Here is a 72,089-nt window from a genome sequence, read left to right on the forward strand (position 1 = left end):
TTGGCTATTTTAACACTGATAACTTCCTACCCATGCCCTGTTACTGTGGCTTATACAGCAATGTAATTGCTCTGGTATGGATTGAAAATCTGCCCTTTCTGTAAATATTTCCATACTTACTATATGTGCTGGGGAGTAGATGATAGTACAATGTTTTCCATGCATGTAGTCCAGTGCTGACGACATTTTGCTTACAGCCATTATTGTGTTGTTTCTCTATGTTCTATATGTATTTGGGAGGGTTGGTTTTGCTGGAAGCGACCACTAACATGTAGTCAGAAGACAGTCTGGTGTTAATACACACACACAATTTTCTAATTGAGTAAATGTTATTGTCTTCCTAGTTTTTGTGCAAATTGCACTCAGCGTCTTGAATTAAAAGGGGAAGCTTTATCACCTTTTGTTTAATATCACTTCTAAAGGAGTGAGGGTGACCAAAAAAAGGCATGTGTGTGTATGATCCCATCCATCTCTTTGCCAGCAGGTTGGTCAGTCTGCCTCACTGCTGTGTTTTGAATCTGTACCTTTGCCAATTTTAAGTATGAGAGAGGAAGAATCACCCAAGAAGTCACACAGCAGGTCAAGTTTTATGAGGTGAGGTAGCCGCATACAGGAGAGAGCCCTGACAGAGTTCCTACCTTGCCTTGACCACTGGTCAAACCAGAGTCAACTGGCAACTCAACAGCATATCACAGCACCATAGGGAGCCCAGAGGCCATGAGCACATCTTCTGCTTCTTAGAATGACTCCTTTTTTTTGAGAACAAAGTGGTTGAACTAAGCATTTCTTCAAGGAGCCTGGACTAAGTGTGATGAGAAAGCACAGCAGGGATATTTATGTAACCAGGCTGTAATCATTTGCAATCACTGAGTGACCATATTTTCATTTCTGTGGCTTGGAAATGGAAGTGCACAGAGGTCTCAGTGTATTGGACCAGCCATACCCACGACCCCCACCATCTTCTCCCAAGGATCCAGGGCTGATCCCAGCTCAGACTGGGACTTTCAGTCTGTGTGCCCATCTCTGTCTGTCTCCTGGGAGGGCCTGGGACATGCACTGCAGAGAGTGGTTCTCCAGGATGGAGCCCTCAGACCTGGATCTTAGCATGTCATAGAGAATTCTAGGAGTAAAAGGCTCTGTTCTACTTCTATATCTATTCCTATTTCTAATTCTTATTACAATTTATTTCTACTGCTATTTCTATTTATTTCTATTTCTATTTCTATTTCTATTTCTATTTCTATTTCTATTTCTATTTCTATTTCTATTTCCTGCACACCACAACTTAAATGGTGAAAAGCAATTTCATTTGCCTGAAATGCCATGGGTTTTTCAGCACCAAAAATGCTTTCAAGGACATATAACACAAAGGCTACAACTGGAATCAGGATTTTATTTTTGGGTTTATTTACCATTATTTTTCTGAAACCATTTCACCGCGCCTGTTCACAAGTGTTAACACAATGCCCATATGTAGTCCGAAGCTGGGTGATGCATCTCGATTTAGTTTTTAAAAAACATCCTTTGCAGTCTGTCAGTCTAACAGAGCTACAGAAAGCAGCAGAAGGAATACAGGCCAAGAAAACCCTGTTTCCTGAAGAGAACATGAATAATTAGTTTCAATAACAATCACACAAAGGAAGAAGATAACAAAAGAATGAATGTGGGGCACAACAGTCTATCTTCATGGTGGGTGAGCAGCAGGCAGCAACCTGGAGGAGCCTGACCAGTGCTCAGGTTTGATACTGCAGAGGAAGGGAAAAGGCCCCCAGGGATGAGTGCAAATCTGCCTGGGGGGAAATTGCTCCCTGACCTCAGCATTAGAGGTTTACTATTCCCTGAGCATGAGAAAAATCCACTTCCACCTCTTCCCACAGGCTGGCCAAACCTCTCAGGAGATGTCCAAACCCTATTCTCCCTCAGACTGGAGCTATCTCAGGGGCCACAGGCCTTTGTGGGGGGAAGAATTCTTTCCATGCCTGGCAGCAGTGGGTGATGCAAAGCACTTGGACCACTGGTAACATCTCTGCATCCCAATTCTTACAGCTTCTGCTCCTGGTTCCATAGGGGATGACAGAAGAAGACCTCTCTAGTGTCATAGTGACTGATCAAGAACTAGCTATCTTTGAACTTTCATTGAGGTGTTGTTAGCATTCAGGAATACATAATCACAGAATGATTATATGCAGGTGCTTTTATTGAAGACCTCTGGGTGTCACGGGTACAGACCGAAATCTGACTCTGTCATGGGTTCGGGATGAACATGTTTTTATATTCTATCATTATATAACTCACATATTAATTATTAAACTTACATTGATCTATCGTATACATTGATTTCATCCAAGCATAGGTTTCTCGTGATCCCCCCAAACCCTTTGAACATGGTTTCTCATGATTCTTACGATTAAACAATAATTATATCTAAACAATCATCACATCTAACAATTATATCATTTATCATATACTGGTTACGCAGGTGCAATTCCACATGATCTGGCAAACACAAGGTCTAATGTTTCCCAGGGCTTAGTTTTAACATTTTCCCAGGGCCTACTAAGCCTAGCTTTCTTTCCAACTCCCTGAGTTTGCTATGGTTTTAAAATCTTTTACTATCAGTGTCTCATTGGATAAAAGTGAATTTTGTATAACCACAGATTTTCTTAACACTCTCTGTAAGTTTAGACCATTTCTTTAATCACTCTAATGAAACACGGGCCTGGCACTCCTGCTCCTCTGTCCTGCGGATCTTTCTGATATTTACAGCAGAAAACCTCCTTTCTTGAGAAAGGCTGCAAAAGGGAAAAAGATGATTTTTATTAACAGACTAGGTTTGTTTTTTATGTGCAGTTGTCTAGGAAGCATCAGCTCTGACATTCTTTCTTTCATCTGGTATGCAAATCAAGGTGCGATGTAGACATAGGCCCAGGTATTTATATCCATTGGCATCTCTCCAAGAAGCAAAGAGTTGTATGAAAGAAGTGTTAAGAGGAAATACTATGTGCATGCTATCCTAGCCAAATCTGAGGTTTCATCAAATGGTGGGTTGCACATCTCACCGGTCAGAGCAAACAGCGCGACTAATGCACTCAGCCTCCTTTCTGAGTTAGTGTCTGGAGAACACACAATCTGCGTGATGCTACTTGTGTAACTATTGTCTACACTGGCACTACCAACATAGGACTACTAAATATGTTTTCTCTGCTTTCATTGCCTTGATGATAGACATGATTTTAAAAAAGAAATTCTTTCCCTAAATTAAAAGGGAAAAAAATAAGAGAAAAAAATACTTGTATCACCCCATGCACGAAGGTCCTGAGAATCACAATCAACCTATTGAATTTTAATGAATGTGAAACTAATCTAGTTGAGAACAGGAAGGATCATGACTATGCAGAAATCTGGATGCACATTCCTAAAGTTTAGAAAATCCATAGATTTTTGTTTCCCAAGACATTTTAGAGTATGATTAATCTCTGGAGGAGTTTAGCAAGATGGGAGTATGACTGTTGTAGCATTTCAATCAGTGATGTTAGCTAACTCCCACAGTGGAATGTTTTTTGCTTCTTAGGATTCCTGCTAAGAGAAATGACTTTTATTTTTAAATCCTTGTCATACTAATTATTCAATTGGTTATTTTGAAACTAATAACTAAGCATAAGATGAAAATATTTTGATCATGGTCATGGTTAATTTTTTTATATCCATGTAAAGAGGTAAAAAAGCAAGATGTACGTTCAAATAAACAGAGTCGAGAAGTTGAGAATGGTCAGATTATTATGTAGACCACTTTTACAATGGCCTGTAATTTATTGGAAAATCAGACAAAATGCCTCAAATACACCTATTCCTGAATTCTGAGAAACATTATCTCAATTCAGATTTATTGCCTTAAAATTACCTTGACCAACAACATTTTGAAAACAGTGAAGTGTTTTGCAATATATATGTAGATAGGTAAGTATAAAGTTGCTTCTTCACTCAGTTTTGGCAGTTTCATCAACTGTCTAAACCGTTGTTTTCTGATAATGAGAATGTTCTTTCCTGTGTTGATGTAGTCTGCTGAGATGTAAGAATAAGGGCATGATTTCAAGATCCAGTATTCTGTAGGGCTTAATTGCCCTACTTTCAATTTTGGAGATGCCTGTGTTTCATTTTAGAGTTTTACATCTATATTTATTATTTATATTTTTAAACCTTTTTTTTTCTGTGAACTTTTTTCTGTCTGTAACTGCCCATTAACCCAAAAGAATCCTGGCTCTTAGGCTGAGAAGCCCTCCTTTGCACAGACAGGCTAAGGGTACAGCTTCTGAGGAATCTATTTCTTCTCCACAAGTGAGTGAAATCTAGGCACAGTAACCATCATTGTTCTTCCTTTGTCACCACTAGCCATCAAAACTCAACTGCATTACCTCAGGAGGCCTACTCACAACCCAGGAGATTATTTCCCTGTCTTACAGAAGAAATTGGAGGAACATCCGGTGAGAAGTAAGGTGTTTGACAAGAGGGGAAGAATGACATATTCCAACATATTCTCCAGAGTTGGAAGAGGAAATAGCAGAAGAGATAAAAGAGGCTTCTTCTGAAATGGCAGACAGAGTGGAATCATTGCACAGGCTACAGTGCATTGACAGCAGCTGCAATTCTAACTGAAACCAAGTGTATGGTTTGACTATACGTGATAATGGACATTTTGTTAGAAGTTACTTCAATAGCCTTATTATTGCAGCAGATGCTCACTTAGTACTAAAATATTGGTCTGTTACCTTAAAAGAATTACATACATAATGTGATTGTATGTGACTTACCTCCTGTCAAATTAAGTCAATGCTTTCCTAGATTGTTGATTTCCTCATGGTGTTCTCAATATGACCTTCTGCCTCCCACAGTTAAAACTACTATTTCAGACAGCATCGGAAAATTTTTTCTTTCCTAACAGTACTGAGAATAAATGTCCTCCTGTCACAGTGTGATAGGTATTCAGAAGGATGCAGGTAGGAGGCTGGATTACAGTGGGTCCTCTCTCTTCACTCACTAGAAAAAGAATATATAGCACAACATTAAAATTGTTCTTTGCTAAAATTCTGTTGAATGCTAAATAACACCAATTGTCTTTCATGGCACTAATTTAGTTGGATTTGATCCCATGCATTCTTTCAGTACACAGTGTCCCATGGGCCTGAGATTCACAGTTGAACATGTTCCTTGTGAAAAAGTTCCTCTCACCCCAGATTTTGCACTTTGAGAAACAGTGGCAATTTTTTTCCCAAGAGGGAAACAATTGTTTCCCAAGCCTCTTTCCCCAAGCCCCTGGTGATTTACATATGACCTCAACTGTCCCTTTGCAGTCCTCTTTTTGCTTTCCTCACAGGCAAACCTAGTCTACTTTTCATTTTCCTTGCTGTTCTTCTCTGTATGCTTATTGGTTTTAATCTCATTTTGAAAGGAGAGAACAAGCACTGCATACTGCTCAAGTTGCAGGTATACCAGAAATGTTGAAAAAAATGTAATTACACTTTCTGTTTCACCTTCTATGCTTTTCTGAATAGATTTTAAAGTTGTACTTTCATTTTTGAATCTACTTCAGGACTGAACAGTAGTTTCTGTAGAATTCTCTATAAAAAAATCCTAATTAATGTTTAGCCCAAGTGCACACATGGACTTGTGGAGTTAGTGTTGCCTCTCTCTACATGCATCTTTCTGCACTAACCAACACTGAATTGGTAGATTTGCCAACTACACTTAAATAAGCTTCTGCTTATTTTTCTTTTCTACTTAACTTTTTCTTCATTTCTGTTCCTCACTTGCTTTCTTCTTCCACCCACAACTTTTCCACACCTTCTGGAGAAGCACATTGAATAGCAGAAGCAACAATCCTTCTTTACTGTGAATCCTGACCATTTCATCACACTTTTAAATTTATTGATGGATTTTTATTTTTCTCTCCATTGTTAACTAGTTGTTTACCCATCTTAATATGTTGCAATTCTCTTTTAAACCATGACACCTCAGTAGCTTTGCCATTGTTTGGATCAGGACCTTAGAAATATGGAGAAAACCATTGTTGGCTCCTCCAAGGAGTGTCAAAGTTTGTGAAGCAAAATTTCTTGTACAGAAACCTGTCTGAACACTCTTTGTTTTAAGAGTTCTTGTTAGAAGCATCCCTGCCACCTACCAATTCTATTATTTCTATTTCTAAAAATTTGCTCACTGTTAATTAGCATTGTTATAAACAGCAAGTTTGTAATCATGTTCAACATTAAAACTACACCAGCTGTCAGCACTAGATACCACTAGTCTGTGACAGTCATGTTAAAATCAAGGCTGGTTGTCATGTGAAAAAAGCCAAGGTATTTTCCCAGTGCTACTGATGCCCTTCAGTCACTTAAGAGAGGACCAGTTCAATTTCAGGTGCACTCGCCTCAAGGTCTCACACCTTTTTATAATATTTTGCTAGACTTATTCGCTGGCCAAGTACTCTGATGTTACCATGTTTCAGTTGTTTTCATCCTTTATACTCTGTGCTTCATGTTTGTGATGTTGATCTTAACCACCACCAGCAGGGCTGGGTCACTGCCTAAACACAGTGCTAAAAGGAATGCACTTTAAAGCCTCCTGCTTATGAAATATGATTTCTCTCTGGGAATTTTCTAAGAACTGTATTTTGCTCATAGAATACCCTGAAAGGTTTTACTTAAATAGGCTGTATACTGCATATATTGTATCCACGTATCTCTCTCTCTCTCTCTCTATATATATATATATATATGTATATGTGCAAAATTAGATTGTCTTTCCAAACACATTTTCTGTCTGTGTCATTTCTTCCCCACAGGACTGCGGCAGCAGTTCTCTGGCCACAGAGAGAAACACAACTCTCCCAGGCATTGTCCTGGGGAAAGCTGTGAGAAGATCAGAGAATGAGAAACAATCTTTATCTTAACTTGCTGCACCTGGTATTGTGAACATGTGGAATGTGTTATGGAGATTTGTTTACCAAAGGGTGGTTTCTTAATCAGCCAATGGTGATGGTGTTTGGATTGGAGGACCAATCAAGTACAACGTGTATCATAACTGTCTATAAAAGCAATGGGTTTCGTTGTAAATATATAGATTATTGATCAGCCTTCTGTAATACATGGAGTCTATGCTAATTATTACCCAGCAGGGGGCCTGTTTGCAACAATACAGGACACTTTACCTAACAGAGTTCTGCCCATGGACAGCACTAGGTCACTTGTAGAGGTTGAAAGAGAAGCCTCTTTTTATTTCTTTCATTATTAACAATAATTTGTGTTATTGTTCTCCTGTCACTAGCTTCTTACAAAGGGGGAGATTTTTGTCTTTGCTCTCCTGGTCCACACTCTCTTCTTTGCCATGAGGCAGAGATAAGTTGTTATCTTGAATATAGTGGTATGTAGTCAAGGCACAGGATAATGAATTGACCTGTGTGAGGTGTTATCACAGACTCTGAGAATGGTTTGGGTTTAAAGGGACCTTAAATATCATCTTATTCCAACACCTCTTACATGACCAGGGACATCTTCCACATGGGGCAGGGCCCCATCCAAGCTGGCCTTCAACACTTTCAGGGATGGAGCATCTGCAGCCCCTCTGGACAAACTGTTCCAGTGTCTCCAGCATTCAAAGGAAAGAATTTCTTCCTAATATCCAACCTGAACCTACTCTCTCTGTTTAAATCCATACACCCTTGTCCTATCACTACATGCCTTTGTAGAAAGTCCCTCTCCAGCTTTCCTGTAGGTCTATTTTAGATACTGGAAGGTACTAAAATGTCGTCTTGGAGCTTTCTCTTCTCCAGGACAAGCAACCACAGCTCTCTCAGCCTGTCTTCATAGGAGAGGTTCTCTAGCCCTCTGAACATAGACCCATTAGAGCAGGTCCTAACCATCCTCTGGACCTGCTCTAATGGGTCCGTGTTCTTCCTGTGCTGGGGACCCCAGAGCTGGACTCAGCACTGCAGGTGGGATCTTACCAGAGCAGAACAAAAGGGTAGAATCATCTCTTGTTGACCTGCTGTCTATCCAGATTTTGATGCAGCCCTGGGACATGGTTGGCTTTCTGGGCTGCATATCCAGCCTCTCATCCACCAGCACCCCCTATTCCTTCTCAGCAGGGCTGTACATGAGATGTTCATTGCCCAGCTTGTATTGATACCATGGGGTGCTTGACCCAGGTGCAGCACCTTGCAATTGGTCTTGCTGAACGTCATAAAGTTCACATGAGGCCACTTCTCAAGCTTCTCCAGGTCCCTCTGGGTGGCATCCTGTCCTCCAGGAGTGTCAGCTGCACCACTCAGCTTGTTGAGTCATGGGGAATGCCTGTGGCTTCTAAAATTTAATGGAATTCTGATCAGGTTCCTTTGCTCTCAATTTCCTTCAGCTAAATCCATGCTGTGCTGAACTGTTGTGAACTCCTTATGTGTGGAGATGAGAGGCTTGACTCCATTTTCAGAAGGCTGGTTTATTATCTTATATATTATATTAAAATACTACATTAAAACGATACTAAAAGAACAGAGATAACAGATTGATCAGAAGGTTTGAAAGAAAAAGAATAGCATGAATAACAAAATCTTGTGACTCTCAGAGTCCGATGCAGCTGTAGTTATGGCAGGAACCCAAACTGCATTTGAGGACACTTATAACTGAGACAGACTCAAACTACAGTAACTGAAGTTATTACTCTAGTAATGGAAAAAAAAATTGACAAGGTAACAGGCTCATACCATTGATTAGTAAGGGAGAAAGAAGAAGAAGAAGAAGAAATAGGAGAGGAGGGGTTAGATGGAAGAAGCAGATCCTTCAATAGCAGGTCCTTCAACACAGAAATTGAAAGGAGTGAGGCAAATCAAACAGGAAACCCAAGTTACTCTGACTTCATCAGAACTTTGAGACTTGAGAAAAGACTACAGTCACCAGCCAGATGAATGGATTTCTTCGATGCTGGGATAATGGAGCCAACACTCAGCAGTTAGAAGGTCATGAAGTCCAACAGCTGGGATCCCTTGCTAGAGATTGGGAAGTTGAAAGAGGAATTGGAAAAGAATGAGCAATTTGCAGCCTCTGTAGACAGCTCCTCTCAAGTGTGAGGGCAAGATATTAATTTAAGGAAGATCTTTTAAGATCATTTATGGAAGCTCCACTATTTGATATCGAACAGGGTAGAGCTCCAGAACACCTGCAATGTCTTGATGATATCATTGTGTGGGGCAATACAGCAGAAGAAGTTTTTGAAGAAGGAAAGAATAAAAAATCCAAATCCTTCTGAAAGCTGTTCTTGCCATAAAACAAAGTTAAGGGAACTGCACAGGACATCCAGTTCTTGGGAATAAACTCCTCAGGAAAGTGGACCACCACAGCTGAAGTTATCCAGTATCTGAGAGAATTAGCAGTGCTGGAAGTCATCTATAGAAATCTGAAAAAGGATAAAGTCCTTAAAGATCCAGAGGCTGTCCCTTGCACAATGGCCATGTGGAGGAAGGTGGTTCAAAGAGCCCCTGCATCATATTTCAGCAGCTTCATATCATAGTATTACCTGCAAATGCATACATCAGCTGTAGAAATTGAATCTTCTTGGTCTGAAATGCAGCAGAAACTCTGCATACTTTCACATACCTATGAACCAGCAGCCCAGGTTTTAGGGGCAGCCCAAGAGATTGGTTCTGTCCTGCCTCGGTCAGAGAGAAGGGAAGCCCCAGATGGAGGCCAGATAGCTAACTCTGTTTCTTTCTTCATGACTGGGGCTTCATGGCCGGGAAAGCTGGTGTGGATTTCTCCTTCCATGAGGAAAGGCAAACCCATTTGTGGGATTGTTTTTGCCCAAGGACCAGGGTGTATTTGGTAGGTAGTGTGGAAGAGTTGGGAGACCTGCTGTGTGACTCAAGGAAATTTAACCTTGTGGGAAAAACAATCTGTGGCATAAATTATGTGTTGCAGGAAGTAAAGTAGCAGGAATGACTTGAACTGATGAAGAATTAATTTTGTGATGGGCAAGGAGGATGCAATGATGACTCGAGCCAGGCCAGTCTTCATGCCCAGTGATCAAGTATGCTTCTTCTCCTGTCTTGACTACCCATCCTGATTGAATGGAGCCCAAGTGATGGATCTGGAGAGATGGAGGAAGCCCATGAAAAGGGAAAGTAATATCAATCTGTTAAAGGACAGGGGTAGTAGTTAATGAAAGTGTATATTGGGTATAGAGATGGTGTAAGGATGTAGTTAAGTTGTAAGCGTGGGTAAAAACGGATTCCAGTAATGAGAAATACAATGGAGGAGTTGGAAGATATATAAATTATGTGAGATCTGAGGAGGATGCAAATAGTATGGAATAAGGGGCGGAAATTGTATTGGGGCTGACAAAAATAGAGTTCATTTTCCCTTAGCAGCCCCAACAGTGCTGTGCTTTGCATTGGTAGCTGGATACGTACTGGTAACACACCAGTGGTTTTGCTACTGCTGAGCAGCACTGGCACAGCATCGGCACTGTCTCTAACATTGTCTCGCATGGCTCCTATCAAGGGACTGGGAGTGAGCAAGATCCTGGTAGGGGACAAAACTATGCCAAAAGTGGCTGACCCAAATAAACCAAAGGGGTATTCTATACCACATGATATCAGGTCAGATATAAAAGCTATGGGAGAGAGAAGGAATGGGGGACATTTGTTATGTTACCACTTTTGCCTTCTGGAACAACCATTCCAGAAGTGTGTGCTGAAACCCTGCTTCCTGGGAAAAGGCTGAATATTGCTTGCTGATGGGAAGTAGGTATTAATTGTTTTCCCTTTTTCTTATGCATGTGTAAACTTTTGCTTTTCTTTTTGTTTTTGTTCTTGCTTTTTAAACTGCCTTATCTCAACCTACTAGTTGTTTTCCATCTTATTTTCTCTCCACTGTCCTGGCGTAAAGGGGAGTGATAGAGCAGACTGGTGGGTATCTGGCATCTAGCCAAGGTCAACTCACTACACATGCACTGAAAATATTCACCAACTTCACTGGCAAAGGTAGACCTGAGTCATATTCTTGTTGTGTACTTGTTGTGACATACTTTACTGCAGAGGCAGTTGGGGGTCTGATGGCTTGACCTTGACGCCGCAACCTTCCCAGAGAGAGGTCCCACAAGAGAGACCTTTCTAGAAGTCTTAGGCAATCCTTCAGCTGCCAGGTAACCTCAGCAAGGGGTAGGCAGCTCACCTCAGCTCTTAGCAGTGATTTCAGCTCTTAGTGATTTCAGCTCTGCCTTGCGAGGTGTACCCTGGCCAACACAGGGACAAAGAGACAGGAGCACTGTGTGGTTGTTCCACAGAGATAGCCTTTATTCCAGCACCTTGCGAAGGATGCTAGTGATGGCAGCTCCCTCCTGAACAAGGCAGAAACTGGGGTTTTATGGGAAAAGCAGGGGTGGTACAAAGGGGGAAAAACCAATCAGTCCCAACAAATCTACATGGGGTTCCAAAGCATGCTGGGAACTCACCATGACCACGGAGGATTTCTCAGTCCATGAGACTTTGGGAAGCTCTTATCATAGCCCATTCAAGGGATATCTGTCCAAGGGAGAGGGCTGTCATGTCCATCTGTTTCCACACTTTACTGTGGATCTTATATTAATGCTGTCACTTGAACTATACATGATTTATATTTTAAGTATTATCTCACTGATAGATTAATAGGATAACAACTAGTACACTTTCTAAGTAAGAGGTATCCCATTAATCATATAGTGGACCTCTTGTGCAATTTAACATGCAATTATTTATTGTAAGCTCATTGATTACATTTTGAGAGTATACATTCACATATATTTGTGAATGGACTGTATTCTCATGAAAGATGTTGGGTCAGTCACAGTGGCAAATGGAGTCCAAACTAATATGGTCCTCAGCTGTCTGTATAAGTGACTTAAAAAGATAACTAAATTCTGTCCACCAGGCCAGATAATCTTCAATCTCTTTGCTTAGTTCCGTAAGGGTTCATCTGGCAGTGCTACTCCATCTATCCCAGAGTATTAAGGTCAGCAGACAGTGTCCAGTTCTATCTTTTTTTGGGTAAAATATTCTACCAATACCCATCTCTCTACAAATGCTGTAGCTGTCTGTGAAAACAATTCTTATTTGAATCATTGAGGTAAACTATTTAAAAAGTCACAATGCTCTTCCACCTTGCAGTAAGCATATGCCATTGAGAAACATTATTCCTTTTATTCAAGTTTTACCTTCCTGCTGTGAGTTTGAATCTTTACAACCTCTCCTAACTAATTCAATTTAAGAATTGAATCAGAATTCAATTTAAAAAGCAGATGTGAAAAGAAATTATTTGGAGCAAAAGGATCAACTATCCAAAAATTTTATCTTTCACCAAGCCAGTGGAGACAATTACCTGCAGGCATTGCACTTCCCTAGTGTTTCTCCTCTGAGATCTCTGTCCTGCATCCTATTTGATGCATCTGTCAAGGCTGAGAGCCCTTAGGTGTAATTTTAATTCTAAAATAAATTTATCTTTTCCTCCTTACAGACACAAGTCATGAGCAGATACAGGCAGATGAAATTTTTGCTTTGCATTTCAGACACTCTAGAACTGAATCCTGATCCTCTCACCTTCTTCATCTATCCCATCAGCTCTGCACATGGGAATTTTCACTGTGGTCAGTGTTATTCCAGGAAAGGAAAGTTGGACAAATGAGGTCAAGTGTCAGGCAAAAAAAGCAATTTGAATCACTAGCTGATGTTTTACTACTCTGAATTACCACTTCTAGTGCCAGGTACTGTATGAGTACCACACTGCACAAAACCAGATCTGACCTGAGGTGGATTCCGATGTTGTGGTGTGATGTCATGGCTTGCCTCAGTTTGCCAATATTTCTCATTGGCAAAAATGCTAGGAAGCCACTTGTAGTAAACTGACAGAATCCTTCAAACCCTGTGTAACTGAAATTTCTGCCATTCATGTCCCATGATGCTTGCTAGGAATTATGAGATGCAGATAAGCAGATAAGCACTTGATGGTAGTTTAAATTCAAGTGTATAACTGAGAAAATTATTTACAAATGTGAAAGATCTTTTTTAATGTGTTGCCGCTTTGAATGACCCATTATTATTTGCAATGTATTATTGAAATACCACTGTAATCTAACTGTGGATTATGTCTCCATCTTTTTCTTCATCTTCCATAATCACTGCTTGTTCTTCTTCTGTAAACAGCTTAGTGCCTTAAAAAGAGAAGAACACAAAAAACAAACAACAAACAAACAACAAAAAGGTGGAAAAGTGAGTTGATTTAATATACTACTTTCTAGAAAATATCAGGCAGAAGAGAATTTTTCAGTTCTCCCTTATTTCTTGATTTTAATATCATTTTCCAACATCATGTGAATTACTCCTCATTTCTTTCTGGCATTTCAGTCTCTTAATACTTACTGAACTAGAGTTGAATCACTGCATTTTTAGCTAAAATTATTAAGTGTTCTTAAATCCAGTATATTTTTGCTACCTGTAAAAAGAGACTGAAATTTCATTTGGGAGCCTGTTTGTTAGAAAGGTTTGGGTAGCTAAATAAGGGAAAGAGCTTGCATGATGAAGCAAATACTGTAATTAATCTTTGTAACAGAAACAGCTTTTATGGACATGTATGTTTTCTCTATGTATATAGCATATTACTGAGATTTTGCAAATGCAGGTGAAACAAGAGACATGTTTAAATACCCACATGACAAGTGCCATCTCCACTGAAATGATATAGCATCAATAAATTGCAAAAGTTACTGAATGACAAATAATGCGAAAATAGACTTGGATTGTAGATCATACCTCCCACAAATCTGTCACTTTTCCTTTCTCTGTGTCTCATTTTCTCCTTTTCTCTGTTAAACCAGTAAGTCTGTCCTTTGAGGATCTGGAGGCTTTTATATTATACCAAGGTATAACAAATTTCCTCATTAAAAAATGCTTTCCTCATTAAAAAATAAGTAAGAATGATGCAAGAACAATGCACTAGGTACAAAAAATTTACCTATGCTGCCCTTCAAGTTAGCTCCTGCTTCATTTATATGCAGTTCTTGTGAACTAGCTGGTTTCAACAATGCTATGAGATAAACTGAAAGGCATAAATTAGTAACATTCATTTATGCCTTTCAGTTAATTTGAAACACAAAGGACTTCATTTGTTTAAGAAGCAATTAAGTAACTCTTGTTAATTGCAAAGAATGATGCCATTTTATGGAGATGGATGTAAATATTCCTCACACAGATTTATATCCCTATAGGCAACCTAGGCAAAAATAGTCAAGGGTTTTTTTCCTGATGCCTTTCAGGTGTGGGTTGTGTGTGCCACAAAGGGGAGTGGGGGTTATTTTTTGTTGATTTTTACATCCTGGGCCATTTGAGGGACAGGGAAAACATAACTAATATGTGCTTAAAATGTACCTTCAAATGCATGATGAAATTCAATCTATGTGCATTTGCTATTGAGAGAATGACAGAAACTAATGCAATTTTCAGTTGTTTTCAGTTATACCTCTATGACACTTTGTTGCCTACTGTTGAAGCCACCTCTGAACACTTGGCATGGAATCAAAGCAGCCTGCTAAAATGCTGCCTCTCTGTACAGAGCTTTTCAGATCCTGTATTCTGGATCTGTTTTCAAGTGAATAACTGTCTGTGGCAGACTGGTGCCTGTTATCAGGCAAAATAACCTATGTATTTAAATGCCTGAATTTCATTCCCTTCCTATTCTAAGGATGCATTAAGGATGCATTAATTTAATTTTCAAGATACAGCCAACGTACATCATTCTGGCAGCTGAAATTCAGCAGTGATGGCTCCATGATTTGCTATGAAAAGCCTTTGGTTGAAGGCTGGCCCAATATTTGCTACTTATTTACTTTCAGATATATTCCATCTCGTAGCACACACAAAGAAACTAAGCTTTTATGGAACTGCTGTGCAAAACAGAACCTGAATTATAGACTTGGAGACCTGAGAAGACCCAGCAGAATTATGTGAGCTAAGTAAATATAGACAAACCTTTCTGTCCTGTCTCCTTGTTATTAGCCTTACTGAAGTAAGCAGCACTCAGTGCTACATGGTATTGATGCCTTGGAGTGGCTACCTAGAACAGAAACTAGACAGAGTTAAGAGAATAAAGTGGGTATTTTTTAAAGGCCTTCAACAGGCCTTGGGCAGTGTAAAAGCCTCGCGGAGGCTTTTACATCCGCCCAAGATGGATGGCGGCACAGGTTTTTCAGGCAGATAGAAGTCTGTTTGCATATCAGGGGTTAATTCTCCAATTAAAACTTCAGGTAATGAAGCCATATTCCCTCAGTTTGCCCCTTCCCAATTCACTTTTGTTTATACTTTTCGGGGCCTGAGGCTGTGGTGTGTCCTTGGATCACAGGCCCAGAGGGATTATTTTGTCTGAAATGTAAAGACAGTTAACTACACTTTATATGCAGTTTACAGCTATGCACTAATGTGTCAGAACCCAGCACATTCCTCTGGATGCCCTGGATGGCTCAAAGCCCTGGCAGGGGCTTGGAGACCCTGGCATGAAGCCAAAGACACCTGCGAATTCGATCTTAACCCACAGAGAAAATTACCAACCTTATATGAAGAATTACAAGTCACAAAAGTTTAAGTAGCATAATAGTAGTTGTCACAGCGTGAAAGGTGAAATTTTGAAGAATTTTACTATGAGGGTCTAGGGGTACAAGATGGAGGGATTTGGGTGTTGTCCTGCCCTTCTTCCTTCTTTCTAGCATCCATCTTCTTGGTGGTGCTAGCACTTTGGGATTGGTTTAGACTAGAAAGTCACTGTCTAACATAGGTGATAGGTATTGGAAAATAACTGTAAATATCGAATATGTGGTTTGTTGTATAAAAGACAACACCAGCCCAGAGGTGGCCAGAGTGTGCCTCAGACCGACCTGCAGAACAGGCCAGGCAGGCCAGACCTTGGCAGGCCAGACAGAAAATGTTTTAGATAAATAATAAACAATGCTGAGAACGACAGCCGAAGACTTCTGATTTCTTGTCACACAGCTGGGTTGGAGAAAAATACTTTTGACACACCTCGGGATCATCTCAACCAGGGAGGGAACCCGAGAGCTGGCGTCCCTGGGTGGGTGAAGCTCAGAGGTGAGCCGCAGACAAGCAGCCAAGCCACCAGACACTGAATTCCAACCGAAGAAAAGGCACCACCAGAGAGAAAAATCCCAGGAAGAACAACCTGACCCTTGCCGAAACAAATCACCTCAAGCACGGCCCGGACAAGAGGAAGACCAAGGCACCTAGGAATCTTCACCTGTGATCTCCTGGCCAGGGACCAGGACTGTTATGAATAAAAAGTTATCAATATTTTTTAAGATTGCAGAGTTAAACAAGTTGAGCCAGTTGCTGTTGAATTGAAGGTTACCTGCATGTTGCAGCCACCTATTGTTAAGAGTTCTTCTTCAATTACCAGTTACTGGTTGGTGATTAGCCATTGTCCCCCCTGATGCTTGCCAGGGAGTGACACCAGACCCCCCCGCAGGTAGCAAGGGGCGGAGTGACATCAGAGCTAGTATGCAGATGAGAATGCATTTCACCAGATTTTGCAATGTTCAGGAAAAAACCCCTAAAAACAACAAACCAACATGGAATTAAGAGACCTAAATGATGTCTAAAGATGAGGACCTTAATCCAGTATCTGCTAAGATCCTTTCACTTCTCACCCTAACCTGAAAAGGTCTTAACTAGAAAGAGGACCGTAAGGACGGAAGCCCCAGCTATGCTTGCAGACCAGCGGATGCAGCTGCATCATCCTCCTCCTCCGTGCCACTCCTGGGAGCACCGGCAGCGTGGGTGCGACCCGTCGGTTTCTCCCCACCTAAGCTGATTCTTTTTAATAAAAACATTAAAAAGGAGAAAGATCTCCTGCCCCATTTATTTCAACTTGGGGACTCATCCGCGATAGCCACGCCTGAAGAAGACACTGGGACTGGTGTCTGCCCACTGGGACTTCTTCCGCCCACCCTGGAACTGCAGGACAGCTGGCTATCAGGACCAGAGAAGATCAGCTTGGGACAGTGACACGGAGCAGCGCCAGACTGGTGAGAGTATCTGGCGGCTGGAGTGGGAGGCAAGTGAGTGGCATGTGAGTGAGACGAGGGCCGGCAGCTTGGCACCTTGAAGTAAGTGAGGACCCCTCAGTACTGCGGTTCCGCACTCCCACGAGGGGGCTGGCCGGGAACAGGGGGAAGCGAGTGGAATTGGTGATTGAGGCGCCTCCAAAGGGGTAAAGAGGACCCCCCTCTGGGCATGTGGAGGAAATAGTGTGTGAGTGGCACGCATCCCAAAAGCCCTGATACAGGTCCTAACAAAGGAAGTTAGCGATTTAGAAAATCAGGTAGTTTTGTTTTTAAGTCCTGATGACGGAGGTCAGGCACGAGGTCTGGCAGAGGAAGCCTATCTTGAGTTTTTTCAAGCCCTGATACGTAAGTCCTGATGGGGAAGGTCAGGCAAACTAAAAATCAGACCATACTTTTGGTTTAAGTCCTGACGAGAGAGGTTAGGCAAGCTCACAAGTCCCAAGAAGGATTCGGGCAAGTCCAAAAGTCCTGCAGGCAAAGTCCCGACGAAGGAGGTCAGGCATACAGCCTCAGAGGCCAGGGTCTCGAGGATTTCTTTGTTTGCTTGTTGAAGTCTTGGTGAGGGAAGCCGAGGTCTCAACAAAGTCCTGACAAGAGGAGTCAGACAAATTGGAGTTTCAGCAGAGGAGGCCGGGACTTCTTAAATAAGATATATTTCTTTTAGGGTAAAGCCATCTTTGTGATTTTTTTTGAGGCCAAAAAAATGGGAGGGTATAATAGTAAGAAAAGTGGCCAGAGACTGAAGAATATACCTCCTCATAGTCCCCTAAGTGAACTATTAGAGAGATGGGACTCTATAGAAGCCACAGAAGGATTAGATAAAGTTAAGATGATTCACTATTGTCTAGAAGTGTGGCCAGAATTAGATGTGCAAGAAGGATGGCCAGGGTGTGGAACAAAAGACAAGTGGATGTGTCAACAACTGAGTCAGTACCTGACATCCTGAGAGAATACTGATCCTGAGCAATTGTTATATGTAGCTTGTTGGTTGAATGTTATCAATAATGAAGGAGTGCAAATTTGTAAAGTGCAGAGCAAGAAAGAGGGGAATGAAAGAGGGGATGCTGGAGTTTAAGAGATTGCTAAAAGGTGGGACCCCCTAGACTACTTGCCTCCTGATGCCCCTCCACCTTACAATCCTCTCCTTCGAGCACCTCAAATAGCAGATCTGGCTCTTCCCCCGGCGGCCATGGTGGCCATTCCCTCACCACCTCCTTCGACTCCTTTAGCTGCTTCTGCACCACCACTAGTACCTACTTCATCTGCTGCATGCTCCACCCCTTCTCCAGCTCCACTTAACATGCACCCAAGCTCTTCTCCCCCTCCTACACTGCTGTCCTTCCACCTCCTCCCAGCTGCGACACAAATGCCTCCTTACCTAGTAACCTCTTATCACCAAATATAGCTGTGGACCTACAGCAGGTCCAGGTTAATGCTAATACCCCTCAAATGAGTAATTTTGTGTCTGAAGATGGGCCATACTGTGGTACCTGATCCAGGACCTCCAAGGTAGAGAGACTTTTTCCACTTAGAGAAGTTCCTATGGGAGGAGTAGTGGGAGGTGTTGGTTTTGTGGATGCTCCTCTAACTGCTTCTGAGGTGAGAGGATTCAAGAAGGAGTTAGGGAATGTAGTTGAAGACCCTGTGGCCATTGCCAACCAAGTGAATCAATTCTTAGGTCCAAATATCTACACTTGGGGGGAGATGAATTCCATTCTAAATATATTATTTTCCCCAGAAAAGTTCCGAATGATTAGAGCTGCTAGCATAAGAATTTGGGAAAAAGATAACCGTCCAGGATCCCAAGTGCCATCAGGTGAAGACAAACTGCCACTAGTGGATCCTAATTGGAACCCTAACCAGGAGGAAGGGAGGAAAGCCATGATGGAGTACAAGTCTTTGATAATTCGGGGGATCAGAGAATCAGTTCCCAAAGGAACTAACACAAAATTGGCATTTGAGGGTTCACAAGAGAAGGATGAAACTCCTACTACTTGGCTTAATCGCCTAAAGCGGAACTTCCAATTGTATTCCAGAATAGACCCAGACACCAAAGAGGGTAAAGTGCTACTAAAGGTCCAATTTGTTACTAAATCTTGGCCTGATATATGGAGAAAACTGGAAAAGATTGAAGATTGGCAAGAGAAAGACATTAATGAGCTATTGAGGGAAACATTGAAGGTGTATTTAAGGAGAGAAGAAGAAAAAAGCAAAGGCCAAAGCAAGGATCATGGTAGCTATAGCTAGAGAAAGTGTAGGGGCCAGCAACTCTTTCCCACAGTCCAAGGTAACAAAAGAGTTGGGGGGGGCCACCATCAGGAGCAGGCAAGGATATGCCAGTACTGTCAGGCACAGGAGGAATGGAGAGACCTCAAGTCCCTTTGAGTGAAAGGCACTGCTATTACTGTGGAGAAACTGGACCCCCAAACTGTTCAGCCTAAAGTTGTGAAACCTTTGCTAGCTGATCAAGATAGCAAAGGAAGCAGCTTTAGAACCAGGGGATCCAGTAAAAGTTTTTAAAGCAGAAACCACACCTGAGGAGGGAAAAAGAAGAGAATAACCCATATTTTGTGAAAAAGAATTAAAGATTTAAAGTTGCATCACGGGCAATGCGGGGAGTGGTTAACGTCAGACGGACAGGTGTTTTTAAACAAAGCACTTGCTTGGACAGCGCTAACAGAACTACATAAATTAACCCACTTGGGAGTCCAAAGACTATGTGATTATTTCCTAAGAAATAACCTGTGCATAAGTGTATATGACCTAGCAAAAGCAATTACAAAAGTGTTTAATTTTCCAAAAAGTGAACCAGAAGGGAATGGTGAATACCATAGACTCAGACCGAGGTCCGCCTTTTGTGGCCCAAACATTGCAAAATATAATTGAAGCTTTAAGAATAAAATGGAGATTACATACTCCGTGGCACCCCCAGAGTTTTGGGAGGGCAGAACGAATTAACAAAACTCTTAAAAATGTATTGACTAAATTGATTTAAGAAACAAAAATGAATTGGCTAAAGAGTTTGCCCCTAGCGCTCTTGCGCATCAGAACAAGATCCCGGTCTGATTTAGGGATTTCACCCTATGAAATGATGTTTGGACTGCCATTCTTGTTAACACCCTATAGCACAGGAGACTATCTGGAAGGAGAAGAAGCTACCAGAAAATATTTAGAAGTAATTGGAAGAATCCTAGAAGGACTTAGAAAAAGAGGATACCTCCCCCAAACCTCCCCTCTTGATACAAAAGCACAAGACATCAACCCAGGAGATTGGGTTTTAATAAAATCCTGGAATTATAGACCATTAATGCCTAAATTTGAAGGCCCCTTTCAGGTACTCCTCATCGCTAATTCTGCTGTGCAAACCAGAGAAAAAGGTTGGACCCACATCACGAGAATTAAAGGACCAGTCCCACCCCCAGGCATTGGACAAGATTCGTCAGTGTCTCCCTCTGGTATTGGACCAGATTCCACACCACTCTCACACTCTAACTCAGGACAGGATTCAACTGCATCAGGAGTTAATTCAGCTGAGTATACTATTATAAAAGGACCAAATGACTTAAAGTTGACATTCAAAAAGACTGATGAACTGCATAAGAAAAAAGTTTAGAATCATAACATGTCTTGAAGTGTTTTAAGAAATTTGTAAAAGTTAAAAATGATTAATAAGTAATTCTGGTTACTTAGTACCAAAGACCCCAACTTAGTACCAAAGACCCCAGGTTAATCTTCTCCAGAGTGCTCCCCTAGGAGAGACCAAATTAGCAGGGACAGATCAAGAGAGGTTTAACCAGAGGAGCAAGAGACTCTAAAGAGCTTTGAGACTTCTTCTCAGTAAAATCCTCAAGAGGCAAGACTGGGTGGGCAGGCTGTGCAAGATGACCCATACCAGACTCTTGGGAAGGGTAGTAGTGATGGCTCTGATTGCTGGTGGTGCTCTGGAAAGCCCAGGAGAGCCGTGCAATGAGTGCTACCAACCTCTCTATGAGAAAGAAGTAAGTTCCTTGCTGAGAGTCCACAACAATTGTGTTAACCTCTCCCAATTGATCCTTTATCAAGAGAATAAGAAAATATATTGGATGGCCCGGAACACCGCCACCTTTAGGCAGCCACTCCTGGGAGAGCACCCTGTAGGAGATGCCTGGTGGTGCTTTGAGCGTGATACTACTAAAGCAAGCCTGGTAAATCTGGTCAAAGGAAAAGGTATTTCTAAATATTGGGAGGGTACGACAAAAACTAATATATTTCAGGAAACCCCTAAACACCTGTTTTGGGTCAATGGTACCACAGCATCCACTGAATTGCCAAGAGACTGGTCTGGCGGTTGCATCATTAGAATTATAAAACAAACTGTCTTTATATTACCCAAAGAATCTGGATCAAGTTTAAGAGTTCTTATATATGATGATTTAAGAAAAACAAAACTGAAGAAGCAATATATGTTAAACAAAATTTTGAAACTACAATCAGAATTAGAAGTAATATCTAATCAGACCGCATTGGCTCTTAATCATATTAATGACCAACTCAACCAAACCAAAACAGTAATTTATCAAATCAAATTAATTGTAACAGTCATTAGAAACACCTTAAACGAACTAAGAAAACTGGCATATGTAAGAAATCAAAGGACTCCTACACTTGATTCCAGTTGGTGGGATAATCTATGGACTTTCAAAAAAAGTTGGAAAACTATAACCTTCACTGTGTGTACACTTGTTAAGTTTATTCTTATTTCCCTGTTTAATTAAAATAGTAACATCTGCTGTACAGAATAACCTAAGGCTCTCTAAAGAGATCAGCCTGAAAAAACCAAAAAAAGTAATGAAGTTAGGTAAATATGATCACCAGAGTGCTCAGGAAATTTATAATCAATACAAAAAATATAGGAAATTCTATGTTAATGAGCCAAAAATTGTAAGTTGATGCAAGCTTAAGCTTGATCAAAGAAAAAGAGGGGGGACTGTTATGAATAAAAAGTTATCTGTTTTTTTTAGGTTGCAGAGTTAAAAACAAGTCAGACCAGTTGCTGTAAGTTAGTTTCACTGTTAGAAGAGTTCTTCAATTACCTGTTAATGGTTGGTGATTAACTATTGTCCCCCTGATGCTTACCGCTTGCCAGGGAGGGACACCAGCACCCTCCCAAGTACCAGGAGGATAGGAGTGGCATCAGAGCCAGTATGCAGATGAGAAATGCATTGCGCCCCGAATTTTTTACATTTTCCCAGGAAAACCCCTAAAATTACGAGCCAACAAGTTACCTAAGTGACGTCTAAGGATGGGAGCGTAGTCCAGTACCTGCTTGGATCCTTTTTGCTTCTCACCCTAACCTAAAAAGATGTTGATTAAAGAGACGACCTGGGGTGTTAGACCAAAAAGCTGGAATCTGCTGATCTCCCGTGAGGACGGAATCCCCAGTTCTGCCTGCAGACCAGCGGACAAAGCTGCATCATCCTCCTTCTCCGTGCCACGCCTGGGAGCAACAGCAGCATGGGTGCGACCCGTTGATTTCTCCCCACCTGAGCTGATTCTTCTTAATAAAGGCATTAAAAAGGAGAAAGATCTCCTGCCCTATTAATTTCACTTATCATTTAGCAACAGGGAAAGATAAAAAGGCCTTGAGACTTTTGGCTCCAGCGGGAACAATGCTGGAAACGATTTCGCAGAATGCTGCAGGGGATACCTGCCGTCAGCAGGCAGTAGCAATGACTCCCACTAGTCAGGGGGGAGGGGTACCGCCTTGCCAGCAGCAGGCGGCCCAGACTCCTACGGGAGCCGAGGGAGGGAAATTGCCCTGTGATCAGCAGGAGGCAATTCTCTCCACCAGTGATCCAGGGGAAGCAGGAATGCCTCCCACTGAAAATGAACAGGACTATTTACCATCACGTCCAGGGTCCAGGGGTCCCTTCAGTCCTCAGAATCCCCAGAACACCCAGAATTTCCAGGGTCCTCTGATGCAGACATCCCTCAAACAGTCGCAGGAAAGTCGAAACTAGCCAGTTCCTTCGGTGAGGAGGAAAAGTGGGATCTCGCCCATGAACAGGCTTGTAGTCCCAGACTGAGTACACTCACGGCAGGGGCGGCGGCGGAGGGACTGACGGGGGAGGATGCCGAAATCACAGGGCCAGAAGGTGACTGGAGGCAGCCTCTCGCAGCGGCGCTGGGCAGCATATAGCAGCCAGGGGCGGCAGCGAAGGCAGCGGCGGGGGACATGAGAACGGCAGAAGCCAGGGAGGCGACGGCGGGACCATCGGGGCGGGGGATTGAGGAAGTCGCGGGGCCCGAGGGGAAGCTGCATTTCGACCATGCCGAGGCAGTGACAGGCAGGCAGCAGCAGCCCGGGTGGCGCGCAGCGGCCGCGGGGGCGCCTGGGGGTGCCGCGATGATGACGGCAGCACCGGACAGCCGGCAGCAGCCTGGGACGGCCGCGGCGGCGGCGGGAGGGGCTGCCAGGGCGGCCGGAGCGAGCTGCAAGCGGTGGCTCAGGGCAGCACCAAAAGCGGTGGCGCCGGGAGGGGCCGTGGGAGCGGCCGAGGTGGCGGCGATGACGCGCGCGGCAGCGAGGGTGCGCGCGATGGCGGCGGCAGTGGCGGGCAGCGCCCAGCCGTCTGGGGAGTGCTCGGCGGCTGCGGGGGCAGGGCCGAGCGGAGCCGGGCCGAGCGGAGCGCGGAGCCGCGGCGGCGGCGGGACACAACGGACGCGCGTTGATGTCGCAAAACTCGGAAGCCGGAGCGAGAAAGGCTTTTTCACCTTTCGCGAGCACGGCAGGGGCACCGGTAGTGTGGGAGATGCTCCCGCCGGGTGCGGGTGTTGGCGCGGAGCCAGGGGGGGACAGTCCCCAGTTGAGATGGGGGCTGCGCGGGTCCAGGCGAGGCGGATCCCGAATGGGACCCGGACAGCGCGGATGATCCCGGGGAGGAGGGGGGCGTTCCCAAGGGCGCGGCAGTGAAAGCGGGGCGCGGCCAGGGCGAGGACGTTCCTTTCCTCATCCCCGTGATGACGCAGGCTGAGGCTGCCCCAGAGCAGGCGGAGACGGGGCATGTCAGACGTTTCTCAAAGCACCGCCCTGTCACAGTTGCCAGGCAACCGTAGCAGCCAGCACTTCGCAGCACTCCGAGCAGGCGTTTGGGAAAAAAAAAAATCAGGTCAGGAAACTCCTTCAAGGGCAAGATGGAAAACTTCTGAGAACTCTCACAGTGCTTTATCCAGTTTTTTAACAGGGCAACTCCACAGAAAATGCAGCAGATATTATATGGGGCGCTTCACCCAACTCTTCCACAGGCCAGGTCCACAGAATCTTCATCAGAAAAGTGAGAAAGCACCAAGTCTTTGCACAAGACACAGGAAAAAAGAGAACCCTATGCGAGTCAATGTAATTCTAAATATGATATAGATAGAAATCTTACATTGTGAAAAATGCCTCTCAGGGAGGGAAACCATCATGTAAAGATGAAAGTGTTAGTAATGATTCAATTACCTGAGGTGTTTTGGAAGACAGAGCATTTGGGAAATGTCAATCAGATCCTGTTGTGGGGTCATCAGTTGATTCCCCAATGATTCAAAGTTTAATGAATTGTTAGTATTGAGTTTATAACCTTTGTTATTTTTAATTTTTATAAATAATGCTGATAGATGGTGATTGTTGTTAATGTTGGATGAATGCTTTGGGAAGGTTGTCTTAACCCCTTCAAGCACTTCTTGTTGATGAGTTGATTTTGTTGTATGAGTCTTCAGATTTTTGTGATGAGAATTGTTGTTGGGGTGTTTTTGTGGTGTTTGCAGCTGGCTTTCATGTGTTTTCCTATCTCTGTGTGATTATCTGCAAGGCACATGTCTCTTCAGGATCTTGTTCTTCTTTATTTCCTAACTACTCATATGTTTCTGAGGGTTTTTTTATCCAGATTTCCAGTCTTGTGGTTCCTTCTAATTATTATTATTGCAGAAGTACTCCAGCAGAGAATTCAAGAAGTTTGCTGTGTTTGAAGAATCTCTGGCTTGACAGAAACTTCGGAAGGATTCAATTATTTGCTGATTCAATTGGTTTGTAATCCTAAGGTTTCTTGTTTATAACTGTTGTTTTTAAGAGGCTTGTTTTAAAAACGTGTTAAGTGATTCCCACCAATTAGAGTTTGGGCTCTGGCCAAGCTCTATTGGGATGGTATGATTCGTGATCGACTCATGTTTTCTGCATCAAAAAGTATTCAAGTATTTTTGACTTGGTGATTTGACCATCTATGACAGCTGAGCCTATTTTCAGAGGGAGTTTGGAGAGACATGAATCCGGACATGATTTCTCCAGTTTTCTGTTGTTTTAAGGTTTATCAGCTGTCGCAGACTCTGGGATGACAGTTCAGTGTTGTAGTGTTTAGTAATTGTATGATCTTGTATGTGTTATTGATCCCAATGAGTATTGCCACCATTTCTAATATTTCTCCTTCAAATCCCCTGCAAACCACTTCTAGATACCAATGCAAGAAATTCCATTTAATTCTAGTAAAAGATGTTATTAATAGAGTATTCTCTTGAACAGCTGCCCACACAAATACTTTGTTGTAAATGCACCTAAAATGGCAGATGTGTTATCCCTCTTTGTTCTGACCAGCACTCCTAGGACAGTACCTCTCCCTTTTGTGTGGTCTGAGAGATTTTCTGTCACAAATAAAAGCAAGTCAAATGTACCATGTAAAATGAAGAAAATTAATGTATCTACTGGGTGGCATGTGGTCCAGATGAGAAGCAGAATCAGTTTTACACCTTGGGAGCACCCAGTCCAACTGGGAAATGCAGTTAAAGAAGGGGGCCTACTAAGTTAGTTATCTGAAATCTCCTCTACAAGGGTCAGGCTTCTAAATGTATTCAGCCTTCAAACTTCTACTGAAGTGGCACAGTTAATGTTATGCCATGTGCATACAAATGAGTCATGAGCAGATTTGTCCTTCAGTAGCAAGTTCTCCTTCAGTCAGCCAACACCTTGTCTTTCTGAAGGAATTAGATCAGAAGACAAAACATAGTCAGATTTCTAATGGTCACTTTTTCCATATCACTTGACAGTAAATGGCTTGAAGCTGATCCAAGCCTGTAGTCAGCTCTGGAACACTCTGTTGCCATCCCCCCTTAGCATTATATAGTCCATTAACTATATTAATGGTCTTCAGGCCTGCGGGTTTGAGCTAGAATGTAAATACATGTGTAAATATGGGAATGCAGTTCTTGAAATGTGTCTGAGGTTTCCTAATCAAATGAGAGATAACTTGTAAAATTAGTTTCAAATCCTCATTCTCTCTCATAGCCTAGAAAACCAGTTAAGGCAGCTCCTTTAGAAAAATACCACACCCCTATTGAAAACTTCAGGGTGAGAAGAATCGAAGTTTAACCATTCACCTCTTCCCTCTCCCAACTCAGCTGCAGGAGTTGTCGTAGCCCAAGAGGTATGGCTTAAATCTAGGTGACACCTGACAAATACGTTATTTAGGACAAGTTTTTCTGTCTAGTTTTTAGCTTTCTAACAGAAACACTCATGTTTTTGTGAGCCATTGTGGTTCTAGAGTGTACCTAAAAATTGCAAGTACTTGCAAGTTCTGTTGGGAAATTATGGTTACATTGTATATTTACCCTCTGTTTTCTTTAGCCAGATCCCTTGGCAGATATTAACAGAACAAGCTAACAATCCTTAAAATAGATCTGCAGGATGAGTTGCATTTCATAAAACACACAGCTAGGAAAGCAGAGGTAGGGAGGCTAAGTGGCTTTTTAAAACAGCAAACAGAGAAAGACTAACTTACAAATGTTTCCCAAATCAAACATGCTTCTCACTACTTGAAACCCAGAACTTCCAAACTGCATTCAGTAAAGCACATTTTCTTCACAAGTGATCAGAGGCATCATATCAAAGAAAAAAATATTTTCCCAGTGTTATACAAATCACTACCATTTTGACTTCCCGTTTGTATTACCTTTCCATTGTTTTGCATTAAAATGCTGATTTGTCCTTGAAATTGCTGGTGGTCCATGGAAAGTTTATAACATGCATCTCTGGGCTGCATCCCTCTGAGCTTTCAATCCTGAACTCTGCTGGGAACCTCTGGAGTTCATCAGTTAGCAAAGTGATTAATTGGTAATGATCTTGCTATTGATTGTGGTAAGCATCAGAAACACTACTAATATGAGTCCCTCTTAGAGCTGGGGACCTCTGTTTGGGTCTTACATTTAAGCTGTCTCTAGTATCTGCTCTAAAAAGGCTGGTTTGTATGCTATAACTAGGTAATCAGAATTACATAAATGTACTTTTCCTTCATCACTTCTTAATTTAAATAAGAATGGGAATATGTTCATAAAGCATGGTGCAGTTTTATTTAGCATACGTTCCTAAACTCTTACTCCTAAGTTTACCCAAAAAGCAGGTTAGGTCTAGTTGAATGATCCGTGGTAAGGTTTCCCTTCCCTTCCCTTCCCTTCCCTTCCCTTCCCTTCCCTTCCCTTCCCTTCCCTTCCCTTCCCTTCCCTTCCCTTCCCTTCCCTTCCCTTCCCTTCCCTTCCCTTCCCTTCCCTTCCCTTCCCTTCCCTTCCCTTCCCTTCCCTTCCCTTCCCTTCCCTTCCCTTCCCTTCCCTTCCCTTCCCTTCCCTTCCCTTCCCTTCCCTTCCCTTCCCTTCCCTTCCCTTCCCTTCCCTTCCCTTCCCTTCCCTTCCCTTCCCTTCCCTTCCCTTCTATTGGCATGTAACGTGGTGTCTTCTGCATGTCATTCCAGAAGCACAGAATTATTTTTAAGGTGCTGCTAATGAGAAGTTATCACCACTTGGCTTCCTCAGTGCATGTCAGGGACTGCAGAACGAAGAGGGGATTAATCAGTACTGCTTTGCTCCGGGTTTTTGGAGGCATTTTAGTGCTGGTGACCTAAAAATTTCTATGTGCTTAGGTTTGAAAAGCGGGGGAGTAGTTGGCTTTTCAGAAAAGTAGGATTGCAGTTTGCAAGAGATAACCAAGTGACCAAATGTCTTTTCTTTTTACCTCTTCTTTCTATCCCCGGAGCTTGAACATGGGATATGTATTAGACTTTCCATCGACCCTCTGCTATTATTATATACTTAGACCAAATAGGTCCAGTTCAAGAACTGCTAAGTATACTAAGCAGAGAGAAACCAACCTCCTTTCAGCCTTCTAAGTATATCTTTGACACTAGCCACTTTTTGCTGCCTCTTAGGAGGGTCTTTACCTAAGTTTCTTACCTGTTATCAAAGGTGGAATGTGTATTGCAGGTGTGTCTTTTCTTCTGGGCTTTTTCTGCTTCAGTTCAGTGATTTGAGAGACTGGAGTCACTCTCTCTCTCTGTGACTTCTCTGTGATACCATACCTTTTCAGCAGATTTTCAGATGAGTCTGAAACTATGCCTGTAAGCAAGCAATAAAGAAAATGCTACTTTAGCCCGTTTATATTGAATAAAATTCCACCTGTGTGGCTCTCCCAAAGACTACTCTGAAGTACAGTGGCACAACTGCATGATCTGCTGCATGATGTACCCACCCTATATTTCTTTCAAATTAATTATTTCCCATAGGCTCTAGAAAATGGCGCTATCAGGCCAGTTGGCTTCTCATTGTACATAAGGCACTAAAAATCATGTGACAGATGAGTGTAATCTCCTATTCCAGAACTTTAGACATCTAACCACAGTAACTTAATTACACAGATACTCAAGAGGTTAGTTGGGAGCAATATGACCACACAGAAGCAGCTGTTTCAACTAGTGAAAGAATGTTTTCTTTATAATATGACAATTGCAGGAAGAAAACACAGCTCTCCAGCCTCTGAGCTGCTCTTCCTAAGAGAGAATTGCTGATGGAAGGTACATGTGAAAACTGAACAGAATCAAATATCTGGATTACAAATACTGGAAAATCCCAGTTGCTTGGTTTTGACTTGGTGAATTGTTGCAGATATACAGAGAAGCATACAAGTAGTTACTGGCTAACTTCTCCATGTATGTGCATGGGAAGAAGAACTCAATAATATTAGAGCACAGCTCTCTTGCTGGAAATTATAACACTGATTGCTTGTTAGCTGAGAGTGAAAAACACTTATTCCCACTGCTGTTCTTGGATCATTGGGTTTCAGTAAGTCTCCTGCATATTCTTCCCTTCTCCAGGTTCGTGGCATTTGGGTCTCAAACATCTGTATTTGTGCCACCGCAGGGAGCATTCCAAAAGCCCCTTCATTGCTGTGATGTTTTCTGGCTTCCTGAAACACCTGCCCTTTGCCAGAGTCCCCATCAACACATGATCCCTGTGATTTCCAGGAGGACCATCCTGCAGGTGGCTTGTGTGTTTGACTGGTCTACTCCCAGTGTCAGCCCCAGCCTCCTGCTGTCCACTGGATGTAAGTTTCATGAGAAAGTGCAGGGGCTGAACTTGATCCTTTTTGATTTTGGACCATATCCAATTGGGACATCTAGTATGGTTCAGCAGCTACCAATAAATACACATAATTTCAGACATAAATGTAACATTATTTATCAGCAAGACAGTGAGATCCAAGGAAGCATGTTTTTCAGATCATAAACCTAACCACCTTGGTATTCCCAAAAGTGGGAACAAACTAACTAACATGGAATATCTTTGAGAAAGTCAGATTTTCTGTTCACCTGCTGTCCAAGGTGCACATGCAGGAACCTGTGTTCCTGTCTGCATCTGAAGGGACATAACTGTTTGGACGTTCCATGGACATTCACCCTACTCCAGTCCCCAGACATGAACTGGGATTTCAAAGTTGAGAAATTTACTGTTCACCTGTTAGAGGTGGTGGAGTGTGCAAAGCCGGTGTATCTTTTCTCTTTGGCTTCTTTTGCTCCTGTTCGGTCTTCTGGGGGACTGTGAGAGTTTTACCTTTTCTTGGTTTATTTTTGAGGTCACAGCTCTTAATCAGCTGCTCTGAAAGATCATCTGCAGGGAAAAATATAATAGAAATTAAAACTTAGGGAAGGTAAAAAAACAGATGGTGAAAAGAATCACTTTGATAATAGTGCTTTAGTCCAAATGCCCTGGAAGAAAAATCTCTTAAATATTTAGAAAGCAAACAAAAGAGGGCTCTGTGCCATACTACATGGGAGTCAAGTGACTGAGGTAGTCCTTCTGTGCTGTTGGCAGTAGACATAAAACAAAGAGAGAGAGTTGTGGGCAGCTTGTGTGTTTGCATGTCAGACGAGAGGCTGCATCATTGTGTACAGAGGTTCCATAGCCATCCCTGTTTCATCCAGTGGTAACTGTATGGATTGTATCTTCAAGAGTTACAAGGCCAGTTTTGTGGAGGAAAGTTTTACATATATAGGGTCAGTCTGAGCTATTTGTAAAATGAACCAGTTCTTATATTGCTCCCTTCAAGAGTTAACTTTATTTCCAGAGCTAATGAGCAATTGGTATTTGCTTTTTATTGACATAACATGACACTAGATTTTTGGTTTTCCCTTAAAACAAGCCTTTACTCAGATCACTCAGAGGGTCACCATGACTTTTTCTACAAGAGTCTGTATTTCTGGGTGCTTATGCAAGCTGAAAATACAGAAGATCGCTTGTTGTGGTAGTACGTCCTTCTCCCTCAATTCCTCTTTAGGCCTGCTCTACAATCTCAGCAGCTTCTGATAAGCCTTAGTTGAAACAGCTGAGTGGTGAAATGCTCCTTGGTGCCAATTGGGTGGTGAAGCATCTATGACCATACTGGGTGCTCTTTTATGGTAAAGGTGGGAACTATTTTTACCATACCAGGAACATGAGCAGTCTGACCAAGGTAAGAACAAAGTATAAGCAGTCATTCTTATTAGCCTCGGTAAGTCATTTACCCAACTGAAATGGTACCATTGTTATGAGACCTTTTCAAAAAATGAATTATAGCCTGAGTGTAATAGTACTATTTTTACTGGAATTTTTGGGAAAAATCATCTTGTGGTGCTACAAGCAGCAGTGTAGCAGCAAGGAGAGCTGTTTGAGCTCTCCTCGAACACAGTGGGCCTCTGAGTGGGATGCCTCTTGGAGCTTGCAAACCCTCAAGTTTGCAATACTTCAAAGACTGTTGCTGATAACAAGGTCTAGGCATATATCACCCCCATGCATACATACTCCTTGAGGTGCAGCCCTTGCCAGTTGAGAAACACTAAGGGATTTGATATGAGTACTGCACTGAGCCTGACAGGAATTTTTGATAGGTACCTTTACACTAGTTAATATAGATGTATGCATCTTTTTTGTGTGTTCATGCAAGTGAATAGGTTATGGTATGAATGTTGTTATTTTGAGTATATAATTAGCTCACTGCTATAATTGTAGCAAATCCTATTGAATTTTTTTAAATATTAAATTAGTCAATGACTAAGTGCTTTTGCACCCTTTTCTGACATCCATATTCTCTGCACCCTTACCCTCTTGCATCCCCAATCTTCATGTAAATCGTTCCAAGTTATTTCTAATCCAATTTACTTATGTATGCTTTGTCTACATAAGTAATAGAATGAACCTTGCCACTTAAATCTTTTGAAGCTGCATTCTCATGAATTCATATTAAACCCTGCTTTTTGCCAATAACCTTGACAATGATTCTTTAAGCATTTTAACCGCTCATTTGTGAACCTCTCATTAATATCATCACAGAAACGTATGTTTTGAATTCTTAAAAGCAGCTTGTTTGCCTTCAGCTGGCCTCCCCACATCATTACCATGCAGCCCCTGACTGCAGACTTGCATGCAAGTACTTCATTCTAGGCTCTTTCACACTATTTAAGGCAGCTGTTTTGTCTGTGAGCCTGCAAGTAGATGTGGGAAGGATGGCCTCTGGGTTAAGTCCCTGGACATGTGGGGATTTTTTCCTGGCCTTCACAGGCTTTCTTCATAGTCCTAATGAGCTCATTTATCCTCCCACTGCCTCTGTTTCCCAACAGTATAATGAAACTCATTCTCTATGTATTTAAATAAGCAATTTTATGGACCAACTATGGTATACCAGCAGTTGTAAAAACTGCTGGTATACCATAATGTCTGTGGCTAGAAATGCCATGTAGCAGAGACAGAACTAGGATACCTTCTTTGCAGTACTAATAAACAAAATTTATAAAACCTGTGGTGCGACACTTTTTTTTTTTTTACAAGGAAGTGAAATTGCATTTGTCTTTCATTATTGTTGTCACAAAGGTAACAACAAGCAAACAGATTTTTCTCTCTGGGTTGCTAAATCTTCAGGACAATTTTGTAAGATAAGAGTGAAATCATAGCACTAGAAGCAGAGGCAAAGACCACGAATATGCAAAAAGCTTATCTATCAAGCATGAAATCTGGTATTCAGGAGTGTGCCAGAGCAAAGACAACCCTAGTATGTTCATTGTAAAAGCTGTATGAAGTAGCTTCAAGAAAGAAAACTGATGATGGAGAAAAGTGTGGGAAATAGTGAAGGAAAGATGATTTTCAGAAAGCTGGAAAAGCAGGCCTTAGAAACAGAAGAGCAGAGAAACTTAGAACTAGCTACAGCTGCAAAGTCTGAAGGTAGAAAAAGTTACAATAGTATATCAAGCTAGGACATGAAGCAATAGCTTGAGTTTTGGGCTGGGCTAAGACAGAGCTTAAGACTGCAGAAAATTATGCTTACCAAGATAGTAGATGGTTTTAACAAGCAAGCATTGCGTTAAACAGGTGTACGTGTACTTTTAGTAATTTTCTAAAACAATTGTCTGTAAGCTTTAGCAATACACTATTGGCTAGAAAGAATTTTAAAAGCTCTGTAACAAAGATGTCTTTGGCTGTTGCTGGCAGAGCTTTTGCCATCTTTCTATTGTCTCAACCATGTAATGAGGCTGATGCTGCAATAAAAGCTCAAGGAACGTCTCTCAACAGTCCCGTTCCATTTGTGAAAAGAAAAAAACTTCTCAGCACAGAAAACATTTTTAGAAAGCTGTCTCAGTGATGGCAAATGGAATGCTTGAAATCTTTTACTGAAATTGCATATGGAAGATATATTCAGGGAAAGCTCAGCTATATCCTAGCTTTCAATTTACTGTGGTATAAACTGCTCTACCAGGGAAAACATCAATGACTCTTTTTCCTTTCTCCTCTTTAATTAACTTCACTCTAGTGCTTGATCGGATATTTATATGCAGGAAAAGTGCTCCTTGTCTTTCCATCTGGTACTAGAAGTGTCAGCAGAAGGTGTAATCTATCTGTTTTCATGGGGGGTTAGTTGTATCACTGGACTTTATGATGTGAAGACAATACATCTCATTACAGCAATGACATCATCAAATAACACTTACCTAAATGGTTACACTGTGAATCTTGCTTGTCCAGTCTGTCATCTGGGATATCAAGTGGCTGAACACACTCTGTTGACATCATTGAAACAGCCTTTTCTCCTCCTATGAAGATACTACACCAGATTAAGAAAAAAAATTTAACAATAAATTCAGCAGCATGACATGAAACAACATATTGGTGTTACCTAACAACTGATGAGGAGTTCTTGTCTTTTTTTACTCACACATGCTGTGATTCACTGCCTTGGTTACACACAGAGTAACCTGTTTTTCCACCTACCTTGCTGTAAGCGACCCATACTAGCATAGATTGACTCTACAGAAAAACATACTTTTTTTTTTTTTTTTTTTTTTTTTTAGCATACAGAAAGTGCTATCTCATACACAAAGTAAATGCTAAGGACCAGGATGTTTTGTTTTGGTTTTCTTCTCCATTTTTTCTCAACAGTAAACCAAGGATCATATTTGGTATTTATTATATGAACCAACTTTAATCACAAATTCTGTTGACTTGGTCTTTTAAGTCCAGCTCCACTAAGAGACCTTACATACCCCAGAAATATCAGGTGTAAAGTGCTGCCTCAGAAAGATAGCCACTGCTCACAGATCCCAAAGCCATCATGAAGTAAACTTACTCATCACTTTGGTAAGACCATGGGAACCCATTTCACACAGCTATTTAAGTGTCCATGCTCTGTAAGTCTCACTGGATTGCTGTTTGGGCTATTTTGTCTCCCTTTACTTACAGCTGCAGTGGGTGTAGAAGCCCATCCTCACCCATCCTCCTACCTGAGCTTCCCCAGCACCTTGCAAGCTGAGACTTGATCCTGGGGCTGCCACAGATGCCACCACAGAAAAAAGAAAACTAGACCATTTTTCATTGCTGATCATTTCTATCGTTGCTTAGCAGAAACTCATCAGAATTACAAAGGCAATGTTAAAGAGAAACAACCTTCAACCTGAAGATGCAGTCCAAGTGATCTTGGTATCTGCTTTGATCCAGCAACAGCTGTGGTAGTTTTTTATTCACAACCTCCCTTCTCCATTTTCAGGGAATAAGAGCAGGCTATGACTTCATTGCAAGGAGGAGAAAGGCAATTAGGAAAAGAAAAAAACTAGAGATGTTATGAATAGAAGATGAAAGAAGTAATTGAGGAAAAAAAAGAGGAAGGGGAGGTAGAGAAGGAAAGGCAAATAAAAGAGAAAAGTAAGAAAAGAGGCAGCTGTAGAATAACAGTGAAAAGGAGGATGGGAAAATAGGAGACTAAACTGTGGTAGTTTGGTTTTGTCTTGCTGGAGGAAAAGAAATTACCTTATTATTTCTCTATAAATTACAATAGTTTTTTGCTGACAAGAAACAGAACAGTAGGGGAGTTAATCTCATTTCCATGACTAAACTTGCATCTATGTAAAGAACAATTAACTCTTGAACAAAATATTTGCAAAAGAAGGTAGGAAAGGTTGCACTGATGTAGTTCTTTAGTGGATGGAACACATGTAAATGACAGTGACTCACAAATAAATGGAGTAACTCTGCTGTTATGATTGTATGTGGTGGTTTAGATAAGCCTTTGCCTTTTGCCCAGGCCTCTGGCAGCAGGCAAGTAGCTTTATCAAGGTAGCCAGCACCCCAAAGCTCACTCTCATTCACAAGTTTTTTAGTATAGGCTGATTCGGTCTATTATAGAATGAATTATTTTTTTAATAGACAGAAAACTAACAGACATAAGATTTAAAACAAAGTAATACTACACAGGAATAAAGACAAAAAGAAAAAACAGTACTAGTAGACATATACAGAGAGAGGTTAAAGGTACCTGTTAATGTTACAGCTAGCAATGAAATAATATAACTTAGGATTCAATGTATCTTACCATCCAGTTGGTGATGGGGCACAGATCAAGATCCTTTCCCTCAATCCTCAGGGAAGTAACCACGGATTTGCGTCCATAGTCCAGGGAGAAATCTCCCACACTTTCAGGGTGTGTGTGTGTAGAAGGCTTCTACCTCTTTGATAACTTGTATGTCTTTTACAGTTTGTAAAACAGTGTCTCTCAGTCAAGAATATTTCCTTTATCTCTTCCCACATCTGCTCTCTAGACTAAGAATATGATTCTTAGCTGAGGTCTGAGCACTTCTGGTGCCAGGGATGACCTCTTGCTGGGCCTTTCAGCCCCTAGGTTATCTCTTTATAGACCAACTGTCAGTGGTAGAAAGGAGGGTGTGATAGATGTCCTGCCACAACTGGCTGGCAGCATCAAATTTGACTCAACTCATGTCAACATAAAAAATTGACATTGACTGATATTGCACATAGGGGATTAATTCCCTTATGTTTCACTATTTAAAAATTACAAAAATTTGTAATATTCTACAAATTATTAAGATCTTACGGAATCAGGCCTTGATGAGGGATTTCACCTCCAAATGTTCACTACAGAAATATTCCAGTCCAGCCTCACATCTGTACTAAAGTGTTATACTGCTGAAGGCACATTTGTCTTCACTACAAGAAAAATCCTTCACTTAGGAAGACTCTAGAGAAAGAAATCTTTGAAGGCACCTTAATATGGTTGCTCTGTTTATTCACTGTATAAATAAGCTATAGCTGTGGTTTAAAATAAAGCAGATATAATTTTATTTAATACAAAACTTGTTATCTGTCCATATGAAGGCTTGCACTACATTTTGTGATTTGAGGGAGTTTTATTCTTTTGATGCCATTTGATTTTATTTGATTTGATTAGGGTATTCTGGCTAAATATTATGACTGTAGGTAAAATGTTCTTTTCAGGAGAATACTCTGTTTACAAGGTTTTCAGTGAAAACAGGGATATTTTTTCAGACGCTATGGATATTTTTCTTTTTAACATCTCTTGAGGCAAAAAAGGCTGGGGATAAATAGTAAAATTTAAATGTAAAATTGATAGTAAATTATATTTAATGGAAATAGCTTATAAAATAAGTTGTTTCATTGAATTATTTCACCCAATAAAAATTATGCTTTGTAAAGAGACTTAATACAGGATTGCTTCATTATTTTTTCTTATTATGGTAGTTTGGAAAATTATTCTAAAATACATCTCTTAGGTCTGTGTTCATATTTTCACTGTCACACATGCCGAGCCCTTGGCATCTTCAGTGCCTTAAAATTCTGGTTTACAGGCTAACTTATGACACTCCCCTTCCATTTCTTGTCTTTTGTAAGTCTGCCCTGAAGCCAGTATTGCCTTGCTTACTGAAGTACTACACTTTGTGACAGTCTGTGTGACAAAAGGATAAAAAGATAAAAATTACCAAAATATATAAGGGATTTTGGTATCTTGGGTGTTTAAACATTGTGTATGACATGTGAATCTGTGAGCACTGTTACATCCTGTCATCATGGATTACACACAGAGCTCTCCTTCAAAGGAAAGTTGCTGTATGTGACCATTGTTATGGTGCTTTTCCTAACAACTAAAATCAGTTCCTGCCACTAAGGAAACAGATTCCCCAGTAATGTTTTACATGTGAAGGTAGCCTGCTATGGGAGCTATATGAAGGCATTAATATGGCTTTACAAATTGAAGTATGTTCTCAGATTTTCATGCATTAATGCAACACTTTTCCTAGCAGCCTTCACATTAGCGCAGTTTGCACTCTCTGCTGCCATCAGTCACCCTTGGTAATAAATGCTATTCATGTGATGAAGTAAAGTGTTTTTTTCTTGCACTGTGTTATGTCTCTTGACATAATGATCCACATTCATCCTTTGTGCATCTGCAATGGTTACACTGGAGGCCTAGTTCACACACAATAGAAGATGCTTCCTGAGATGCTATAGATTTTCCTATATGATTTAGGATTCAATTGTTATTTAGCCAGAGACTTTGGTACAGTGCAGCTAGGTTGTACCACCTTCTTTGGAGATATGTGTCTAAATGAGTCACCTCAAGTCTCTTATTTCTTGGAAAAGAGAGAGCTGATAAGGATAACTGAAATGCTTTCCTTAAAGTTGAGGCAAGTTCTAGCTTTGCCTACATAGTTTTGCATTGCTCCTTGTTTAAACTGTAGGCATGAGATTGGATTGGCTCTACTCACAGACAGAAGAGGACAATGAATTACAAGGCAGACTGAAAAGTGCAAGTATTACTAAAAGCTGCTTCAGCCTCATGTGAATGAAATCTCAAGCTGAATCACTGTCATATAAAAGCATGACTCCTTTGGGCATATACCCTTGTAAGATATGATGATTCAGATGAAAAATATTTGAACTTTTCTCTTTCTGGATATCAGCTTTGAATTTTTAGATAGGTTAAAGCACATACTAAATTTTTTTTTCCAAAATTCTCAGTTATTGTACCCACTTGATTAAAGTGCCCAAATAAAGCTATCTTATCACACAATAACATAGTTCTAAAACACACAAATACTTGCAAGTATATGATTACTTTCTTTGCTTAAATTTTTGGTTTCCATAACAAAATTCAGTAATGCAACCACTTTCAGGCTTCAATTAGGTAAAAATATTTTGCTAGAGACAGATAAAGAAACCTGTTTTAGTTAACCATTTTAATGCACAGTTGGTTTAATGTAGATGTGTGTCACAAGTAATCAGCTTAGAGTTTAGAGAATACTCAGTATAGCTACTCTCACATATTTGTAAGATTATGTAAATCTTTCAAGGTCATCTGATAATGTGACATTTAAACTGACTTAAAATGAAATCTCATGAGAAAAAACTTACTTTATAAGATAGAAAACTAAAGCTTTAAGAACAAAATTAAAGAGCTGGACTTATTTTTCAATTGGTTTTGAATTAGGCATGGAAATGGATTGGGGGGAAAATCTCCATTTCTCTTATGATTTGAAGGGTTGTATGCAAGTATGCAACTACATGGATATTGGGTACTATGGATAGTTGTATGTAATCTGAACAGACAATGCAGTTCTCAAATGAGTCACCCATAGGTGATCATTCTTACCTATAAGATGGAGAAATTAAGTTCTAATATGCAATTCTTATAAAAGTTTACAGGGGTTATTTGGGCATCAACATCAATATTCCTCATCATTGTACATTAAGGCTCATGATTTCTTTGTATATTGAATACTTAGAATTTCTAAACTGGCCCTTTATAAGGTATCCACAACCTGTACCTCTGAAGATTTCTGTAGGCCATGTGGTGTATGTGGTATTGTATGTGATTTTTTTTGTTGTTTTGTTCAGGAGAGTGTTTTGTTTCTACAAATGACAACATCTTGAAGAAAAATGTGCTAATCTCCAGGGCATGCACAATTATTAAACAAACCACGGGCATATTGACAAAGGGTGCTAGATAAATAAAAGTACTTTTGAGAGCATCCTTGTTGGGTGACAGCAGTCAATCTGAATTTAATAACTTCATTTTGATAGTTGGTAATAACATTGCCACAGAAGCCTGTTTGGCCCTATGCATTTATCTTCTGAAGCCAGAGCAATTCCTAAGAATAATAGAGGAAAGCAGAGGCAGAAACAGAGGCAACTAGAGGCAACTAAGGTCCTAGGGTGGTACGTGTGCACACTTGTTTGTCCTCATTCTCATATGTAGAGCCTGGCCTTGCTGCTGCTGGTGTACTCAATAGCTGGAAATGGAAGGAAATAGGGAGTATCTCATAGGCTGTTGCCAAATGCAGACACGAGGCCGAGGCTGGACTTCCTTAGTTACAGTCCAGACTGGTCAAAAAGCAGCATTTTGCCCAAAGAGCTGCTCTGGCATGAGGGTTTACTCTTTAAGACTGGTGCCTCTTCTCCCACCAAGCATGCACTTACAGTTTCCTGGGGGAGTTGATTATTAAAGTATTTTAAATTGGTTTGTCCCCTTCTGTCTTGTTGCAATGAGCATATAAGCAAGGAGGGACAGGCAGGCTCCCAGCATCCTTACCTGCTCCTTTATCCCTGCATTCTTAAACCTATGTGGGAGGCATAGAGCAAGACCTGTCATTCCTTCTGTAGCATGCCCCCTGTGGAGGGCTCTATAGTGTGAGTAGGCCCCTTATTTACTTGAAGTCATTTTCAAATGCAGAAAGAAGGAATAAGATATTGGATGAAGCCATCTTGCACACATCTGTCCTATGCAGAAATCATGTGAAACAGGTCGGAACTCGAGGGGAATGGTACCACATCTGGCTGCATTTGGCTTCTTCCATCTGTACTCACCAGGCAGCCTTGGTACCTTTATCAAAAAATATGCACCTTCACACATACCCCATCCTTTCTCAGCCCCATTACAACTGCTTCCTGGCAAATAATCTGAATAAAGCAAGATACAAGTCAGAGTAGAAAATAGATGTCCTACAAGTAGAAATTCTCAGGATTGCTGCTCTGTACTCCGAACCTTTAATTACAAGTTTTACTATATGTTTAACATTACTCTATGGGAGTGATGCCTTCCAGGATACAGGAGACAGCTTCATGTTAATGCACAAACTTTCTTTTTCAGTTACTTGGGCACTAGGCTGCTCTCCACAGACATACTGTCAGATTGTTCACTTTTATAAAGCATATTTAAATCTTCTGAGCAAACACTTTGAAAGCCTGATCTGAGTGTCTCCCTCTATCCAAAACTTTTGCTACTAATAATAGCATGAGTGCAGAAAGTAGCACAGAATTGTCTTGGAGCAGTTTCTTCTCACAGACAGAGTGCTTCTGGGTGCTATTTCAAAAATTGTGGCTGGGTGGTAGAACTAATTCCCACTACTAGCTTGTAAAATAAAAACATTTATTTGTTTGATTGAAAAAATGCAAGATACATTTGCACAAGTTCTGGTTACAAGTCTTTGTCTTTGAAGATCATAGAGTCTTCCCTAATTTTTTCCTTGAGGTACAAATTAACCCCTTGCACATGCCAGGCTTAGTAGTGAGATAAGAAGTCCTTATACTAGCTCCCACTTTGCTGACTTACAAATTTGGTTGTGAACTGTCCCAGCAGTTAATGCTTTAGTTTGCTCTAAAATACTCTCCTCCCCATTTCCCTATCCACAAATCCCAGAGCTGGTTAGGTCACACCTCAACTTTCCCCACACATGACCATCCCCAACCCATTCCCTGTGCAGTTGGGACCCTGTTCTTTCCTGCTCATCCCCAGAGGTGATAAGGCAACTTGCTAGTGGTGGCTGTTAAGAAAACCCAAAACAAACAAACAAACAAATTCACACACTCCCTCAAAAAAAAAAAAAAAAAAAAAAAAAAAAACGGAAATCAAGAAGCCAACCTGCTGGGAGGAAAACACATTGTTGAAGTACTTACTGAGTGGTGTGAGGGGAAGGTGCAGTTGTTTGTTGTGTTTGTTCTCAGGGCTCACTGGAGGATCTTTCTGTACTGGGGCTGCAGTTGATGCTCTTGCCTGTCTTACATATGAATAAGTGGAAGCTGTCGCTGTGGCAAAGCCACACTCGGGTGTCCTCCTGGAGGCTGGGGAACAGCTCCACCACTCCCTGCCCCACCAGCAGATTCTATTCCTGTTTCCTTCCTCTTCCACAAGTTGTAGGGGCCAAAGGAGAGGCAACAAGATGCGTGGGAGACCAGCAGTGCCTCAAGGCTGAGGCGTCAGTCCTGCCAGATGACTAAGAGCCACAGATGCTGATACTCTCAAAGAAGACAGAGAGGATGTGAAAGCTTTGGCACAGAGAGCCAAAAGGTGAGCTGCAACTGCTGTGTCTAGAGCTGCAAAGAAAATCACAAGGGCAGGGAGTAAGGCTGATGCTGTCAGGGTCCCAGGGGAAAGTTGAGAATAAAAGTGGAGCAAGAAGGCAGGGCACACATCTGGAGCAGTACCATAAGCATAGAAACTGATGGACACTGTCTTCAGCACTGAGATTCAGTGATAACTGCTTTTTTTTTTTGTGTGTGTGTGTGTGTGTGTGTATATATAGCACAACTGGTTATACAAGCATGGTGTTTATGGGGTCAGGCAGGGAGCCTTTGTGGCTGACAGTTGTTTGCCAGCAGAGGCCAGTCTCTCCTATTTTAGCCCATGTCTTTGTATGGAACTGTCATTTCAGCTGAGAGAAAAATATGCCTGACATTGGAAAAGCTCTGGAAGAAATACTCTAGTCTGTCGTCAGACTGTGAACTGCCCCTTTCTTAGTATTCATTTGCAACAAAAATGCCTTTGTCTATAAAAACTGTGGTGACTTACTGTTGTTATTATCTTTTCTTCTTTTTTCCCCACTCAGTGACTGCAATTCAAAAGTGCCAGTGTGTATGGCATACTTTCTTTCATAAACAGTATATTGTACAGAAAGCCCAAACAGGCAAACTGCTAATTGCCAGTCCTGCAAACTCTGCTACACCCGTGCGTCCTTTAAGTATCATATGTGGTTCTACAAAATGCCAAGGATGTTAAATGCTCTAAAGGAACCACCTAAAAGACCTGTGAGCTTTCTTCATCAATGCCTGGGAGAGACAAGTATGTTCATTTGCTTGCAAAGTGTGAGTCACCTGTGCTTATGTGTCTCAGTGGCCCACCTTTTAAAAGCAAGTTCCTAAATGCTTAAATTATTCCTGAAAAAATGAAGCAGAGGCTCCTAAGATTTTATTTTTGTGAAGAATATTATTTCTAAATTAAAAAAAAAACAACTAAAAATCCCAAACCTCCAAGCTCCTCAAATCACACAAAGCCCAACCTTGCTTTTTATGAGTTGCCCACCTCCACCATTGTTCAGACCTCTCTGTTGCAGTGAATTTTAAATTTAAAACTCCCTAATTTTCACTGAAATGTATTTTTCTTAAACACAATTATTTCATATTTTTCTATGAAGTCAGAAAATCAGAATGAGGTGAATGAAACAAGGTGGTCAAATCAGAAATATGCTTTGAAACTCAGCTGAAGATAGCTTTTTTATTGTCCTGATTGAAAAAGTCAGCCAGTCATTTATAGCACTAAAGAATTCCCCAAGGACATGAAAATAATTTCCTATTCTAGGCACCAGATCCTAAGGTTGCTTTGGGAAAGTTACAATATAGGTTTAGTCAAAAGGAAAGCAGCCTATCAGCTGTCTCAGCAGCATTACACATCCAACCCTGGTCACCTTTTAGATTTGTTAGCTACCATAATACCATTAAGCATTTAACTGCACCAGCAGATTTATCCCAGTCTCTACAGAATATCGGTTGCTTTATCAGTGTGATGGAGGATTTACTGTCAGATGTGATCTTTTAAATGTTTACAGTTGTTGTCTTGCTTGTAGGAGGGTTGGGACTCCTGCCATATTTCTAATCTTCTCTGTTTGGTTACTTCACAAACACAACCTGGAAAATAGTCTGAGTTTGTAATAAATCTGCACTTTAATCCTCTTCACATATACACAAGCGCTCCCAATCTTGGGAAAAGTAGTTATTGGAGAACTACTAATGTAATTAAAGAGCATGTCTAAAAGTTTCCAGGCTAATGCTTTAGAAGACAAGCAATGCAAAAGGAAAGTAGAAGAAGATCTAACAAAAAAATCAGGTAAATACAGTACATACACACACACACACATATACACACACATGCACATATGTACATATATACATGCATATATGTACATATAACTACAACCTTAGTGTACATTTTTTATTGGTCATGGGTGTGGAACAGAGCATCTGATGCTACCTGAAGAGGCTAGAATGAGTCTGCTGGAAAGGAGAGAACCAAGAACACTAGAGATCACCAAGTAAGTCACATCACAGTACCTTCCTATATAAAAACTTGTCTCTTTAGAGTTAAAGGTGAGCATTATTATCAGCACCAGGAAGGCCTGTTGCCTTAAAGATGACATAGTTGTCACCTCTGTATGTTCCATATCTATTGCACATGGCTATGAAAATATTACAAAATAGTCTACTACTAACCTTGTGTATGATCCAAGACATATGTACCACTGTGGCTCTGTGGGGATTTGTTACATTAAGTTTAAATTAAGGTAAGATTTTACTATCAACCCTGGCACTACTTTCAGATGAAACAAGAGATGCTAATACAGTGAAACTGAAGTGCTATTTTATTTTAACAGATCTTAGGTATCTGAAAACTGTTCATGATTCAGCCTTAAGTCACTTCTCTATGCAGTAGCATGTGGTTACATCCAATATAATACACAGTCCAGGTAAGAAAACTCAGGGCTCACACTCTCCTGAAGTGCTTAAACCCACCTTCAGCCTGTGCTCTTATTGTGTGTGAAAGTGTACTGTGCAGTACATAAAGTTGGTTGCAGATTTATGCTAACTCATAAGCTGCTGCATGCATGTTCATGCTCAAAGTAAATGTATATGTGAAAAATTAGGGAATTGTACCTTCTAAGGAACAATTTATTAATTTAGTCCCTTTATAAATGTTGCCATAGGTATAAAGCAGACTAAAAAACCCAGCTGAATTAATGAAACAGTTGATTAGATAATTTACTTTGCAGATGCAACAGTTTGATCAATAGATCAATGGGCTGTGCTGGATTTTTAATCAAACAGCTTTCTTCCTGCACAGTTTGATCGATAAATCAATGGGCTGTGCTGGATTTTTAATCAAACAGCTTTCCTCCTGTACAGTCAACACTTTGGCAGTTTCCCTTTAAGTGGAGGTTAAAAGTGCAGAACATCAAAACCTGCAGTCAGTGCACCTCACTTTTCAGACTAACTATTACAAACTTTTACATTTCTCCCTATATGTAATTGTTTATCCATGTAAGGACACAAGTTGCATTTATCACAAACACAAACATAAATATATGTCATATTTTTGAAAAAGAAGACTTGTTGAAAATCATTGCCACATCCTGAAAAACAGCATATTTGTCCCAGGTCCAAGAGGGAAATATTTTATTTTACTGCTGAGTAAAGCCTTTAAGGCTGTAGCACTAAGGCTGAGAGGAGTCTGGGGTTTGTATCTACCCTGATGGATGACTCATGGAAATGTCTTTCCTGCTGCCCCTAAAAAGGTTACCAGGATTACCAAGGAAACGTAAAAGTCTAGAAGACAGTAGCCCCATTTGGAGTGGCAAAGGAAATTTCTATGTCAAGAATGAGGGTCATGCCCAGATTCCCTGTACAAAGCCAAGGAGAAAAAACTATCACACTAAGCTGACATGAAAATTATTATAGTTTAACCTGTGCTTTACATTTAGACTAAAAAAAAACATTTTCTGATGTATCTAGGTTACAACAAAGTCTTTCTTCTTACTTGAGAAGAAGCAACCCAGGAGAAAACATGGAAATAAAAAGATGTGGCTTTTCATGAGGGAGAAAGATTTTCAAGTTTGGTGCTTTTAAAGACTCCAGTGCACAATTTCCATTAATCTTTATGTCAGAGGGCTTTGGGAGAGTTAATTTTAGGGAAAGACAGATGTAAAATCCTGAAAATGGCAGATGGTAGCAAAAAATTATATTACAGGCAGACTTAGAACAAAGCAGTAGCAGATGACCTCTGACTCATGTAATTTGTGCTTCTCCTTATATCCATCAGTCTTATGCAGCATGGAGCAAGGTGAGAGCTGGGATGAGGTTAAAGATGGCCTTTACCTCCTAGAGAAGTCTTTTTTCCTCCCTTTCCAGGGGCATTAGATCTGTAGAATTGCTCCTTTTCTTGGAGTTGCTGTTTCTCACTCTAAGTTCTTGATCTGGTTAATTATGTGCTGAACCACTGTCTTCCTGTGTATGAATACCAACGGGTTTGTCTGCTAAAACACTACGGGCTTGTCAAGATTACATAATTTCCAACTCTACATCCAAGGATCTTTTTAAATAGCATCACAGTCCTCCTGCACTTAGAGCTTAAAATATTAAATGGCTTCTAAAACACCACTGTGTTCACTCTTCTTTTTAACACCTTCCACATGGTCTGCTTTATTTTATTAGACTGAGAACCTGGAAAGAAAACAACTTCTCTGACTGGGAATTGCACATATGAATGTGAGAAACATCAGCGCCTATAACATATGCCTATCTCTCAGATTAGAGACAGAGACTCTTTGGTGAACTTGGGCTGTCCCTCAGTCTTTCTGTGCCTTGCAGAAGGATGGCAAGAGTTGTGGATGTCTGACACAGTCTCTGAACTTCCCTGGCAGAGAATATTTCTGCATGTGTTATCCAATAAACAATTTATGGAAAGAGGAATGCACTAGACATGATTGAAACCACACCAAAACTCTATTAACACAGGACATGAAACAAAGAATCAAGGAGCAGAGTGATCCACATAAGAGGGTCTTCAAAGAAGACTCAGGGAAGGTGAATACTGCCTCCTCTCAAACTTCCATGAGTTTTGAGTTTTCTGCAAGCATCTTGAAAAATCCTTACTCACTCTCTGTTCTTAACATTATAGCAGCAGCACCACAAACATTTTGGTAGTTACTGCCCTGTCATGCAATGAGACTGCATTGCTGTGCTGACAAACCTCCAGTTTGTGGGTGACTCAGGTCTTGAGAAGGATATATGGCTGACTTGTTCAGCATTGCTCAGTCAGTGGTAAGGCGTAAGCTGCGTCTTTGCATTTTTCAGCACTTCCCCTCTGTAGGAAGAGACAAAAGCATACCTTTCCATTCCCTGAGGTGTTTGGGGTTTTTTTTCATACAGCTTGAGAAAAAGACTTATGGTCTGAAAAAATTCAGTAGATGAAATACTGGAATAGTTTAATTATTGCTGGCTAGAGAATATAGAGGATGAGATTTCAAGGGAGCAGTCTTCTATATGTCATGGCCTTGTTACACCATTGGTTCCTATTGCTAAGCTGATTACTGTCTGCTATTCAGAGCAGGATGGTGTCCTCTGTCTGAGAACATCTCTCCCATTACAGGAGATGGTACAAAGTGGTAATGCAAAGTGTTTCTAAGTGAGAGAAGAACCCTTCCATTGGGTAGAATTTGAAAGCAAGTCTCAAATGCTCCTAATTTCACTGCCTGCATTTCAAGCTTGCAATTATAATAGCAAAAAGCTGTGTTAGTCTTTAGCATTTTATCATTATTTTCTATAGTTTCAATAGAACTGAGCCCACACGAGCAAGCTGTTGAGCCCAGTGTGAGTACAACACATTTCATTCATTCGAGATGTACAAGCTCTGCATCATTTGGTATTTGTGTAGACAGAAAGTTGTGCTCCTATAGTTTCCATTTCAACTATTATAGAGTGCACAACATACTAAATCTACTGCAGTTTAAGACAAAAGTTCTACTGGTTTAATAGGGCCAAGATGTCACAAAGTTAATTCTCTAAGGCAGCATAAAACCTGAACACTGTATCTGCTGATATCAGGAAAATTTGAAGAGACAGGTGAGAGCTGCCTCTTTTTTTTAATGGTCCAGTGACATCACAAACTATTTATTTTTCTTTGCTAAGGCCAGAAAATAATTAATATAAAACATGAAAGAAAAGGCAGACAGATCTTTCAGCAAGTTGCTTCTGAAAGCAAGTGTGTTACCAAAAATTTGGTAAAATAAATAACTCCTTAACACCAATGTAGCATTAAGAAGCAAACATTCTTTATTTGGCCAAATACACAGGGGAATAGCTCCTCCCAAAAGCCTACCCATACTGGGTACAGGAAAGTTTCTGTTTATATATTGTATTTTGCATACATATTCATTGATTGACCTGGATTAAATATACATATGATAATAATTTTTCCAAAATCATTAAACATCTTTTCCATCCCCTTTATGCATGCATTCTTCTATTCTGGGGATCTCCCTGGTAGACCCCAATGTTCCAAATCACCTGGCTGAGTTGGCAGGACACTGATGCTGGTGAACTTCCAGTTCTTCTTCAATGGGCATTGTACAGTTTCCATGGGTCAGTAGTTTTGGAGAACAAGCATTGTGTTAGCTCACCAGGTGTAGGCCATTTATCATCTGGTAACAAGTTGAACTAAACCCTCTTTTTACTACATAAAGTCTTATTCATCAAAGGTATGATGCTTGTTAAAACCAAACACTGGGAATTTCCATCCACAAGCAAACCTCAATGAGGATCTTGCAGAAGAGTAATAGCAGGGTACCCATTTCCTACAACCAATATCACAAATGCTCTTATATATGTGGAAGGAGGACCAAAGATATTGTGAAAACAGAAATGTGGGTCCCTGCTGAAGGTGCTCCAGTGAAAGTAAATCCAACCTTTCTGTTAAACATTTGGATACACTTAAACCCCCCAAATAAATGCTCAGGTGCATTTCTGTAAAGCCAGGAGGGAGAAGAGCTTACTCTCTTCCCTGCTCCCTCTGCTGTCCTCCTCTGGAATAGTGATTTTACGGCTTCCCCATTAGAGCAGCAGGAAGTGGAGATGATGGTGTTAGAAAAATGCAGGGGAGAGGGGTGGACATATGCCAGTGTATGTTCCATTTAATATTCAGTTATTTATGTAAAGTGAAACAGCTCCATCCATTTAGACAGCTTGCATTCATCCAGACCCTGTGACACTCCACAATCCTGTCTGTAAAATATATGCTGACTTGATTCAGGATTTTCTGGAGATGGTATGCATAGAATGGAGATGGAACTCCATTTCCAGGGGCCCCTAGAAGCCAAAAAAGAAGGTCTCTCTCCATTTCACACACCTTTTCTTTCCTTTTTTTTTTTCCCCCTAACAATCTACAACCTATCTTGGAGCCAGGCTTTGTGAAATGCTAAGCAGGCAGGGCTGACCACCATTTTCTGAACAGCAATACTTGTTCCCCCTCCTCAGTCAGAACAGGCATTGCTCCATTTGGTACAGGCAACCCCTTTCCTTAATCAGCATGGGGAGATCAGGGAAATCAACCCCATGAGGTAAGTTGTCTGCGGTGAATTTGACTCTGCGCATCTGACTTGAGTAATTTATTGCCTCTTGTGGGATAACAAATGAGTAGTTGCTATAACCTGCACATAGCAATGCACAAAAGAGACTGGAAAGTAGCTTTTTGCTCTAACTTAGCTAAGTTGACTTCTGCCAACAATAGTAGAAACAGCCATCACAATTATTTTGGTTGTAAAACTGAGCTTGTCTGTACTTCTGCAGGGAGCATATACATTGATTAAGATAAATGCTAATGAGGACCCTCTAAGACCAGAAATAAATACTCAGACATTTGTAAAAATTGGAAATCCATTTCTCTCCTTTCTAAATATTTTTTATTAATTACACACAAAATTTACAGTAGTCTTACATGGTGAATCAGCACTGGAAAGGTACTAGCCATCCCTTACTTTATGTAAAAGGACTTAATTTTAGCCAGAAGGGGAATGGAGGATTATTTTTGCTAATTAGTTCTGAAAATCATTCACTTAGACAATCACTGACTCTTTTGGGCTTAACGGGCAGTGTGAAAGCTATGCTACATCATTCTTCTTGGATCTCTACAGGATTCATAAAGGCCCAGATATGAAAATTTAGCTGGCTGCATTTATGTCATGGTTGGCCTGGTTATAGGCATCTCTTCTTTATACCTTAGCAAGATATAAATAACAATGTCATGACTGAGAACATCAGGACTTCTTCCATCTTGTAAAATGGAAGAGGGAATAGCTTTGTTAGTTATTGAATTCCAGCTGCATAATTAGTGTTTATAGTATCTCTCCTTGAAAATATACATGTGTATTTCATTCCCGATTTGCATGCTTAATTTAACTAAATCAATTGTTGCAGACCTGATTCCATTTACTTAAAACAAGCACTACCTGCAGCATATCAAATATGAAATAACATTGAAAGTAATTAATATTTATCCTTTAAATAAAGGATAAAGTTTCTTTTGGACTGGTATTATTAAGAGCCCATATAAAATTAATCAGATAACAAGTTTATACCTTAGAACACCAATAGATGCATAACCTTCTTTTGAACAGTACAGGAAGATTTGAACAGGCAGATGCACAGAAACAAGACATCTAGAACATTTCATAGGAGGTTGCAGAAAAACCTTTTCTTTCCCTAAAAACTGATGCTCTGTTAATGAGTGCTGGGAAGAAACAGTTTTAGAGGACCTCAAACAGTCATATTTTAAACCATAAAAAGGAGAGAGAGGCTTGTCTTTGATAGATGGACCTGATGCCCAAGAACATATAAACCTGTATGCCACTTATATTCCTAATAAGATACAGAGTGACACTACTAAGTAAGTTCCTAGATTTTCTGCTTATTGGGAAAATCTTGAACAAGGCTCAAAACCATAAGGCAATTAAAAAACCACCAGAACACCAGATATACATTTTCTACCTCCTCCCTCCCAACACCTTTTTTTTTTTCCCCATTTAATTATCTTTGGGGTGAACTTTAACTAACTTGACATCTGCTGGAGAAGAAACACAGAGAAGCACAAACAGTCTAGGACATTCCTGTTCCATTAGTTACCACTGATGACAACTTCCTGACAGAAGTAATGAAGAACCACAGAAGGAATGGTGTGCTGCTAGATCTTATACTAAAAAACAGAGAAAGCATTGTTGTAAGTAGTAGGCATGTGGGGCTCTGCCTCTTCTCCCAGGCAACTAGCAATAGGACAAGAGAACATAGTTTTAAGCTGTGCAAGGGGAGGTTTAAGTTGAACATTAGGAAGAATTTTTTTTCACAGAAAGTGTGATAGAATATTGGTATAAGTTACCTAGGGAGGTGATGGAGGTGTTTAAGGAAAGACGATCTAGTTGACATAGTGATGTTTGGTCATAGGCTGGACTCAATCTCAGAGGTCTTTTCCAACCTAATTGATTCTATCAGGTGTAAAGGCTGGGGGCAGCCTTGGCTGTAGTGACCATGAGACTGTGGAGTTGAGTACAGGCAAAGAAGAAACAGGGCAGCAGCAAAATTATGAGCATAGACTTCAAGATATGTTCATACATTAACTTTAAACTCTTTGGGGATTTCCTGGGAAGAATCCCATAAAACAAGGTCTGGAAGAGAGTAAATGTCACCTCAGTCTTCAAAAGAGGCAAGGAGGACCCAGGGAAATACCAGCCAGTCTGCCTAACTCAATCCCTAGAAAGGTGATGGAGTGCCTCATTCTGAAGGCCATTTCTATCTGCATGGATGACAAGAAGGGGATCAGGAGTAGTCAGCATGGATTCACTAAGGTCAAATCATGCTTGACCAGCCTGATAGCCTTCTATGATGAGACAACTACGTCGATGGATGAGGGGAGAGCAGTGTGTATTGCCTACCGCAACTTCAGCAAGGTTTCTGACACTGCCTCTCACAATGTCCTCATATGCAAATTCAGGAAGTGTGGATTGGACAGGTGGATGGCAAGGTGGATTGAGAACTGGCTGATTGGCACATGACAGAGGGACAAAATCAACAGAAGAGGGTCTAGCTGGAGGCTTGTCACTAGTGGTGTCTCCCAGGGGTCAATATTGGGTCCAGTATTGTTTAACTTGTTCATCAGTGACTTGGGGAAAGGGGCAGATACCTCCTCAAGAAGTCTACTCATGACTCAAAGCTGGGAGGAGTGGTCAGTACCCAAGAGTGTTGTGCTGACATTCAGAAGGATCTTAACAGGTTGGAGACAAGGGCAGAGAAGAACTGTCTGAAGTTCAACAAAGACAAATGTAGAGTCCTGCACCAGTACAGGCTGGAGGCCAAACCACTGGAAAGCATCTCTGTGGAGAAGGACGTGTGGGTCCTATTGAACAGCAAGCTGTCCATGAGCTAGCAGTGAGCCCATACCAATGGCCAAGAAGGCCAATGGTATCCTCGGGTGCATTAGGAAAAATATTGCCAGCAGGAGGAGGGAGGTGATCCTGACCATCTACTCTGCCCTTGTGAGATCATATCTCTAGTGCAGTGTCCAGTTCTGAGCTCCTCAGGACAAGAGTGACATGGAATTCCTGGAGCAGGTTCAGTGGAGGGCAACAGAGGGTTCGGACTCTACCACCTTGAGAAGATGAGTGAGAAGGGACTTCATCAATGTGTATAATTATTGGAAGGGAGGGTGTCAGGAGGAGGGAGCCAGGCTCTTCTCAGTGTTGCCAAACAGTAAGACCAGAGGCAAAGGTCAAAAGCTGATGCACGAGAAGTTCCACCTGAATATGAGGAAGAATTTTTTTACTGTGCAGATGGCCATTCACTGAAACAGATTGCCAAGAGAGGATGTGGAGTCTCCCTCTCTGGAGTTACTCAAGAACTGTCTGGATGCAATCTTGTCAATGTGCTCTAGGATCACTCTGCCCTTGAGCAGGGAGGTTGGACCTGATGACTGCTCTGGTGATCTTTTCCAGTGTCTCCCATTCTGGGATTTTGAGCTGTTGTTGGTGCCAAATATACCATTCAGAAGTCAGGCAAAGCCAGGGTTCTGGTTCCAACCACCTTCTGTTTTCAGCTGCCCTGGTCTGTGGCATATCTCTCCCACAGCTCTCCCAGAGGGTATGGTGGACTACTCCAGTGCATCCTTACAAAACAGCTTATAGACTCTTCTTTCCCTTCTAGAAAGCATTGTACTAGAAAACATTATGAAAACATTACTACCCAGTATTTCACTTATGTACTATTAGCTGATAAACTATCACCAGCATAGGATTAGAGAGCCTGAGAATCCCTATGTTTTACAGAGCCTCTGAGACTCTCCAGCTGTCTTAGACTTTTTAGGTTCCTACCTGTCTTCCTCTCAGACTTTTATCTTCTTTTCACATACATTCTAAAGGGAGTAATTAATTTTTTCCTCCAAAGGTCTTCATTGACTGTTTCACACAGTTCATGAACACCCTGGTGAATTGTCGCTTTCCCCCTGTGGATCCAGAGAAGAAAAGTATAAGTTACTAAAAAACCCAAATTAAGGTTAAGATTTAAAAAGAAATAATTTTAAATTATATTTTTATTCCAGATTTGCTTTCCTTATTTATTTTTTTCCAAGTGTGAAAATCCCCAGCAAATCTGACATAAATCCTCAGTGCATTTGTTTATTGCATTGCATATGGTAATGCATTTGTTTATTGCATTGCGTATGTCCAGGAGATGCATCAGGTGGGTAAGTGTCATGTGTGGCCTTCTCTGTCTCCTTTGTAAATTCCCAAGACAGACAGGATTCCTGGTCCCAATAGCCATTCTGGTACAGAAGTGTGGCCCCAAGCAAAGGGACCCAAACTTCCTGTTTTTCACTTTTGCAGACACCTGTGTGTCTGACTTTGAGTTCCTCTTTCTTTTATTTCCTCCTCAGTCCTCTCTGTTTCTCACTGTTCTTGTCTCTCTACCTCTTGTCTTCATTCTAAATCCATATTTTTGTCAACTGTATGTCTCCTCCTTCTTCCTTTTTTTTTTTTTTTTAATTTTGATAAGAAGAAACTGTATGTTTTGCGTAACATTTCCAGGGACAATAGAGACTCTTCACTCTGGAAAGTGATGGAGAAAATTAATGCATGCCACCTTTCCCATGAAATCCTGCTGTTCTAGAGTTAGAGAATATTCATTAGAAGTAGGACATCAGTTTAAAACAGATTCAAAAAAAGAGTTCACTTACCAACTAGCAAATTTCGGGACTTACTTTCGGCATGAAGCAGTGGAAGTTTATGGTAAGACAATACAAAAAGGTATGGATATATTAGGAGAAGGAAAGTTAGTCCCTCTCTTGAGTGGGATGTTGGATTAGCTCAAAATTAGAGAATGGGTAAGGTTGGAAGGGACCATCTGTGCAGTCAGCTGGTCCAATCTCCCTGCTCAAGCAGAGTGATTCTAGAGCACATTGCACAGAATTGCATCCAGACAGTTCTTGAGTATCTCCAGAGAGGGAGACTCCACATCCTCTCTTGGCAGTCTGTTCTAGTATGGTCATCCGCACAGTAAAGAAGTTCTTCACTACATTCAGGAACCTTCTGTGTGTCAATTTCTGACCCATTGCTTAGCACCATTGAGAAGAAAGAAGCCTTACCCGGATCCTTCTCAGCTTGGAGGGTACTAAATCTATTTGTTAATGGAAAATCTTCAGGAGAAATAGGAGCATTTCTCCTTGCACACAGTAAGATTGGAGAATGGTGTCATTCTAGCCAGCCTTCCCTCCTACTGACTTTTTGTGAGATAGTGCAGAACCCACCTACATCTCCAATGTAAGGAAGGATTGAGGCTCCTGAGCCTGAATGGTCTCTGAAAATATACAATCTGTCTCTCATCCCCATGAAAAATATGCTATCTCATCTGATTAATCTACACATAGAAGAAGAACTGTTGTTGCGTTTCAAGCTTCTTATGTCCGTTACACCTGCTCAACTGATGTTTTCTTTCTGCTTTTCTTCCCATGTCTACCCCTTGTTTTCAGATTCCTCTATCCCATCAACAGCTACAACATTTCTGCTAGGCTGCTCACAAGTCCTTTTCTTCATCTCCTCTCTGGATGGTAGTCAGCCCAGCTGCTACACGCTTTGGCAGCAATTGCTAACCAGTGCCAGGATGGGCTCACCAGGCAACAACTGGACACCACCACCTCATGACATCAAAAGGCTATCAGCTCCCAGAATGAGATTTCTTTGGCACTAGCTGCTCCAGGTTTCCCCAGATATCTCACTCCAGCTACCCTCCATCCTCCGCTACACACACACACATACACAAAACCAAAAAGCCAAAACCAACAACAACAAACCTCTCACTCCTCTGTGGATTAGCTTAACCCAAAACCCAGTTCTGAGAAGGGTGGTTGTCACACTTGTCTGGACTGGTTTGGGATGACTCAGTTGCCCTTGTTTCCACTTCTCTTTTTGTTAAATGGGACAAGGATGTGAGGAATCCAGGCTACTGTGCTTCCAACATACTTTGCTCTGGTTAGAGAAACCCTAAATCTGGAATAGCTCTCCTGAGGTAATGAGATCATTATTGCTATTCCTTGTAGATGAAAAATTAAGGACAGTGAAGCCCTTATGCAGGACATTACCAAGGTGTCACTAATACAATTGACTCCAGATTTCAAGTAATTAGGTTTTTCATTTTTTCCCCACAAGTGATTATAACTATTTACTACTCTCCCTAATTTCTTTCTCTGTCAGTATCTTAGAGAAAGCTCTGTAAAGTTGAGGTAACATTTAAAAAGCTAATTTACCAGTAAGACAATACTTGACTACAGACTTTCACACCCACCCGCCCACACACACAGACCTTGTTTCAGCATAGGTTTACAGTAGCTTGACTTGTCAGTTGTAAGAGAAACTTTACTTGTTGGGGAAGGTGCACATTACTGTACTTACACAGACTGGGAACTGACTTAAAGTAATTTACACAAAAATTGTGTACAGAGTAATAAAAATGGTAGTGTACCATTAACATTGGGGTGAGAACCACAGCTTTCTTCACCATCTGGGACTATCGCTCTGCTTTTTTTCATGATTTCTAGCAGCCTGACACCCTTGAGAGATTCTTGCATTATCTAAAATACATCTCATAAATACAGACTGCAGTCATTCCTGGAGGCAGCTGGGTTATCAGAGAATACAGAGGAACTGGAATGTTTCAGATGTCTGTATTTGCAGAAGCTTTTTGCAGGAGAAAAGACCAGAGACTGACAGTGACATGCAAGGGAAATACGTGGCAAATCACCAGGTGAGGTACCAGAGACCCTCACATTCCCATAGGATAAGGAATGGGGGATGGAATGGACAACTTAGCTTCCAACATTTGATCTTGTCTTCTCACTATTTTTCTAATTCTAGAGGTGGCAACACTGGGCCACAGGACATTAAACACAAAGGCTGGCCTGTTTCCCTGGGAAACCAAACTCACCAGCCCAGGTTCCTGATGGCAGTTTGCAGGAGGCACTAGGAACTGTCAAAGAAGCCCAAGTTGGCAGTAATGGCAGCTTGGATCTGGGAGGCATCCTGCGTAATGTGGAATTTCAGCAAGCAGCTACCACTCCAGGCCACAGGCCCCTGAACACAAATGCCTGTCCTTTTCCCTGAGAAACAAAAAGCACCAGCACCAGTTCCTGATGTCAGTTTGCAGGAGGCACTTGACACTGTAATAGCAGCTTGTGTTGGCAGTGGTGACAGCTTAGGTCTGGGAGGCATCCTGCACAATGAAGAATTTAAGTGGGCAGCGGGCCATTCCGGGCCACAAAGCCCTGAACCCAAATACCCCCACTTCTCCCTGGGATACAAAATTAACCAGCCCAGGTTCCTGGTGTTAGTTTGAAGGAGGCGCTTAGCAATGTCAAACAGCCTGAGTTTGCTTGTGGGGCAGCTTGGGTCTGCAAGGCATCCTCTGCCGCATGGAACATCAGCAGGCAGCCAGCCACTCAAGGCCCCCAGCCCCAGAAAAAAATTGCCATGGCTTCCCCCAGGAAATAAAACTCACCAGCCCATGCTCCTAGAGGATTGAAGGATTCGCTTGGGACTCACAAAGTAGCCTGAGTTTGCGGTGCTGGCAGCATGTGTGTGGGAGGCATACTGCACCGTGCGAAACCTCAGCAGGCAGCCAACCACTCAGGGCCACAGGGCCCTGAACAAAAATGCTGGTCTTTAGCCTTGGAAACAAGACTCACCAGCCCACATTCCTGGTGTCACTTTGCAGGAGGTGCTTGGAACTCTCAAAGAGCCCAAGTTTGCTTGGGTAGCAGCTTGGGTCTGGCAGGCATCCTCTGATGTGCAGAACCTCAGCAGGCAGTCAGCCACGCAGGGCCGCAGGCCACTGAACAAAAATTGCCATGGTTTCCCCCAAGAAACAAAACGCACCAGCCAGGGTTCCTGGTGTCATTTTGCAGGAGGCACTTGCGACTCCCAAAGCAGCCTGAGTTTGCATTGGTGGCAAGCTGAATCAGGAAAGAATCCTGAGCCCTGCGGAACTTCAGCAGAAAGTTGGCCACACAGGGCTACAGGCCCCTGAAGAGAAATGCCAGCCTTTTCCCTAGGAAACAAAACTCACCAGCCCAGGTTGCTGGTGTCATTTTGCAGGAGGTGCTTGGGACTCTCAAAGCACCTGGAGTTTGCTTTGGTAGCAGATTGGGTTAGGGAAGCATTCTGAGCTGTGCTGAACCTCAGCAGGCCACTCATGGCCAGAGGCGCCTGATCACGAATGCTGGGGTTTTTCCCCAGGAAACAAAACTCACCAGCCCACATTCCTCACATGAGTTTGCAGAAGGTGCTTGGGACTCTCAAAGCAGCCTGAGTTTGTTGTGATAACAGCTTGGAAGTGAGCAGCGTTCAGAACCTCATCAGGCAGCCGGCCACACTGGCCCACAGGCCCCTAAACAAAAATGTCAGTCTTTTCCCTAAGAAAGAAAACTCACCAGCCCAGGGTCATGGCGTCAGTTTGCAGGAGGCACTGGGGACTCTCAAAACAGCCTGAGTTTGTGGTGGTGGCAGCTTGGGTCAGGGAGGCATCCTGTGTCATGCCAAATCTCAGCAGGCAGCTGGATACTCAGGGCCACAGGTCCCTATACAAACATGCCAGCTCTTTCTCTAGGAAACAATACTCACCAGCCAAGGTTTCTGATGTCACATAGCAGGAGGCACTTAGGACTCTCAAGGAAGCCTGAGTTTGTGGTGGTAGCTGCTTAGGTGTGGGAGGAATCCTGCGCCATGCAGAACCTCATCAGGCAGCTGGCCACTCAGGACCACAGGCCCCTTAAAAAAATTGCCAAGGTTATCCCTACAAAACAAAACTGAACAGCCCAAGTGCCTGATGTTAGTTGGCAAGAGGTGCTTGGGACTGTCAAATCAGCCTGTGTTTGCTTTGGTGGCAGCTTGGGTCAGAGAGGCATCGGCACTGTCCTGAACCTCAGCAGGCAGCCGGCCACTCGTGGCCACAAGCCCCTGAACATCACTGCTGGGCCTTTTCCTTATGAAACAGCTCATTAGCCCAGATTCTTGGTGTGAGTTGGCAGGGGGAGCTTCAGATTCTCAAAGCAGCCTGAGTTTGTGGTGATGACAGCATGGGTCAGGGAGGCATTCTGTGTCGTGCCGAACCTCATCAGGCAGCCATCCACTCAGGGCCACAGGCCTGTGAACACCAGTGCTGGGCCTATTCCCTAGGAAATAAAACTCACTAGCCCAGGTTCTTGGTGTGAGTTGTCAGGAGGCTCTTGGGATTCTCAAAGCAGCCTGAGTTTTCTTTGATGGCGTCTTGCATCAGGGATGCATCCTGCGCTGTTCCGAACCTCAGCAGGCAGCAAGCAACCTAGGCCCACAGGATCCTGAACAAAATAGTGCTGGGATTTTCCCTAGGAAGCAAAACTCATCAGACCGTGTCCCTGGTGTCAATTTGCAGGAGGCACTTGAGATTCTCAAAGCAGCCTGTTTTTTTCATGGTGGCTTCTTGGATCTGGGAGGCATTCTGTGCTGTGCAGAACCTCAGCAGGCAGCCGGCTACACAGAGCCACACGCCTCTGAACAAAAATGCCAGCCTTTTCCCTCGGAAACAAAACTCACCAGCTCAGAGTCCTGGTGTCAGTTTGCTGGAGGTGCTTGGGACTGTCAAAGCAACCTGAGTTTGCTTTGGAAGCAGATTGGGTCAGGGAGGCATCCTGCACTGTGCCGAACCTCAGCAGGCAGCTGGCCACTCATGGCCAGAGGCCCCTGAACACCACTGCTGGGCCTTTTCCCTAGGAAACAATACTCACCAGCCCAGGTTACACATCTCATTTTCAGGAGGCGCTTGGGATTCTCAAAGCATCCAGAATTTATGGTTGTGGCAGCATGGGTGTGGGAAGCATCCTGTGCCGTGCAGAACCTCAGCAGGCAGCTGGCCGTACAGAGCCACAGGCCTCTGAAGAACACTGCCCACCTTTTCCCTTGGAAACCAAACTCACCAGCCCAGGTTCCTGACGTCATTTTGCAGGAGGCACTTGGGACTCTCAAAGCAGCCTGTGTTTGTCCTGGTCGCTTCTTGGATCTGGGAGGCATCCTGCGCCGGGCGGAACCTGAGTAGTCAGCTGGCCACTCATGCCCACAAGCCCCTGAACACCAGTGCTTGGCCTTTTCCCTATAAAACAAACTCACCAGCCCAGGTTCCTGATGTAAGTTTGCAGGAGGCACATGGGATTCTCAAATCAGCCTGAGATTGTTGTGGCAGCTTGGGTCATGGAGACATCCTGAGCCATGCGTAACCTCAGTAGGCAGCTGGCTACACAGAGCCACAGGCCTCTGGATAAAAAGAGAATCTTGAGTCAACCAGGACTTTGAGATCACCCTGACATGACCAGGCGAACTCCATTGTCTGGACTTTGTCTCTCTATATTTGGTCGCTGTACTTCCTCTCTCTTTTCCCCTCTCTTTTCTATTATTTTCCTCTCCCTCATTCCATTAACACATTTGCTGTCAATTCAATAAAAGTGCATTTGTTTTGATTGATACTGCAATCCCATTTCTGTGTTGTGTTTTGCACTCTGAGATCAGTTTATGAGCCATCATCACCCCTGTTCATATGAGCAGATTGTGACAACACATTCTTTCAAGCTGAAATTGGTTCTAGAAGATATAAGCACACTGGCAGGTAAAACTAGACTAGAAAAGATAACATTCAGAATGTATTTCCCTTGTCTTCCCACAAAAGCAAGTGAAGAAAGCAGACAGGAGATCTTCAGATAAGATGCTATGTGAATTGAAAAGAATCTGTCCATATTTGAAGCAACTGAGAAACACTGTGAAATACAGTTCAGACAGATGAAAGGGTCACATATGATTTGACCCTATAGTCAAATCTATACTTTTAATGTTTGAATGAAACAAGATTTCTTTAACTACAATTATATAAAAGAAAGGTGAATTTGCAGAAGCAATTGAACTGGGTCTGTTTTATAAACACAATGTTTTCCAATTAAACTGAGTATTCAGGAAGGCAACCTGGAAATTAAAAGAATTTAGAAACATGCAAATACCAAGACTGGCAGTTCATTAGCTTTAACAGTCTCTTGAAGATAAGATTTAGTTTTAACTTCTGCTTGTAGTGGGTCTGACACCATTAGAAATTATGCAATATTAAAAAAAAAAGAAAAAAAACCCCAACCAAAACAACATTCTCAAAAAGCTTTGAGAAACCAGAGAAATTATGATTTTTAGGGGTTAAGTAGTCCTTTAAAAGTTGTCTCTGGGAAAAGGATAAAAAAATGCTAATGACTGTGGAGTATATTCCAAAACTGTAATGAAGCAGGTAAGGGGCAAGAGCCTGTTATAAAAACACTATGCTGGGTTCATCTGTTGAAAGCATTCCAGAATGGTTGAAGTTATGATTCATGCGTTGTGGGATAAAAAAAAAAAAAAAAAAAAAAGGAAAAAATTATTTTGAACATATTTTCCCAGTCCAAGATGGTATAAGGGCTTTATTTCTTTTCGTTACTAAGACTGTTTTATAAAACACTTATTAAGTCTTTTATAATAGAGAGTGAGAGTGTTCACGCTAACCATACACTTTTGATGGATCTCTTTTACTTTGTACAGCAGCAGATATGGTTTAGCACTCCACAATTCAGTCCCCAAAAGTGAATGAGTGTGGCAGATTTAACTTAACTGCCCAGTCCACCAGAATCTTTAATTATCTTTAAAAATGCTTTGCTATATCTCATTATCTGGACATGTCCCCCTATCTCCACTTTGAGCTCCTTGATCTTTCATTTACAGGATGAGATCCAATTTAGCTTAGCAAGGATATAGCCTTTCAAAACCACATCTTTTGTCTTCAGTATTCTTACAAGTACATTTCTTCTGCAGGGAACAGTTTGGAAGATTCTAGTTTTTTTGTTTCTCAGATATGTTGCTGCATAAAATAGTTCTTTTCATTTTTTCCCTGCTAAAGTATAGGGTCTGTGCTTAAACGATTGTGATGCTAACTCATTATTGTATATGCTGCAGACTTACAGAGTATGCAGCAAAGCTTTCTCTTCTTCTGATGATATTTTACTATTTTTATGAGAAATGCTGAAGGTCTGAATTTAGTTGCAAAGGTCACTGATTCACAGATTGCAAAATTGTTAAGTCTAGTAACAGTAGGAAAAGTGTGCTGTTGCTGTGTGTGTAAAGGTCATGTCAGCTGTTGTTGGGATAAAAAGCATGAGCATAAGCAAAGGTATCTGCATGGGTATAAAAGAAGTGAAGACAATTGTTGTGATTTCTGCACTAAGGAACAAGAAGAAGTATGAAGTGCTTATTTCAGTGGCTAAGACAGTATCATCCTTGGGCCAGTTCTCTTCAACATCTTTTTAACAACCTGGACACAGGCCTTGAAGGAATATGAAGCAAGTGTGCCAAAGAAACTAAACTGGGAGGAGGTGTGAGCTAACTCCCTTGAGGATGGAGAGACCCTGCAGCGAGATCTTGACAAATAAGAGAGATGGGCAATTATCACTGGCTGGGGGTCTATGTACAAATCACGAATGGAACGGGACTGCTGGGGAATGCCTCTCAAGCTGTTGTATTTTCCAGCATCAGTCTCATTACATGGGTATGACAATGGGAAGATGCCAGCAGTTCACATCCCTGGCAGCAGAGAAAGAACTTAATGGTACAACTCACTTTAAAAGTTTTTTGACCAATCAGACAAAGCAAAAGCATATTGACAGTAGTTCCATCAAATCACTATAAGCACACATCCCTTTGGTTAAAACCATGCTTGCTTATTTTGAATACAATACTTGCTTGTAAGCCTTAAGATACAATGCACAGGGCTCCATGATTAAGCTTAGAACTTCCTAACATCTCGCTAGATAGACTTTGCTGTAGCTTAGGGAGTTATTCTAGACAAGTGTTAATACATAACCATTGTTCTATTTGTCCATACTTTTCTACTTCTTATATAATTTTTCTGCTGACAAATCTTATGACTACTGCTCAGCTCCAGTCGCAGTTCTGCTCTCTCTAAGGCCTGCCTTTTACAGCTTTCCCAAAACCCTCTAATTTTAAGGATTCCGACAGGCCATCACCAACCATATGGAGTTGAACAAGGGCAAGTGCTGGATTCAGCACCTGCGACAGGGCAATCCTCATGTGTATATAGACTGGGGAGCAAGGGGCTGGAGAGAAGCACTGCAGAAAGGGACCCAGGGTCCTGGCCAATGGCAAGCTGAATGTGAGCCAGCAGTGCCCTGGCAGCCAGGAGGGCCAAGCCTATCTTGGGGTGCATCAGGCACAGCATCAGCAGCTGAGCAAGGGTTGTCCTGCTCTGTTCTGCTCTGCTCTGCTCTGCTTTGCTCTGCTCTGCTCTGGGGCAGCCTCACCTTGAGTGCTTGGAGGCAGTTTTGGGTGCCACAATGAAAAAGGCATTAAGGTATTAGAAAGTACTCAAATGAGGTCTACACGGACAGGACTTGGGGAAATGGCATGCAGCTGAGTCAGGGGAGGTTTAGGTCAGGTATCAGGAAAAAGTTTTTTAACCAGAGGATGGCTGGGCGCTAGAAGAGTCTCTCCAGGGAGTGGTGACAGCATCACACCTGTCTGAGTTCAAGAAGCTTTTGGACATTGCTCTCAGGCATATGGTGTGATTCTTGAAGATGGTCCCATGCAGGGCCAGGAGTTGGACCTGATGATCCTGATGGGCCCCTTCCAATTCCACTGATTCTATGACGCTATGGTTCTGTCCTGGCCACTCAAGGTATATTGCTTGGTCTCACAAGATTTTGATCTGCCCTTGTTGGTCAGAATTTTTCACTACTGGCTAATGATATTTTATCACAAAAGACAAAGTGCCTCAAAGTTCTCAGTTTTCTCAAGAAATTTGAACATGAACCCTAAAATCCTAAAAAAGTATTTTCCTTGAAACAGCACTGTCTTATGCCCAGTGTTCTTTTCAGATCTTAAGGAGAAAGAAGGCAAAATTAGGGGCCATATTACAATGCAGCATTGTAAATTTTCTGATTCTTTAGCAGTGTATTTGTACTTCCATTATTCTTTTCTATAAAATCACGGGTTTTTTATAGCAAGTAATTTTCTAGCAAGACACATTTTTGCAACTGAGCCCATCAGTCTCTGTGAAAATATACTGTAAAAAGCACAAAACATATGAATAGGCAGTGACAAGTGAGGGAAAAAAAGCCTATGAGAAGCAGCTCTGTGATACCAAAGTGAGACAAGAAGGAGGAGGAGGTGCTTCAGTTGACAGAGCAAAGAATCCCCCGCAAGTCCCTGGAGGACATCATAGTGAAGCGGGTTGTCTCCCAGCGGTCCCTGAAGAATCGTGGAGGAACACATACCCACACTGTAGCCCATGGAGGGCTCCATGCCACAGCAGGTGAATGTGCCTTGAAGGAAGCTGCAGCTTGTGGAGAGAGGGCCAGAAAGCCATCCTTGACCTCTTCTTTAGTGGAAGAGTATGTGCAAATGTCAAACAGCTGCTAACTCTAATCTATTTTCTTGCCAGTTCTTGCCAGGTAAGCAAGAAGACAATATAAATCCTTTCATTTGAGGCTCCCATTCTCTCTGCCACTCCTTTAAAAATTTAGTTTGATATGAAATAAATTTAAAGAGAAAGTTCTTAGGGCTTGATGTTCAGGCTTTTCAGAAAACAGGGAGTGCAAATAACTCTTGTTACTGTAACTTTTTTTAGTAGAAGTAAAAAGGTTAAATTACTGTTTTCTAGGGACTTACAGAAATCAATTGGTAGAGGTAGTGAGATGGAAGAGTATAATTAATCTGAAAAGAGAATATAATTTAAGTACCTCAGTTGTGTACAAGTTTTTTTACCAGGAACTCTAGACTTTTAAACAGACTTAGGACACAATAGTTATATTTGGGAATATTTTAGTGTATATAGTACATCCATCTTTAAATAGCTCTATCTGTTTTATAGTTATGACTTACAATTTACATTTTATTTGAAACAAAATATTTGTGTTTCAGATAATTTACAATTCTGAAGCATTTCAGTTGTTGACAGTTTCTGCTGTTTCCTGAGGGCAGGAAAATAGTCTTTGTACCAATACTGAAACAAACTAGATGGAAAGAATATTTTTCCTCATTCTTTTCTGTCTATTCTAACAGGCACAACAGCAAAGCCACTTGTTTGAGTCTGAGTTGCCCTACCACTCATGGATGGCAAACTTGTAGTGGCTAGTATTTTATTTGCACACATTTCTGTTGCTGGTTGCTGACTGCTGTGCAGAAAGGTCTGTAAACTATTTTCACAGGAGGACACTCCTGAATTGCTTCACTTGTCTCTGAGCCAGAGAATTAAGCTGGCACTCCATTACTGAGATCTTGCTGTGGTAGCCCCCAAACCCATTTCCTTAAAATGCATTTTACTTTAAACCAAAGCACTTCATTGCTTCATTATGTAATCTGTTGTTCCTAATGTTCGGGGTATTGTTTTATAACCATAACAACATATTCCAGTTAGCAGGTATATCATCAGTCTTAAGTAGTATACATCACTTGGCTTTGGTTCGTGGACCGTAACATCTGCAAGGAATATCATTTATAAGCAATAAATGGGCTGGGATAATAGCCCACAGGTTTAGGAATCTTTCTCAAATTAATTTTGCTTTAAAATTTAGCTCTTATCATTTCACTGTGTCTTTATTAAAGCAACCAACTATTTATTGCCTGTACCACAATTAAGAACAATCAACAGTGGCTGAGCATCACACAACAATTCCAAGAAGAATGGTCTGAGCTCCCAGGATAGCACAGGGAGTCCGTCATCAAGCCAGAGTCCTCCAGGCATCTTCTCAGTCTGGTGAAGAGCAGACTTTGGGCAAATGCTATAGCAGCCCTCCTGTATCTGAAGGCAGCCTACCAGAAGGAGGGAGATGAGCCACACAAGGGCACATAGGGATAGGAAAATAGTTGATGGCTTTAAAACCTGAAGAGTATATATGGAAATGATAATTGAAATGATGGAATTGATGGTTTTAAAGGGATTTTCTTTGTATTTGATGATCTCAATTTTTACACCTTCTAAAAATACATCTTGAAAGTTACTACTTTGGATAACAAAAATATTTCCAAAACAAGGAAATTTATTTATGCTGATGAAAAGATCTTATTCTAAATATTCATCATCTAGTACAAAGGATTGGCCTTACACAGTAAGCTTTTTGGAGATTTCTATTCTCACACAAACACAGAAGAATTTTTCAACTGACTAGAAAATCTATAAAAGGAAATTAACCTTTGAAAAAAAGATCAATAGAGATCAGGAAATTATATGCATCCACACTTACCATATGTTCATTACTAAATATTGGCTCTGTTTTGTGTGTGAGTACTCTTCCCATTCATACACACAGATACACCTCTTCCCCCTGCAAACAGATGTGTGATTTTGGGTCTCAAAGAAGGGACTATATTTTTTCTGTTCAATAGGTTTTGGTTCTCAAAAGTCAAGGGGTACTTTTCCTGGATCTATTACCTGAATTTATTACCTAGGAGGTAATAAAATTAATTGAATATTTGGTCAAAACTGTCCTAACTGCATCTTCATGTGAACCATTTAGTCTGACTTAGGTTGATTACAACAACATTTTTTCAAAGTATTATGGCAACTAAAGAAGAATTACATCGGTGACAGATCATAGTTTACAGGAAGACATCCATGGCATGTTTAGCACACACCTATGGCATGCATTTTTTATTACAGGATTTTTTCAAGAAATCTCTCTACATTTAATTTTTCCAATTATTTAACTCTGTATTTGTTAAAATTTGAAAAAACTGTCCTTAAAACCAACACCCTGCTTTCCAAATATCAGCTACCCCAATTATATTTGGGTTGTCTAGATAATACCAATCAGTATTGGTAAAGTGTAGGTATAACTTTGAAAATAGATTTTCTTTTATCAGAGTCTATATTTTTATAACAATCATTCTTATACAAACATAGTTAAATTGAGTATAACAATAATTGTTTCTAGAGATTTTGACTTCTAATAAGATAAGAAATCTACTATGGAAATTTACCTAAGCTCATATGCTTTAGAAGAGACATGGGTGAGAAGTGGAATGTAGGCAACAATGTGGTGAGAAACCCATCCCAAAATTACCAGCTAAATACCTTACTATGACTTGATTTGATAAATTGAGAAAATTCTTGACTTTCAGTGGGAAAATTTGGTTATTTAATCTTGGGTATTTCGACTCTGTGAAAATCCACTTTTCAAAAGGAAATTGTTAGGAATTGATTGTGAGGACTGCTTCTTCAGCAATATGTTTTAAAAGTTATTGCCAAAGCATACCAATGAAATTTGGAGCATAGGGAAAGTCTATTAAACAAATTAAAAGAAATTGACCTGATTTGTACAATCATGTACAGACACAATTTTATGTACATCAATAAATAGGAGTGTTTTATTCCTGTAGCCAAACCATCCAAACCATCTTGCAATTTAAGTTGCTTAAAACCATAGAAATAATTACAAGTAATGTTTTCAATTATAACACATAGAAGAAAGCGCTGCTACTTACTTAGAGCAGAAAATCATATTAGAAACAATATTCAGGCCAAAATATTTTCAGAAGCAATATGGTTTCAGATAGACTTGGATACTTTCAACTCCTTAAACTGCCAAGAGCTACCTACTACATTGTGGAAGAGAAGTGAAAAAGTGGCAACAGAATAAATGGTTTCATTTGTTAGTTTCTTGGTGAGTTTGAGCTTTTAGGTTTTGTTTTTTGGGGTTTGTGGTTTTGGGGTTTTTTCCCTTGGTTTTATATTGCTTCTAACACAAGATATATTTATTACTTCTAATGCTCATTAAGCCTATCAGGAGATATTTAAGGTTCTGGTTTGGGAAGTACATCAAATTTACAGCAGTTTTTATAGAAGTTAATGCCTAGAATGCAACATGAAACTACTCTTCAGATATAAGCAAGTAATTGTACACTTTTTTCCCCTAGATACTTGGCACTAACTATTTACAGCAGAATTCTTTACATTGCTTTGTGGATGTGGCAAATTTTTTCAAAATATTTTGACTTTTCTGAAGAATACTGGAAACTAAAATCGGTGGCAACCAGTATCAGAGTATTACAAATTAATTCATCAGGAAAAAGAGCTAGATGGTAGATGAGGAGATGATTTTTTTTCCCCCAAGTCTAGATACTAATACTTGGGTAACTGCCCTTCAAGCAAGATGGCAGAAATAAACATATGAGTATGACACTCTTAAAAGTCTGATGAGAGGCTCTGTTTGATAAATTATGAGTGTTTTCTGGGATTCTGGAAATAATACAAAATTGTCTTTGATCAATGGTGGGAGAAATAGTGGAGAAGTATAATGGGAATACTCTTTTATTTAGTGGGTTTGTCTTCTATAAATGACACCATAAATGTTTTATAATATTAAATGACAGACCAGCCAATTGAACCATTTCTGGAAATTTTTCCCAGTGTCCCAAAAAAAAAGCTTATGCAAATATTAGGAAAAAAAAATATCCAAAAAGTATTAAGTTATAGATTGTGAAGGCAATTAAAACTGCAACAATTGTTGATGGGAAGCTAATAGGTAGCTAAACATGTATTCACGCGGTATATGTCTCAAAAGAAATACACTAACTAAAAGCCATTAATTCCCTCTATCATAATTTTAGCCTCTTTCATATTTTAAATGTGAATGAAAGACATGATTAAGCACTCCATATGTATCTCTCAGATTCATCTGACATATAAAGCAAATATTTTTTCACTGGTTTTCTTGAAGTTCTGCTGACTGCATTGCACATTTATTTGCATGCTTTTTTGTTTCTTTCTGCTGTCAATACTGGGCAGCTCATGCCATTTACAAAGAGTATGATTTCTATCACCTAAGCAAATGTATTTAATCTTTAGGATCCTTTTCTATTAAATTGACAGAAAAGAAATTGACTGATTCCACCTAACATTGAATCTTTTGGTAAAGGTCACCTTGAGAAAACTTTTTCTTCTAGGATTCAACTCAAGGGTTGGAATAATTGAGACGACTGGTAGGCACTGGATCATGGAGAGCCCTTTTGCCTCTGTGGATATATATCGCAGAATAAAATTATCAACTCTCTAAACTCTATTGACTGTACTGAGCAGAATTCTGACCATAATCTGTTTCACACATGGATACCCCTTTTCAAGACACACAGTAATATGATTCTCACTTCCTGTTTTGTGCATGTATTTGTATTTCTATTGACTATTTAGGATACCTAGATGAATTTCTGATGTCTAAAGTTAGATGAGACAAAGCCCACTCTCCCTATAAGCTGCAAAACACACAATGCTGCAATTCTCAAATTGTGTCAAATTTGCCAAAGCAATAACTATAGCATTAACTGTGTGCAAAATACCTGCACAGAGATAGTTTTCAAGATATTCACAAGAAATTCTTCACATAGAAAGGTTTGAAGACACATCTTTTACCTCTTCAGTGAATAAAACCCCCAAAATACATTCGTTTTTTGAATTTAGCACTCTTCTTCTTACAATTATTTAACTTCGCATGGCTTAATGAAAAAGCATCCAATTCAGAGAAAGATTGGTAAAGCCAGACAGGAAAGAAAATTAGAAATTGGTTACTCAGAGTGTGAGTAGGAAGACAGGGAACAATTCAAAAGAGTAAGGAAAATAAACAGAAGCAGTGACAATGAGAGACATCCTGCAAGTTTCCTGCGGGGATTATGTATTATTTAATCAGTGACAAAATTAGAAGAGCCTGCACATTTGATGTCTCACCACAGGAGCACAGTAGCCATTGTGCATGCACATAATTGCCAAAGTAATACAGCAAAGGGAAGGAAATACAGAGAATAATAGAACTAGGAAGACTTTTTCAATCATTGAAATTCAGGTGGTCAATTATTATAAGAACCGTTTTTATACTGTAAAAGAGCAGATATAGACAGTCTGGTAAACTGCAGGTATGTATAATTTGTAGTCAGAAAATGATTCTCAGAAAACTACAGGTTCTAGTTGTGACTAACAGTCACATAAGAATGTCACACAAGAAAGTATAAAAATGCAAATCAGGACATTTGTGTAAAGTACCAGGATCCAGAGATCAAGAAATTTGTCAAGGTTGAAAAAGCACAGCTGAATCCTTACAGGCTCAGCCTATGCTGACAAATTGTTATGAATTGGAGTTTTGTCTGTTATTGAGGGCAACTCTGTGGAAAAACCTGCATTCATACTATTAAACTCCCTTATTCTGCAGGACACCATGGATACATCCACAGTGCCTTTGTGGGGTCATCCATAGTCAGTGTTAACTCCCCAACAGTCCTAAGAAATGCTTTAGGGGATTGTGAATGGCAGAAGCTTTTCAGGGAGCATTCCAGTGGACTAACACAATATGAAATAGTGTCCAGGAGCATTTCCAGGAGCTGTATTTATTAATATAGATGCACCCAATGTTTATGTTGCTTACCATTCCATTTACTTTTCAGCTCTTTACTTGGAGCTTAGGCAGCTTGCACAACTGTGCATCCAAGAAACCTCTCTAGCTAGTCATTCCATGATTTCTCAGTCTGATGCCCTTGAATATTAAGTGTGTATATCTTGCTCTCATTAATAACTTTCCTTCTGGCATGCTGCTTCTCTGTACACTTTGGTATATTAATTGGAAACTGTGGGAATCCATGGGATTAGAGGATTTTAGGAAAGCTGGGAAAAAGAAAGGCCGCAGAGATAGTAAGGATAGTGAAATGCTTAAGCAGCAGAAAAGAGATATCAGCAGTAGCGAAGACATGAGAAATAGAACAATAAAGCTGTGTAGTTTGGCTTTCTGAGTTGCAAAAAGGTATATTTTAGTAAATATGAATAGGGCTCTGTGCTTTGTCTTTTATAAATGAACTATTGTATGAGAGAAAAAGTTGCTATTGTTTTAACCAAAGCTATGTGTGCTTCATGTGGTTGGATAGAACAACTGTCAATATGCTTTTTCTCTATGTAATTGGCTGAAACTAGGTCTGAAACTATCTTATAATATGTTGCAACATTAAGTTTCCTTGGCCTTCTGTCTGGATAGCGAGCTGCTCGCATCGATCCATAGCCATGTAATGAGACTGATGTTTCTTAAATAAATAGCTCATGACGCTATTCAGGTGTGGTCCTGTTCCGTTCATGTCTGTAAATAGTTGCCGGCGTCAGAAACCACTTCCTATCTGTTACACCAGTTCATAATCCCAGACTTACTCGTGAGGTGTGAAGACTAAGGTGGCTCAAGAAGGCTTCATTAGAAATGCCTGGTAGTCCACTACACGATTTTCATTTGAAGTTGCTTAGCAACCTTCCCCTGCTATCAGTCCCTGTGTACAGATTGGCAAAAGGGTCTACAAAGGAAAAACAGATATTCAAGGAATGGGAGAGATATTTGAAAGAAAAATCAGCACATAAAGGGATCCATTTATTAAACTTATTTTTGTGAATTTTTTCATGCCTTTTCATTTGTTCACTGATTATTAGTAGAAGAGCAAAGATGCCATTGAGGTCTGGGCATCTCTACAATTTAAGGTGATGTCTGGAATGAATGAAATGAATGAATGTAAAAAAAAAAAAGAGAGGGAGAGAGAGAGAGAGAGAGAGAGAAAAGGATTTGTCTCATGACAGTTGTAAACTGAAGGATCTAAATGCAAAACACCACCCACTCTTCCCTCAAACTTCCTGGTGAGCTATTTAGTTATAATTTTATGCTTTTTAGAAAGTAAATTTTTGAGATATAATAATGGGCTCATTTTTAATGCTGTACAGCTTTTTCTTTCTCATTGGTACAAGTTCCATAAATGAAGAGCTCTGGAGTTCTGGAAAATGGAAGTGCTCTACAACACAGACTGAGGTATTTACCATAGTCTGAAAATTAAAGACACTTTTAACTTGTTTTCATTTGACTAATTCTATCAAAGGCTGAATTTGTGGAAAATCTTGCATAAATTTTCTTCAAACATATATGTCTAGATAGAGATACTGTATTGTGCCATAGAATATTATCAGAATTATCTCTTTATGCTGATGTATACTTACATCTGGAGTCTAGCCACAGAACCAACAGAAGTAACTTCCCCAAGACAGTGTAAAATTACCTGCTTCCAAACAAATATAAAATGTTGTACCTCTCTTTGACTGCCTTTCAGTAAAGGCCATGTGGAGTTCCCCTATGCATTCAACTACAGTCTTAATGCTTTGAAGTACAGTTTTTTACAGGCATGGCAATGGATCCTTGAATGAACGGGCCTAAAGCACAGAGAGCTCCCATCCAGCTTCAAACACTTCCCTCTCAGTTGGTGACTCCCAGAGTTCTTATCTCAGATGTCCTTTTAGTGTACTCACTAATGGTGTAATTTAATTTGAAAATTTCTCCTTTTTTATGTTGTACAAAATTGAATTTGGCAACTGAAGGCAGTGATCAGAACAAGACACAATACTCTTCAACTGTCAGACTCCAAAAATTTAAAGTAATGGTGTGGAAAGGATTGTGAACAGGAGGATAAAAGCTATAGAAATATTAAATCTCTCAGATTTTTTTTTTTAAATTCATTTTGTATTCCACGTTGGAGGGATATAGACTCACTCACTAATAGCTACTGAAAGAAAAGGTATAATTTGGGATTTATGTCAGTGACAGCAGTTTGATTTCTTAGTCTTGTGTCTGACTTCTCAGACTTCTCTGTCTATTTGAATAAACCTGTAACTTGTGTTACTATATATTTTGACTGGTTTTGCTGTAAGAGAAAGTGAACTCATGTAAACTCGGGCTGATAATGAAGGACTCATGTTGCTGAGCACCTGAAGCAAACACTTCCTGCTTAGGCTACATGAATAAGCGTTGGATTTTTGTGGGTTGTAGGCAGGAATCCACAATGATGTGCCACTGGGACCTTGGTCCATATTACTGATTATCCATGGAACTTGAGAAATTTACCTGCTCAGATGTATGCTGAAACTACTACAGGGAAGGTCAGGCATTGCTGTCAGGTCCGTGAAGATATTGTGTCCTTGTAGAAATCTGTCAGTACTGACTTCTTCCAATATGTGCTGTCAGTGAAGGCATTTATTGCATGAAGTACTTCTGACTCCTATCTTCTTATCCTGTATACAATGTGATGACAGTGAAGAAAGAGGAAACTGTGTCTGTATATCTTCCCAGGCCCACTCAGAACATCCTTGATCTGTTTTTCTTTGACAATCCCATTTACCCCTAGTCAGCCCCTCTCATCCAGTCAGTCTTATATCACAGGTGTTCTTCCACCTTGCCAGGCAAAGTGTGAAAACACTACCATCCTACATGCTACTCAGTGACAGAGCAATTTTCAGCTGCCAGCATCTGTGGACTCTTAGAGGAAGAAGTTAAGCATGTAAAACATCAACCACACTGTACTACATATAACAACTGCAATATTTATTGGCTGAATAAATATCTGCATGATCTGCAAGATCTGGTTTTGGCTGTGACAGATGGCAACCGTGGTGTCCGGGTGTGCTGGGTTTTGCAAACTTTCTGCTTCTGTAACAATAGAAGCCGTGACTCTTCTCTCAGAGTTGTCTTAGAGAGGCAACAGCTTTTTGTCCATGAAAATGTAATCTTCTTCTTTCTAGATAGTTCATCTGGGGTTACGGGAAAGACATCTTGCTAGCAGAAAAGGAAAAATAAACCTCCAATGTTTGTGGGTTTTGAAAAGCGGGGTAATGATGGATTTGAAGAAGCAGCAAGACTGAGCAGAAATACAGAGGGAATGAGTAGAAGGAGAAGGTTGTAGTGATGCCTTGCAGCACTTTTCCTTCATGTTGTTGTATTGTCAACTTGATAAAGCTGAGTCAGCTAAACCACTCTAGCTGAAGGCTGTCTATCCGTAACATCTTCCATAGTGTAAATTGGGAAGTAGGATGTCTGCCATTAGGCGGCTATCTCATGATTAAGT

General features: G+C 40.9%; 1 protein-coding gene and 2 long non-coding RNA genes across 29 annotated transcripts; 2 read left to right on the plus strand and 1 right to left on the minus strand.

Annotated features, from left to right (window-relative positions):
• Positions 1-1,393: 1,393 nt before the first annotated feature.
• PPP1R17 (protein phosphatase 1 regulatory subunit 17) lies at positions 1,394-58,153 on the minus strand. Of its 27 annotated transcripts, none has more exons than XM_064414071.1 (6): positions 57,908-58,153; positions 51,972-52,102; positions 33,423-33,535; positions 29,923-30,075; positions 28,366-28,527; positions 27,795-27,961 (listed from the first exon to the last, which is right to left on the minus strand). In XM_064414071.1, exons 3-6 carry the CDS (start codon positions 33,502-33,504, stop codon positions 27,945-27,947), a joined length of 414 nt encoding a protein of 137 aa, XP_064270141.1. In that variant the 5' UTR covers positions 33,505-33,535; positions 51,972-52,102; positions 57,908-58,153; the 3' UTR covers positions 27,795-27,944. The 27 variants fall into 27 exon arrangements, 12 of the variants coding, with proteins under 12 accessions (XP_064270148.1, XP_064270141.1, XP_064270139.1 ...); XM_064414069.1 differs by lacking the exon at positions 57,908-58,153 and adding an exon at positions 57,717-57,894; XM_064414068.1 differs by lacking the exon at positions 57,908-58,153 and adding an exon at positions 56,766-57,062.
• Positions 24,110-27,477, plus strand: LOC135296997 (uncharacterized). Its single transcript, XR_010359012.1, has 2 exons — positions 24,110-25,182; positions 26,432-27,477. It is a non-coding gene; the product is annotated as an uncharacterized LOC135296997 (long non-coding RNA).
• LOC135296996 (uncharacterized) lies at positions 41,082-45,591 on the plus strand. Its single transcript, XR_010359011.1, has 3 exons — positions 41,082-43,100; positions 43,440-43,532; positions 45,274-45,591. It is a non-coding gene; the product is annotated as an uncharacterized LOC135296996 (long non-coding RNA).
• Positions 58,154-72,089: the final 13,936 nt, after the last annotated feature.

Source organism: Passer domesticus, chromosome 3 (assembly GCF_036417665.1).
Source record: "Passer domesticus isolate bPasDom1 chromosome 3, bPasDom1.hap1, whole genome shotgun sequence".
Lineage (NCBI taxonomy): Eukaryota > Metazoa > Chordata > Aves > Passeriformes > Passeridae > Passer > Passer domesticus.

What these genes read in the sequence shown, in the direction of transcription:
- PPP1R17 (XM_064414078.1), bottom strand. An exon ending in TTCACAGTGTAACCATTTAG is followed by an intron (nt 30,076 to 33,422) that starts GTAAGTGTTATT and finishes TTTTCCCTGCAG; the next exon opens with ATGATCTTTCAGAGCAGCTG. An exon ending in CACTCCACCACCTCTAACAG is followed by an intron (nt 28,528 to 29,922) that starts GTGAACAGTAAA and finishes GCTTGCTTACAG; the next exon opens with GCATAGTTTCAGACTCATCT.